The 72089-nt window shown below is 29.5% G+C and overlaps 3 protein-coding genes across 8 annotated transcripts; all 3 read left to right on the top strand.

The window, feature by feature from the left end:
* Positions 1-8801: 8801 nt before the first annotated feature.
* On the top strand, positions 8802-13108 carry LOC115707775 (nitrate regulatory gene2 protein). 5 transcript variants are annotated; one of them, XM_030635858.2, is made up of 5 exons: positions 8802-9026; positions 9219-11035; positions 11319-11521; positions 11619-11842; positions 12034-13108. In XM_030635858.2, the coding sequence occupies exons 2-5, from the start codon at positions 9394-9396 to the stop codon at positions 12830-12832; spliced, it is 2868 nt and encodes a 955-aa protein (XP_030491718.2). In that variant the 5' UTR covers positions 8802-9026; positions 9219-9393; the 3' UTR covers positions 12833-13108. The 5 variants fall into 5 exon arrangements, with proteins under 5 accessions (XP_030491718.2, XP_030491701.2, XP_060963236.1 ...); XM_030635841.2 differs by having other exon boundaries at positions 8832-9097; XM_061107253.1 differs by having other exon boundaries at positions 8832-9097; positions 9227-11035.
* Positions 13109-27741: 14633 nt separating this feature from the next.
* On the top strand, positions 27742-31839 carry LOC115707769 (KH domain-containing protein HEN4). Its single transcript, XM_030635829.2, has 7 exons — positions 27742-28676; positions 29633-30097; positions 30178-30432; positions 30540-30860; positions 31063-31118; positions 31198-31309; positions 31424-31839. The coding sequence occupies exons 1-7, from the start codon at positions 28053-28055 to the stop codon at positions 31565-31567; spliced, it is 1977 nt and encodes a 658-aa protein (XP_030491689.2). The 5' UTR covers positions 27742-28052; the 3' UTR covers positions 31568-31839.
* Positions 31840-53982: 22143 nt separating this feature from the next.
* Positions 53983-59464, top strand: LOC115707751 (two-component response regulator ORR10). 2 transcript variants are annotated; one of them, XM_030635818.2, is made up of 5 exons: positions 53983-54400; positions 54698-54765; positions 56976-57056; positions 58678-58745; positions 58838-59464. In XM_030635818.2, the coding sequence occupies exons 1-5, from the start codon at positions 54214-54216 to the stop codon at positions 59160-59162; spliced, it is 729 nt and encodes a 242-aa protein (XP_030491678.2). In that variant the 5' UTR covers positions 53983-54213; the 3' UTR covers positions 59163-59464. The 2 variants fall into 2 exon arrangements, with proteins under 2 accessions (XP_030491678.2, XP_030491661.2); XM_030635801.2 differs by having other exon boundaries at positions 53988-54400; positions 54632-54765.
* Positions 59465-72089: the final 12625 nt, after the last annotated feature.

Here is a 72089-nt window from a genome sequence, read left to right on the forward strand (position 1 = left end):
ACACTCGTGACTCCCCCTTTGTAAGGCATCAATGAAGTAGACTGGCCCGGAGTTGACGATGATGCTGGTTTGCTGTACCAAGAAGAACGTTGTGTCTCCATCCGTTTTCGACCCGCCAAGTCTTCGTTTCGATCCTCAAACAGTTGTGCCTTCGCCATTGCATCGCCCAAATCCACTGGTTTCGACAACAGCAACTCCCTTCGAATGTCCATTTTCAGACCCCAAACAAAGAAGTTCATGAACATTGCCTCCGAAACTCCTGTAATTCTTGGCATCAACTCCTCAAATTCAGCTCTGTAATCCGCAACACGCCCAGATTGAGTTAGCTTGGAAATCCTACCCAACGGATCATCATAGATTGAAGTTCCAAATCGTTGCTGAAGTGCCTTAAGAAAAGACAACCAATCCGTAATCGACCCACCCTTTTCCATCCATTGAAACCAAGCCGATGGAGCGCCATCAAGGTGAAACGCAACCATTGCCAATCTCAAATCATCATCTACCTTGTGCAGGTCAAAGAACTTATTAATTTTATAGATCCAATCGTCCACATTCGACCCATCGAACCGCGGCACCTTCACTCGCAAGGTTTTCAGCAAAGCATTCAATTCCCTGTCATCCGCGATCGCATCCGTTCTCCTGTGTTCGGATCGACTACTCTCTCGGTCTGCACTTGATCGACCATCCGACTTTCCCGGACTGTGTGAGCTCATGTGAGCCAATCGTTCTTCCGTCTTCAGCGTGTGTTGTTCCAACATGGCTGAAAACTTCTGAAGTTGGTCCTCCGAATGTTGTTTGAAATTGAGTTCCATCGCTTGCAAAAGCCCAGCAATCTCTTCGTTCTTCATGGTGAGTAAGAACAATGAAAGCACCAATTGATACAAACGCACTCTTCGAGTCAGTGCCAAACTCCCAATCCACCTTTCGGCTTGATATTTCTTTGCATAAAAACCTTTGTTCCATTACAACCAACTATTTAAATGACTGAAAAATCCACAATTCTCTACAAAGAAATTGCTCAACAGAATTATTGAGAAAAGGAAAACAACTTTCAGCTCCTCTCTAACCGCACAAACCCCTTCAACCAGCTGGGCCTTACGCGCCTCCTCTGTCCACGCGCGAGTCCTCCTTCTTCCAATCGACTCACTGAAGCCATACCTTCAGAGCTTGCTTCCTCAGTCCTCTGTTCTGGTTTGTGAATCGTTTCCCCCAGCTGAGTCCACTTGTGGGCTTGACTCTTTAGTGCTTCCTGGTCCAATGTTATTGGGCCTCTTCCTTGGGCCGAGTCCACCTCTCTAACACAGACCCATTTTTAAGGTCGTCTTTCCTAGTTTTTATTATTATTATTATTATAAAATATAAATTGAAAGTTATATATATTTAATTGACTCTAACTTTAGGCCATATAAAATAAAACATTATATTAAAAAAAAAATTGTTTAAATATATTGAGCAAATAAGGGTGTTCAAGTTCGACCAATTAAATATGCTTTTTTTTTTCTTGACAAATCAATCTAATTTATAATTTTTATATTTTAGATCTAATCTTCACTTACTCCATTATTATAACTAGTAAGATTTGATTGATTATTTTATATAAATTATTTTCTTTTAATTTAAAATTTCTTAATTTGTTTTGATAATTTATTACTATAAATACAAATGAAGTATTGTTATTAAGTATTAGTAGTGTTTCGAATGATTGATAATTTTTTATAATAATTATTATGTTAAAATATGTGGAATTTAATACACATATCTTGATAATGATATACAATGGAAGATTTTAAATTTATACTAAATTTGGCACAAAAAAATAAGTTTATGTTATATTTAACTCATTATTTATAATTGTGCTCCAATACAAAAAATGTAAAATAAAAAAAAAATTCTATCGAAAGTCATTTAATATTTTATTGACAATATGCAAAAAAAAAATATATATATTTTTTCTTCTTTTATTATTTAAATAATGGTAATATAATAGATAAAAAAAATGTAAAATTTAATATATATCAGTAGATCATAATATTTAGTGGCATTATAGTAATTAAGAAAATAGCATCTATTGTGGTCTTAATTAGCATTTATCATATATTAATATAGAAAATTGCTAAATAGTATTACTGGTGCCTAGTATTATTCTCGGTGTCATACTGTTGTTCATGTAATTAGTATCGGTCTCATATAACTTAAGAAAATAACTTTTAAAAAATATCATTAACTAATCGTAAGATATCACTTATAAAAAGTATCGAGTACTACTGATGCTTAATAGTAATATATAGAGTAAAGCATCTCTTGAAAGTATTGATCTTTTGGTATTTTTGTAAGTAAAAAGAAAAAAAAGAACTTGAATATGATAATATTAATGGAAATTTAAAATCTTCTTTCTTAAAAACAATATTTAGCTATAAGAAAATCAATGGGCATTGTTTTGATTTTTGAAATATTTTTGGGTCTTTATGCTTTGATAAATTTCAGTTTTTATTAGTTCTAAAAAGAAAGAATAGAAAAGCTTTCTAATAAACTAGTAGTAGAAATTTAGTCCATAATCTAATTAGCTTAAAAATTATTATTAAACTAATTATAAACAATCTTTCAATTAATTATAAACAAAAAAAGAAAAAGAAATATATTATTAAACAAAATAAAGACTAGAATCCAAAGTGAAGATTTTATGCAAGTGAAAGAGTTTAAAAACTAACCTAAAAGGTTGGGATTAAGATGGGTCCAAATACATTAACTTAAGTCCTACCACAATAAAGTGGGGTATAAAAAGTCCAAAAACTTTATTTTATTTTATTTATTTTTAATAAAAATTGGGAAAAAAGAAAAGAAAAGTCCAAAACATTATTTTTGTATTTATTTATTTTTATTTGATTTGATATAGGTAGGTAGCTAGCCCAAGTAGTTGGTTGGAATTAGCCAAACTCATTATTAATTAATTAATTAAAAATAAAATTATATCACAAATGACATTTTGTTCTTTGTTCTTTTTTTCTTTGTCAATCAAACCTAGATTCAAACTAACAAAAACTACCAATTAACGGTTGCAATATATTGATGATATATTTATACATTTTACTCATAAATAAATACAAAATATTTTACACTTTTATATAATATAGTATGCAATTATAAGATATATTTTTTTGATTAAAATTAATTACATGTACCTTAGAAATTATATCTTAACATATAAAATTATTTAAATGAAAATATTGGATAACTCTTTTTGAAGAGCTATTTATTGTTGTTAGTTAAATTTTACAAGATGTTAGCTAGTTAAAAATGACAATATATAGGTCCTATTATTATGGTATTGAGTGTTTTCGATAACACTGTAATATTAATTTTGCTCAACAGACTATTATATGTGAGTGAAATAGTACTATTAGGTAATTCTATAGTATATTATTTACATTCTCGATTTATTTCGTTATTTAAAAAAATATTTTAGTTTTTTTAGCCTGTTAAAAATGGTCACTAAACTATTCACAATATTGTAAATTGATATTTCTGTCAAATTTTATCACACGTGGTAAATAAAATAATGACATGACTGCTTAGTTAGTTGCCACGTCGGTGCCATATCAACGTTGCATGTGTAAGTAATTTGAAAAATATAAATTTTTTTAATTTTGTTTTACCTATTTTTTTAATCATTAATTGATGTTTAGTTTAATAATTTTTAAAAATAATTTTTATTTTTTAATGTTAAATTATACATGTGGCTTTGATGCGACAATTGACCAAGCAATCATATTATCATTTTGTTTACCACGTGTGACAAAACTTGACATAATGATTAATTTAATAGTTCAAAAGCTATTTGTAACAGACTGAAAAATTTAAGGAGACAATAATATATATATATATCATAATTTAAAGGTAAAAATTCTAAAAGTAGTCTAATTGTTTTTTTCAATTCTATTTTTCAAAAAATTATAAAAAGAAATAAAATAATGCAAATTAACATAAAGGGGACATTTTTTTTAAGCAATCCTTAAATTTTATCCAAAGTCATTTTCATCCAAACTACTTTCTCCCCACTTTTGGCTCTTTATAATTTTTGGGTACATTTTTTTCCTAATTTTGTTAACCAAGTTGTGTCTCTCCAAAAGAGACGGTCTCATTTGGGACCCAAAATAATAGATGGGATTAGGTTCCACTTCAAACTTAATAGATGGACCTAAGTTTCACATGCAAAATTACCAAAATACCCTAGCTTAGATAAAATTACCAAACTACCCCTAAACTTGATTGAGAGTTATGATCTTTGCAATTTGCATTGCGTGAATCTTACTGTATTTTTCTCCCCCTAAAATTATGCTGTTTTTTTTTAATGCTTTAGAGCATTATGTTGGGTTGGCAAGCAATAATAATATTCACTACAAGATTCTACTTTTATTATAATAATAATAATAGATCACTTAAATATATTCGATCTTCATCATTAAAAAAATATACATACATATAACATTGGAGATTTTTGAATTACAATCTTTAAAGAGTTGTTTTGGTAAATATTTTATATGTTTTAGGGTCTAGAATAATTTTTTAGTATAATTTTTTTTCATGATTGCATATATTGTATTTATTTAAAATTATTTGTAAAATTTTAAAAAATTCTAAATAATTTATAAGGTTTGAACAAGTTTAAACTATACTTATAAAAAAAAAATAGTTATGCGTTCAATCATGAGAATATAAATACAATATATGCGATTATAAAAAAAAAAAAAAAAAAAAAAAAAAAAAACTAAAAAATTTTCTTAAGTGTTGAAACAAATACAATCTACTCAAACACTCCTTTAAAAGTAAACTTCCCTATAATACATACATTATAATATAATTTCCATTTTTAAAATGGGACATTATGTTCATTTAAGTTAAAAAATTAATTAATGAAAACCGTGATATCCTACTTAAATAATATTATAGCTATATATATATCAATATTTTTTAAATCACATATATGGTAATTAAATATTGAAACACCTGACACATGTCATATTACATTTACGTGACACTATTATTAGCATCATTTATTTATTTATTTCTTTATGTTATAGTTCAAATATTGTTGTATATTGTTTGTCTGTCTTAATGTATATTATTTTATTTAATAGGATCTTGTTTGCTATTTTCGTTAATAATTATTTATTATTATTTTTTAAAAACCCTTTTTTTAAAAAACTTAAAATAGTTTTGAACGCTTGGAACTCTTCCACTACACTCATTAGTCTTCACTACACTAATACATTTATTTTCAAGTCAATTATCACTGAAAAATAAAATAAATTTTGGTGTAAAAATTCATGAGATTATTAGCATAATATAATTACATTATTAGGGTCGGCCTTAAAATAAGACAAGAAGACGGCCGTCTTAGGCTCTCCGCTTAGGGTTCCTATTAAAAAAAATTAAAATATAATTAGTCATAAAATAAATAATAATACTCATAATACTACAAATATATGTATTACAATTCAGTAATAATTTGATTAGAGTAACAATTAAAAAGTTTAGAGTTCAAATCTTAATTATCTCACTTTTTTCATTACTGGTCCTAATTTTTATTTTTGTTTAAAATTTAAATTAATATAAGATAGGTCCTGATTATTAGTAATATATTTATCTAATAAATTAACTTAATAAATATTAGATTTCTCTTGATTTAAACGAATCTTAAATTTTTTTGTGGTTTAAACGAATCTTAAATTTTCATAATCGAGCCCTGATATTATATAAATACTATCTAAATTATAAGTGTTACATAATTTATAGTTGTGTATATAAAAATTCAAATTAGATTGCTCCCAAAGAATACCACAAAAATACTAAACTAATAAGTTTAATTGATTTGTTTTTTATTTTTCAAAAAAATTGATTCAAAAGTTGTTAAAAGTGAAAAGAGAGGTAATAAGAGTTTAGAGATTGATTGAATTAGGTGACAAAGAAATGGAGTGATTATCATTACAAGATATAATGTTTATATATTATATATATAGTCACTGCATTGAAAAGATATTATATAAATTATAACAATAGAATCATATCATGTGGCCCCTTCTACCAACTCAATTCAATCTTATTGATGTATAACAACTTAACCAAAAAAAAAAAAAAGATTGACATTATCAAACCAAATTAGAAATAGGAGGTTTGATTATTTTGTTTGTTTTTCTAAATTTAATTCTGATCGTGTTTTTAATGAGGTGATATTTCGATAGAATTGCAGACTATTATTTTAATTAATTGATATTAATAAAATTGCATAATTTTTTTTGAAAAGAAGAACAAACTTCATTAAATTAAGTCATCCAAAACCAAGGATGAAAATTCAGGTGGCAAAGTAGCCGCACTGAAAGTACAATCAGCCATATGAACAGAGTTACGTCCCAAGGCATGTCCAACTTTATTCGCAGATCGCTTAATAAAAACAATTGAAACAGACAATAAAACTACTAAAATTGCCTAACAATTACAAATAAACAAATAAACAAATATAGAAACAAATTTTAAAAATTATTACAATTTACTCGAAGTTTTTTATTTTATTTTTAATAATTTATTGAAGTATAAATATAGAAGAATTTTACAGTACACCTCTTTTAGAGAGGTGTATTGATGTATTACTATTTGTTTCGCCATGTGAAAAAAAAAAATTAGTTTCATTTTTATAGTTGTGTACATGGTAGTTATTTAAGATATTTTATAAGTTTTTGAAAAAATTTAACACACTAAAAATAAAATTCAAATAATTTATTGTACGCGTTACTATTTTATTTTATAAATGTGGGAAGTATGAAAACTATTTTTCATATTGTAAATTATTCTTAATTTTTTAAAATTTTACAAATCTTTTTAAATAATTATAACATATAAATTAGACTAAAAAATATTTAAATACCAAAAAAAAAATGCATCAGTAAATATAATGCTAAAAGACAAAAGTCATGGGTTTCTATTTAATTGTACTGGTTATAAGCACGTGGAATGATTTTCACCCAAAAAATTGAAAAGCTATTCTAGAAAATAAATAAGTAAATAAATGAAAAGGTAAAGACATTTCCAAATTGAAGTTTTTTAACTTTTTCAGTTTATAAAGTAGAAAAAAAAGAAGGAAAAATAAAAGCAAAGGCTGAAAATGGTAATAATAATGACATGTCCAGTTGGCAGAGCAGAGCAGACCATTCCATTCTTTTCTATTATTCTTTCTCCAACATTGTTATTAGAGCATAATGGCATTATTGCTGCCAAACATTTTTGCGACATGTCGCGTTGCGATTGATTAACGATATTCTCTAAAAACTATTATATTAAATTATATGGGACCCGATACTTAATTAAACCAATAGCGATATTAACATGTAGTAGAGTACTAAGCACCACTGGTACCCTTTAGCAATACTCTTATTATTATGTATTAGTCTTAACTAATATTGTTTTAGAATTTTTGGCGGCTAACCCTTTAATAATATTATTTTACTTGTATTTAACTAAATTCAAAATTTAGAAGTAAAACTTTTTAAATTACAAAACACTTAGTAAATTTAAGGTATCATTTAGTTAACTATCACTCTAGAATGTTTATGAATACACTCTTGTATACGTGGTACATTTATATTAATACACATAATATTATTATTTAAAATTTATTTTAAAATTAAAGAAAATTATAAAAATAAAAAATAAAATATTACAAATAAAAAATATTATAAATTTTGAAATAATTTTATAATTTTTAAATAATAATATTAGTTATATCAATATACACGTGCCACGTGTACAAAAGTATATACATAAACAATCCATGTTGACAGTTAATTGTGAAAATAGATATCATCTTAAATTTGCTATCAGTTCAACAGTTTAGAGGTTTCACCACTAAAATTTAAACTTAGAGAATTAAGTGCAAATAAAATAATAATTAATAATTTAAATAATAAAAACTATATTTTTAATAAGTGGCATTTTTATAATTAATTAACATTATTGGTTAAAAATTATTTTTTAAAATTATATAAAAATCTAATATTTAATCATATAAATAGTAATATAATTTAGAAAGTGTTTAAGCACCAATAATAAATTTGAGTAATTGTGCTCTTTCTCACATCAAAACACAAATTACAAACCATTTGTAACTTAACTCGTATCAAAAACCAAAACCACGCGTTTTCAAACCTCGTTTCTCGTTTCTTAATTCACTTCTCAAATAGGGAAACAAAAACTATTATTATTATATTATATAATAAAATAAATTCTAATTAGAATTTTTGCGTCTAAATTATAAAATATTATTATTAGATATTAATAATACTTAATATTATTTAAAATTAATTAGTAATATTTTTTTAAAAATTATTTACTTAAATTATATAATATGTGATATTTAATTGTATTAATAATGATATAACTCTAAGAAGAATGCTTTTTAGCATTTCTGGAATTTTTATATGTAGTAAATTATACTCTTTAAATTTTTTATGTCAGTAAATAAAATTTCAAAATTATTAAAATTGTTATATTTAAGAATTTTTGTTTAATTTTATTAACAAAAATCTAACATATATAAAAATTTATAAAGCATGATTTAATACATGTTAAAATTTATTATATATAATTTAATAAATGTTAAAACTCATAAAATACAATTTTGTACATTTCAAAATTTATAAAAATACAATTTAATACGTGTCAAAATTAATAAAATAATTATTGAAACTCATGAAGACATAGTACATATCAAAATTAACAATTTAATAAATAGACAATGGCCACAATAAATTAAATCCAACAATTTTAATTGGCATAAAATAAAATAATAATAAAAAAAGAAACTGTGTTTTGCTCTGTTTTTATTTAATAGTTTTTTTTTTCCTTTCTCTCTTTGTTGAAACTCAGATTCATATTTCTTACATCGAATCGGAACGAGTTGAGTTCTCTGACTCAGTGTCGGGGGTTTCTCTCTCTGCATGGACGGTCATTACTCTTCTACCAGCTCCATCTCAACGGTCAGATTTGAATCCAGTAATCACTCATTTTCACGCACCATCAATGATCTTCATCTTCTTCTTCTCTCTCTGTCAGTTACTCCAATTTAGAATTCAATTTCTTATTATATATAAATATATGATATTGTGAATCATTTGATTTTATGTATTAAATTCATTAATTTATTTTTTATTTTTTGGATTGGTGGTTAGATCATCAGATTCATCACCATTGGATCTGGAATTGTTGACGATTATGATGATCATGATGATTACGATGGTTCGATTGTACGGACAGCAAACATGGAGAAGAAGAAAAGGACTATGAAGAAGAAGAAGAGCTCTGAAGAAGAAGAAAAGGTTATTGTATCGAAACGACGTCGTTTGAATGGGCTGTGGAAATTCGAAGGTTGATGACTTACCTTTAGTAACTCTTTGCCGTGAACGGAGAGACCTAATCAAAACGGCGTCGGATCATCGGTACGCACTCGCTGCCGCTCACGTTAATTATTTTCAGTCTCTTAATGATATTGGAAACGCTCTTAGGAAATTTGTGGACGAAGAACTCGTCGTCTCCGCCTCTTCCGCCGCCGATTCCTCCTCTGTTCCTGGCTCTCCTGTTCTCACATTGCCTTCTGACGAAGGCAAAAAGAGAAAGAAGAAGAAGAAACCTGGCGGTGCCGGTGCCGGTGGAGGAGAGAGTAAGAATTCTTCTTCTTCTACTACTTCGATTTCGATTTCTCATCTAGAGGAAGATATTGAGGATTCTCATTTGCATTTGGAATCTTCTGGTTCCGATTTGGATTCTGAATTGGATTCTGCCTCCGGTCACATTCATATGGAGGATAGCCATAGCCATAGCCACGGTCACGGTCACGGTCAGGGGCAGGGTCATACCCATCAGAACCCTTATCCTTATCCTCAAAGCTATCCTCAGAATGATTATTGGGCTTCTTCTCAGATTCCTCCTCAAGGAATTTACCCTCCTAATTATTGGGCTTCTTCTCAGTTTCCTCCTCCCGTAACTTATCCACCTCCTCAGAGTGATTGGAATTCTCAGATTCATAACGGGAATGGAGTTAATTCCTACATGTATTACGCCAAAAGGTCAGGGACGAACATACAATCCAGAGTCTATGAGGAGCCTGAAACTGAAAGGTATACTACTAGTGCCTCATCTTATGGCTACACTAGTAATCCACTGTACGGTGGTGGCGGCGGCGGTGGTGGGTTTTTTGGTTTCTCAATGGGTTCGCCGCCACCGCAGCAGCAGCAGGGTCCGCCGCCGGTGGTGGCTCCGCCTTCCCCACCGAGAGTTTCAACTTGGGATTACCTTAATTTCTTTGATACTTATGATAACAGTAATTATTCGGGTATGAGATACGGGTACGGGTCGAATACGAGTAGTCCTGATTCGAAAGAAGTGAGGGAGAGAGAAGGAATACCTGAGTTGGAAGATGAAACAGATGTAGAAAGAATGAAGGTGAGAGCAGCTACTAAGACAAAGATGAATCCTGATAATAATAATAACAATTTGGGAGTGAAGAAGAAGAAGAAGATGATGGATGAAGATGTTTTGAAGAGGAATAAGAATTCAGGTGAAGGGACTTCTAGAGCTGCTGCTGCTCATCATCCTCCTCATGTACCTTCTTCTTCATCAAGTTCTTGGCCAACTAGGAGCAATGATAGTCCAGAATCTATTCCAGAGTCTATTCGAGAGACTGAGATTAGTTCAGAAACAGTTGATACTAGTGTGTTGTCTTCTAAGAGTCCTCAAGAAGAAGAAGAAGGGTATTCTACTAGGAAGAAAGGAGTGAGTTTTGAGATTGATGAATCACCTAATACTGAAGTTGAGTCTTCTAAGATGAGTAGCTTGACTACATTGTCTGTTCATGGTACAAGAGATCTTCAGGAAGTTGTTAAGGAAATTAAAGATGAATTCGAAACTGCTTCGGGTTTTGGTAAGGAGGTGGCTGTGTTACTTGAAGTTGGCAAGTTGCCTTATCAGCCTAGAGCCACTTCACTTAAAGGTATAATTTAATTTTGTATTATTTTGTTTCTTATGATCTTGTTTGTTATTGCTTTTTGAAAAATGTCTTTACTTAAAATTAAAAGTACTATTTAAGATTACTTTCAAGATTAAAGTAGAGATTAATATATGAACTATTAAATTTGTGTTGTTATAGGTGAATAAAGTTGAAAGAGTTGTGGTCCCAAATCAGTCTCAAGTTTATAACTTCATTGCTTAAGCTAACTTCCAAATATGCATTTATTAGCTTGATCAATTGAAACTTATGATCTTCTATTGTGTAGTGATTATTTCCAGGATTCTGTACATTATAGCCCCTTCAAGGCCCCCACCCAGGCGGCGTGTAAGGATATCATCAAAAACGTTGAAACTAGCAAAAGCATACGGTGGAGGTCCTGGAAAAGAGTCTGAAATGAGGTCTGGAAACCTTTCTTCCACTCTGGAGAAACTTTATGCTTGGGAGAAGAAGCTTTATAAAGAAGTTAAGGTATGCGCTTTCATTTAAAAAAAGAAAAAAAAAAGAACAATGAAATATGTAATTCTTGTTTGGATCTTGATTCCTAATTTGTGTGGTTGTGCATCAGGAGGAAGAAAGGTTACGCGTTATTTATGAGAAGATGTGCAAGAGACTAAAGTACCTAGATGAGCATGGAGCTGAGCCCGTGAAGATTGATGCTACCCAAGCTTCAATCCGAAAATTACTGACAAAACTTAATATTTGTATAAAGGCTGTCGATGCCATTGCATCTAGGATACACAAGTTGAGGGATGAAGAGTTGTTGCCTCAAATCACGGAATTAATTCATGGGTATGTATTTGCACGACTTTGCTGTCCTTTTTTCATATTTGGTTGTGCTTGATTATGCTATAAGAATGAGGCTTGTGCTAAATTGTAGTTTTCTAAAGTATCGGTTAGTCAAACTAGGTTTTCAGTTGCACCTTTTGGTTAATATCTTTGGATTGTTTACTTATGTTGAATTCTTTGTTTTGAATGTGTAGATTGATAAGAATGTGGAAGTCCATGTTTAAGTGTCATCAGAAACAATTCCAAGCTATCATGGAGAGTAAAATGCGCTCTCTTAGGGTGCACGCCACTCGAAGAGAGACGGGTCTGAAAGCTACTGTTGAACTTGAAATGGAGCTTTTGAATTGGTGCAACTGCTTTAACAATTGGGTTACTATGCAAAAATCTTATGTTGAGTCCTTAAATGGATGGCTTTTAAGGTGTCTTCTCCACGAACCCGAAGAAACAGCAGATGGTATAGCTCCTTTTTCACCAAGCCGTATGGGAGCACCAGCAATCTTCGTAATATGTAATGATTGGTTTCAAGCAATGGAAAGAATTTCAGAACAAAAGGTATCAAAAGCAATGAATGAATTTGCCGGAACACTGCGCCAATTATGGGAAAGACAAGACGAGGAACAACGACAGAGAATTAAAGCAGAGTTTCTCTCCAAAGATGTCGATAAGCGACTTAGACACTTGCGCATGGAGAATGGAAAACTAGAGCACGATCATCGCGATGCATCCTCAGACAAAACAACAACTCTGTCAAAAGTCCATTCCGGTAGTGGAATTTCTCCATTAGATGATTTAAAAGTTGATTTAGATTCAATGCGAAAGAAATTAGCCGAAGAAAAGGCAAGACATAAGCAGGCTGTCAAACTTGTTCACGATGCAGCTTCAAATAGTTTACAAGCGGGATTGACCCCGATTTTCGAGGCTCTTGGTAGCTTCAGTTCAGAGGTTCTTAAGGCTCATGAGCAAGTTCGGCTTCGAAATTGTGAAGGATCATAAGGATGAAGCTAAACTTCATCATGTATATGTATTTAGGAGATGATGGTTAGGTATTTAGGTATAGAATGAAGAAGAAAGATTGGAGGAAAGTTATTTATTGAGCATAGGATTGTTTATCTTGAAATTTTCTTCCAAGAAAATAGGTAGGAATTTTTGTACAGGAATTCATTTATTGGTTGATTGGTTTGGAAGTGGCTGTAGTGATGGGAAGATGTAGTAGTTTAAGTTTTGTAGAAGGAATTATATATCAACAATTTTGGCTCATCATTTTTCAAATATATATTTCTTATATGAAATTGTTGATTTAAGGGTTTTTTTTTCTGTTAAAGTTTATTAAAGTTTATGGTTAAAACTAAATCAACTAATTAATTATATATATTTAAATATTTAATTTTATTTATTTATTAAGATTATATTTAAATAATTATTTACAAGTATTAATAAAATTAAATAATTATTTTTTTTATATAAATTTAAATTTAAATTAAATTATAATGCAATTAATTAATAATATTTTAAAACAAATTATATTTTATAGTAGTATTGTGTTGGATTGTATTGTATTGTATTAATATTATTTAATACAATATTATGTTTAGTATTGAGTTGTATTAATAGCTTATGTAAAACTATATTATCTTTGCCATAAATTTGACCTCAACTTCGACCTCGTCTAAGTCTGAGGTTTAGGGTCTGGGGTCGTGCCTGGAGTCCGAAGTTGAGTTTGGGTCGAGGTCTGAGTCTAAGGTCGAGTTCAAGTCTGGGGTCGGGGCTTAGGTTTGCGGTTTGGGACCGAGTCCAAGGTTTGAATTCGGGTTTGGGTCTAAGATTTGGGGTCTGAGAACTGAGGCTAGGTCTGGGGATGGAGTCTAGGTTTGGGTTTAGGACCAAGGTCGGGTTCGGGACTAGGGTTCTAGTTCGAGTTTGGGTCTGGGATTGGGTTCGGGGCCAAGTTCAGGATTCGGGTCTAGGTTTGAGTTCAGGTTCGGAGCTAGGTCTGAAGTCAAGATCTCCAATCCTATACTATGTAAATATTATAATATAAACTAATACAAATTATTTATTATATATTAAATAATACAACTAACATTATATTAAAATTTAGGATCATAATAATTAATATAATATAATATAATTCATTAAAAATATATATATATAAAATATAATACTTATTTAAACATATTAGTTAATTTAATATAATATTACTCGTATACAACTACCGAAGGAGCTCTTAATAGTTACATTATACAATAGGTTTTTCCTTTCTATGAAGCCACTAAGGTAATAGCCATAGGTATTAAATGGCCTGCATTGCACATGCAATGTCTCTAAATTGAGAAACAGGCAGCAATTTCAAAGTGAATAGAATTGATATAAACAAGGGAACAAATTCATGCATTTGAGCATGGCTATGGCTACTAGTTATTATGACAGTAGATTTATAGGTTTTATTATAATATTATTTTCTTCAAGAAATGATTATTCTTTTATGGTCATGCTCCAAAATCTGCATCTTTTATACAGAGTTTTCATAATGAATTCTTTTTTTTTTCTTTATTTCATAAAAGGGGCAAGACAGCCTTTCTTGTACCCCTACAATTTTTCATCACTTGTTTTATTTTTAGAATAATTAGCTTTTTTAGTCCCTGTACTTATGACACTATACTATGATGCCCCTTAATTTATAAGTGTAGTTAAAAATACCCCTTAAAATATATCAGTTGGAATAGTATAATCCTTCTATTTAATTCTGTTAAAATTGACTAAAGTTGACTGTTAAATTAATAATGTGGCATTATACATAGATAGTAGTTGAAAAATTATATACCATTAGGAAAATAAATTACAAGTCATAAAAATTACAATCACAGGAAAAAAAAAATGAAAAATAACATCCAAAAAATAGAATATCATTACCTTAATTTTCCAAAAATCCCATGTTCTTTTTAGTGATATCCATCTCTTCAAATACTGTAGAATCCTAATTTTACACCTTTTTCTAATTTGAACTGCTAAAAAACGATTGGAATTATTTTAATAAAATTATTTTTATTAAATTTTTTTAAAAGGTTATGAAATCATTTTTTTAATCATCTTTCATTGTCAGTTATTATGCCACCTCATAGTCAATTTTCCCTCTAAAAATAGATGAAATTACTACTTTATCCTTTGTTATAATACCACATCATCAATGCAAACGGTATTTTTAAACAAAATAAACAGAAGGACTAAATGTATGCATATAAAATTATACAAGGACTATTTGTAACAAGCTGAATAGATTAAGGGGCATAATAGTATAGTGTCATAAGTACAGGGGGTAAAAAAGATAATTATTCTTATTTTTAAGTACAGTCACTTTTAACCTTCTCATTATTTTGGAAAAAAAAAAACTAGAAAATGTTTCACTGTAACAATTGATAAACAAAGGAGAAATTTACATAGTATACTAACTTTTGCTATTTTTTTACAAAAATACTGTCAGGCAGAATTTTTCACTTTTTTACTGTGTTTTTTTATAAGTTTCATACTGCAGTATACTGTGTTAAGTTTACACTGGTGTTCTACTGGTGTTTTACTAGTGTTCTACTGTTGTTTTGAGTTATTCTGCTTTGTGTTTTACTGGTGTTTTATAAAAATACAGTATTTTTGAAAAGATTTCCGTGTGATAGTATTTTTGTAAAAATTAACCCAAATTCTAATATTTTTGTAAGTTTCCCTAAACAAAGCAACACTAAGAAACCGAAGCAATGGGCCAATTCTCTGCAGGCTCCCTTTCTTCAGCCTATATGGTTTGATAGAACTGGTCCAGGCCCATCTCAAGCTAATTTGGGCTCTTGAGTAAAAAACTTCTAATTAAACTTTTTTTATATATATGAAAAGAATTATGTTTTTTTTTTTTCATATATAGCATAAAAATCTAATATAATAGTTTGAAAGTATAATTGGGCTTTTTTCTTAATAAAATGTGAAATATAGTATCTTAAAAAATAAACTAGGTAATTATATTTTTTAATAAATAATAATAAAAATACAAAATAACATATTTTTAAAAACTAAATTTGGAACCTTTTTATCAAAGAGTTTTTTAGATTTGGATATGGGCCTTGGGCGTGAGCCCTTGCTGCCATATAAGGCCCTGCCTAGCTATATAAGGCCCGATGTAAAATGTTCTTTTTTTTTTTTTTTAATTATTACTGTTGTATATATAAAATGGTAATATTCTAAATTTGAGTACATTTTCATATATAATGTTCCGAATTCCACAAGGCTCATCATCTCAAGTCAAGTTTTTATATTCCTTTTATAGTAATTTGTGACATAAATACTTAAGTTTAACTTTCACTTGTAAATAATGTTGGGTTTTATGCCTTAAATAAAACTCCAATTCAATGTAATTCATTGTATTCAACATCAATAAAGAAACAGAAGTATTTTTCATTCATTTGTGTATGTTTTGGTTCATCTTATCAATTGCTTGTCTATTTGATTTATAAATTCATCTGAAATCCCTTTCACATACTTGATCCTGTTTATTGTGTTGTCAACATTAGAAAGTAAACATGACTATGTGAATAAAGATTCCTAGATTTATCAGAACACGGGGTTTTACTGATATGACAATCTACAGCAGAGTTTACTTGCATTTGGAAAAGTATTATGCTCTTTCCAGAGCATTGGTTAAAGTAAAGCTCAGGTTGGGTGCATGGAGTATGCATCGGAAGGGACCGATATTGAACTTTGACATAGATTTATTAAACTTACCGTAATATCTATTCAAGTCAATATCGCCTAGTTGATCCTAGATCAAATGATCTTAATCCTGATATGATTATGTTCAATCTCAAGAGTGTTATTAGTGTTCTTTCATTTGTTAGTTAAGCCTACTTTTGGGTCAGGGTGATACGTACATTTTGGGAACACGGTAGTGCAATTGAGTGGGAGCGCTAACATAAATATGGAATCTATAGCTTCTATCTGGCGAATAGAAAGTAAAGGATGATTTCCTTCGAGCTTGACCAAACGAAAATAAATGGTGGAGTACTCATTTCACATAGCTGAAATATCATTTATACGGGGTTAAGTGTTTTAAGGATAAAATACATTGTAGAGTGTTACGGTAATCTAATCCTTTTACAGTGTAGATCATTCATATAGAGGATCATTGATCAAATTAGGATTATAACAATGGATAACTAATGACGTGTCTATATGGTGGAACATATAGAGCGTTCTATATACTGAGAGTGCAATTCTAAGTTCTATGCGTGGATTCAACAAAGAATTAATAAGTCAGTGAATTTAAGTTATAAATTCTTGATCTGCTTATTGGAAGCTCGGTTATATAGACCCATGGTCCCCCCACTAGTTGAGACAATATTACTTGTAAGACTCATTTAATTGGTTTTGATTAATCAATTATAATTCTCAAATTAGACTATGTATATTTGTGAATTTTTCACTAAGTAAGGACGAAATTGTGAAGAAAGAGTTTTTAGGGCATATTTGTTAATTAAGATACTTTGTATGGTTCAATTAATAAATATGATAAATGACAATATTATTTAATAATTATTTATAGTTATTAAATAGTTAGAATTGGCATTTAAATGGTTGAATTTGAAAATTGGCATTTTTGAGAAAGTAAGATGCAGAATTGATAAAACTGCAAAATTTGCAAAAGTGAGGCCCAAATCCATAAAGCCATGGCCGGCCACTTTTATAGGAAATATCATCTGATATTTTCATTATTTTAATGCCAAATAATTCAAGCCTAACCCTATGTGGTATGCTATAAATAGATAGTGAAGGATTCAGGAAATATACACTTTCACATCTTGTTTCCTTTCAGAGAAAAACCTGAACTTTCTCTCTCTAAACCTAGCCGCCACCTTCACCCTCTTCTTATTCCTTGAATAATTTCAAACCTCTTAGTGATAGAGTAGTGCCCACACACAGCAAGTGATACCTCAATCATAGTGAGGAAGATCGTGAAGATAGACATTCAACAAGAAGGAGATTCAACACTAAAGAAAGGAGAGAAAGAGATCCAGATTCAGATCTTGATAATACTCTGCGACAGAAAGGATACAAGGGTTAGAGATCTCAACGGAAGGAGACATTTTATTCTGCTGCACCCAATGTAAGGTTTCTCATACTTTATATGTGTTTAATTTTATAATCGTTTTAGAAGTTCATATTTAGGGTGTTAATCAACATACTTGTGAGTAGATCTAAGATCCTGGTAAAATAATTTCCAACAACTGGCCTCAGAGCCATGGTAATTGATTTGCTTGCAAGAAATTTGGACTTAAAACGATTTGTTTGTTATTTGGATGGTATCATGTTGTTTTGTGTGTTGTATGATGATTGAATGATGTTTGTGAATTTTCGTGAAACATAATTGAAAATATGTTTCTGGAATTATTTTTATTGGATAGTTTGGGAAAAATTAAGCAATTTACTTTTTTACAAAACTCAATTTCGATTTTATTTGAATTAGTTATGATTTTTTGAAAATCAGAAAAATATCGGGATGGTGCAACTGTCACACGCGCGCGCATGAGAGGCTTCCCTCGGACAGCACGCGCACAGACACGAATTCGTGTCTGAAACTGAGGCCTGCGCGCGCCGGCATTTCTCGGTCAAGTCCTCCCAAGCCCGCGCGCGGACAGTATGCAATGCATACTGTCCGTACAGCTCGCAATTTTTTTCGTTTTTTTTTCGATTTTTCATGCTATTTCATGGAATTAACTTCCGATTTTTTGTGTAGTTTTGTATTTTGATTCTTACTTTTCAATTTTCAAATCTAATATCAGAAATAAATTAATTTGATTTTTTTTTTTAAATTAATTTTAGATATTAGTGTAGTTTGAATTTGAAAACAAGTAAAAATCTATCTTTTTGCTTGATTTTATATCTTATTTTTAAATTTGATTGTTTTATCTTATTTTTTAAATTTAAAGGTTAGATATTAAATATTTTTTAAATTAAAATTTACTTAAATTATTTGACCTTATTTAAATTTAAAATAAGATTACTATAATCATGTAATTTTAAATAGAAGTAAGATATTTTGCTAACTTTTAAGTTTTGTTATTTTTTATTTAAATTAAATTATAAAATCTGAAAAATATGTTTTTTTTGTTTTATGTTTAATCTATAAAATAACTTTAAAAATTTAAAAGGTGGTTATCAATTATTTTTGAAATGATATTTAGGTTAGTTGAAACCTATTTTTTCAAAAATTGTAGGTTTAATTTAATTTTTTTTTATTATTTAATTATTTTCGAAAATTATTATTTAAAATTAAATAATTCCTACATCCAACTATCCAATTCATCTTGTTGTAGGAGTATGTGTTTTAGCTTGTATGTAAGTTTTATAAAATCTATTATTGCTTGATCTAAATTGCCATGGTTAACTTGTTGACAGATCCAATGATCTAATTTTAACCCATGGTTCAATTGTCAATAGGTCAAGTAAATAATTTATAACAGGTAAATTTTACAATATTCTTTCATCTGTGTATGACCAAGCAACATGATATGATCCATCCAAATGTGTGCCTGTGTGAGCCTATATGTTTAACTTTGTTATAGATGCATATAGGTTGTTGTTGCTAAATAAAATATCATAGTTTTTGATAGATTTTATTTAGGCCCATTTAGTTTTTGGGCCTATTCAATTAATAACAGTTGTTCATTTTAAGGTTAAATTCCTCTCTTTTGGGCCTTGTGTGAGAGTTGGGGGCCAATAGAAGTGGGTACGACATACTGAACCCAGCTGCCCCTCACATGAACTACCCCGATTGTGAAGGCCCATTTGCCTGATTTGGATAACTGTACTAGGTTAATTTAATTTGTTTAACCTAATAAAATTGATTAGCAACATAATTAATTTCATTTATTTTGAAATTAATTTAAGAAAAACATAGTTTAATGAATTATATTCTAAGCTAAACTATATGTATTTTCTTTTATTTAATTAAATATAGAATTATAACCAATTAGATTCTTTCTAAAGCTTAATTTAAATTTTTCATTAAATATTCCTATTAAGTTGAAAATTAGTTATCTCTAACTAATCAACTTAAATCTGAATATCTTTTGAATTCCAAATTTCAAAATTAAGTTGAGGAATTTTAGGAATTGGTTATTAAGATTCTTTAAATATTTTTTAAGTTGATATTTTTTCAAATATTAACTTAAAATTGAATATTTTCAAATTAAGTGGTTACAACTTAATTTTTATATTTAATTAAATCTAATTTGAAAGATATTTAAGTTGGATATTTTAGATTCTTCTAAACAACTTAAATAAGATATTTTCAAATTTGTTCCATTTTTTTTCGAATTTAAATTAATAATTGAAATTTAATTAAAGTTGGATATTTTTTTTAAAAACCAACTTTAATTTGTAATTTTTCATTATTAAAACATGGAACAAATGATTAAATAAAATACATATATTTTTTAAATAATGAGCTTTAATCAAAAGATATTCGATCTCCATTGTTGGTCTTACAATAGATAAAATTTTCAATATAACCTCGAGACGCTAGACTTCGTCCCCCTTATGGATGGTTATTCGTTGAAAACTTTTAACATCGTAAGATTTCATTTGATAAGTGTTTTGTGAGTTTTCGTCTCTATTAGACTCTCCCCTACGGTGACTACTTAGATATTAACTCATAAAACATGAAACAATGGTGGAAGCTCATAAAGTGAGAATAACCTTGACTCTTGCCTACCGGGACAACGTTGGATTCTCATTTTGATCGAATAAAAGGTTGCTAAAATGGTTTTATTTTAGATGAGCTGACTACTCTATTCAAATAATGTTATCTTTGACTCTCGCCTACCGGGACACTGTATTTCATTATGTTGGAAACCTTGGAAAATAAACTATGTTAGATTTAGTATTTTTATAACACAAGTGATTATTTGTTATTTTCTGAACTTGTGTATGAATTTGAACCAAAACCTTACTTCTGTTTTATTGATGTATTGTAGTGCTAATGACCCTCATCTCAATCCACTCCTAGTTAATATCTTAGCAAATGAACTTGAAGATATGAATAAAACTCCTGGTCAGAGTAATACTTCAAATGTGCTCATGATGAACATGAAATTCCAGAAAGCATGTAAGCTGGGAATTGTTCACTCTGAAGAGCAAATAGCTCATAACTCCATAAATCCTACTATTTCAAGCTTAGTTGAGAAGATAAGAGAAAGTGATTCCGCTTCCTCAAGTTATACTTCACAACAAAATGAACCAGCAAGAACAACAATTCACAAACGAATAAGCAGTGATGCTTTAGTCTTCGAATCATGTGTTTTAGAGAATGATAAATCCATTTGGATTCTTGATTCTGGGTCTACAAACCATGTAAGTTGTTCATTGCAATTGCTTGAGAAATGGAATTATTTGAAATCCGGAGAGTGTAATGGCGAAATAATTTCGGTTAGAGCTAGAGGAAAAGCCAAACTCAAGTTTCAAAACAGAATTTTGGAATTAGACAATGTTTTATACATTCCAAATTTCAGTAGAAACTTGGTTTCTGTTTTATGCTTACAATTGCAACAATACAAATTAGATTTTTCGAGTTCTAGTTCTACTATTTCTCGAAATGACATTCATATTTGTGTTGCATCCATGGAACAGGGGCTTTATATTCTTAGACCAGAAACACCATTTGCCCTACATAACGAACTTTTTAAAGTAGCTAAACCTAGAAACCACAAAAAGCAAAAGATCGATGATGATAATGAAACATATCTATGGCATTTACGTTTAGGTCACATAGGCTATGACAGACTAAATAGGCTAACCAAAGACGGTCCATTGAAAAATGTCGTCTTAGGTGAATTACCTGTTTGCGAGTCTTGCCTAGAAGGAAAGATGACCAAATGTTCTTTCTCTGCAAAGGGAGAGCGTGCCAAACAACCCCTAGGGTTAGTGCATTCAGATGTTTGCGGACCTTTGAATGTAAAAGCCCAAGGTGGTTATGAGTACTTTGTCACTTTCATTGACGATTACTCTAGATATGGACATATTTACCTTATGCAAAAGAAATGTGAAACGTTTGAAAAGTTTCAGGATTTTCATGCTTTGGCTCAAAACTAATTGGGTAAAACGTTAAAGATCTTGCGAACTGATAGGGGTGGAGAATATATGGATATGCAGTTCAAAGATCATTTGATCGAACTAGGCATTGAATCCCAATTAACCGCCCCTAGCACTCCACAGAAAAATAGAGTTGCAGAAAGACGGAATCGCACGCTTTTAGAAATAGTTAGGTCCATGCTTAATTATTCAACTCTACCTACGTCCTTCTGGGGATATGCAATTCAGATGACAACCGACATTCTAAATATTGTTCCATCTAAATCAATCCCTAAGACACCTTTAGAACTATGGAATGGTCGTACACCTAGCTTACGCCATTATAGAATCTGGGGATGCCTTACTCATGTCTTAAGAAAGAAAGATGGCAAACTTGAAAAGTGAACTGAAGTTTGCATGTTTGTCGGGAATTCTAAAGAGACTAGGGGTGGACTATTTTATAGTCGCAAGGATGATAAAGTGTTTGTTTCCACAAACGCCACTTTCCTTGAAGATGACTATATTAAGAATTTCAAACCACAAAGTAAAGTAGTGTTGGAAGAAATGCTTGCAGATATAATTCCTTCCAATGTTCTGTCCTCTTCCACTCAAGAAGAGGATAATCCCACTCCCTCAGTCGAACCAACTGAGAAAACTACTACCAAAGTTTCTGTTCAAAAGATCACCGCTCCTCGTCGTAGTGGGAGGATTCTCACAAAACCAGCTCGTTATGGCTTGGATGGTGAAATCAATATGGTCGTTGGTGACGGTATTGATGACGACCCATTAACCTATAAACAAGCAATGGCTAGTCCGCAACGGAAACGATGGTCAGCCGGCATGGATTCAGAAATGGATTCCATGAAAAAGAACAAAGTCTGGGAATATGTAGACGCACCTGACGACTATCATCCAATCGGATGTAAGTGGGTTTACAAGAAGAAAAGAGGCACTGGAGGCGAAGTTGAAACTTTTAAAGCTAGACTTGTAGCCAAGGGTTATACCCAAAGAGAAGGTGTGAACTATGAGGAAAGTTTTAGTCATGTTGCCATGCTTAAATCTATCCGAATTCTTCTCTCCATAGCTACTGCTTTCGATTATGAAATCTGGCAAATGGATGTCAAGACTGCCTTCCTTAATGGGGTACTTGAAGAAACCATCTATATAGAGCAACCAGAAGGCTATGTTCTTCCAGGGCAGGAAAAGAAAGTTTACAAATTAAATAAGTCTATTTATGGACTTAAGCAAGCTTCTCGCTCATGGAACAAAAGGTTTGATGAAATCATCAAGACCTACGACTTTCTTCAGAATGAAGATGAACCTTGTGTTTACCAACTCAAGGAAGACCAAGTAGTAGTATTCCTGGTCCTTTATATTGACGACATTTTTATTATTGGAAACAATATCAAGAAAATGACTAACATCAAGGAATGGCTTAACAATCAATTCGATATGAAAGATTTGGGTGAGGCAGCCTATGTTCTTGGTATTCAGATTATCAGAAGCCGGAAGAACAGATCTCTTTCTCTCTCTCAAACAACCTATATTGACAAAGTTTTAGAGAGATTCTCCATGAACAACACCAATGGGGCGAACATGCCTTCTAGATATGGTATTCGTCTATCTAAGGAACAGTCTCCTACTGATCCTCAAGAGATAGAGGACATGGCGAAAATTCCTTATGCTTCTGCAGTTGGAAGTATAATGTATGCAATGTTATGCACTAGACCTGACATCTGCTATGCAGTTGGAATCGTGAGCAGGTATCAATCAAATCCAGGACAAGAACATTGGAATGCAGTTAAGTATATTTTGAAATACTTAAAGAATACAAGGAATCTTGTATTAGTCTATAAGGGTGGTGCTTTAAATCCCATAGGCTATACCGATTCAGATTTCCAGTCATGTCTTGAAGACAGGAAATCTACATCTGGGATGGTGTTTACTCTTGGGGGTGGAGCAGTGGTTTGGAGAAGTGCTAAACAAACCGCGATATCAGACTCTACGATGGAAGCAGAATACATAGCTGCAGCAGAAGCTGCTAAAGAGCTTGTCTGGCTAAGAAAGTTCTTCACCAGTATCGGTGTCGTGCCTGGAATGGAAAAGCCTCTGGTCCTACTTTGTGATAATAATGGAGCAATAACCAATAGTAAGGAACCTCGAAGCCACAAGAGAAGCAAACACATAGAAAGGAAGTATCACATCATCAGAGAATATGTGGCAAGAGGGGATAAACTGGTTGAAAAAGTGGACACAGAAGACAACTTAGCTGATCCATTCACCAAAGTCTTGGCAGTAACTGCATTTGAAAAGTACCGTCAGAATTTAGGATTTATTGATATGTACTGATTAGTTTTATATTAGTGCAAGTGGGAGTTTGTTGGGTTTTATGCCCTAAATAAAACTCCAATTCAATGTAATCCATTTTATTCACCATCAATAAAGAAACAAAAGTATTTTTCATTCATTTGTGTATGTTTTGGTTCATCTTATCAATTGCTTGTCTATTTGATTTATAAATTCATCTGAAATCCTTTTCACATACTTGATCCTGTTTATTGTGTTGTCAACACATTGGAAAGTAAACATGACTATGTGAATAAAGATTCTTAGATTTATAAGAACACAGGGTTTTATTGATATGACAATCTACAACAGAGTTTACTTGCATTTGGAGAAGTGCTATGTTCTTTCCAGAGCATTGGTTAAAGTAAAGCTCAGGTTGGGTGCATGGAGTATGCATCGGAAGGGACCGATATTGAACTTTGACATAGATTTATTAAACTTACTGTAATATCTATTCAAGTCAATATCGCCTAGTTGATCCTAGATCAAATGATCTTAATCCTGATATGATTAGGTTCAATCTCAAGAGTGTTATTCGTGTTCTTTGATTTGTTAGTTAAGACTACTTTTGGGTCAGGGTGATACGTACATTTTGGGAACACGGTAGTGCAATTGAGTGGGAGCGCTAACATAAATATGGAATCTATAGCTTCTATCTGGCGAATAGAAAGTAAAGGATGATTTCCTTTGAGCTTGACCAAACGAAAATAAATGGTGGAGTACTTATTTCACATAGCTGAAATATCATTTATACGGGGTTAAGTATTTTATGGATAAAATACATTGTAGAGTGTTACGGTAATCTAATCCCTTTACAGTGTAGATCATTCATATAGAGGATCATTGATCAAATTAGGATTATAACAATGGAGAACTAATGACGTGTCTATATGGTGGAACATATAGAGCGTTCTATATACTGAGAGTGCAATTCTAAGTTCTATGCGTGGATTCAACAAAGAATTAATAAGTCAGTGAATTTAAGTTATAAATTCTTGATCTGCTTATTGGAAGCTCGGTTATATAGATCCATGGTCCCCCCACTAGTTGAGACAATATTACTTGTAAGACTCACTTAATTGGTTTTGATTAATCAATTATAATTCTCAAATTAGACTATGTCTATTTGTGAATTTTTCACTAAGTAAGGGCGAAATTGTGAAGAAAGAGTTTTTAGGGCATATTTGTTAATTAAGATACTTTGTATGGTTCAATTAATAAATATGATAAATGACAATATTATTTAATAATTATTTATAGTTATTAAATAGTTAGAATTGGCATTTAAATGGTTGAATTTGAAAATTGGCATTTTTGAGAAAGTAAGATGCAGAATTGATAAAACTGCAAAATTTGCAAAAGTGAGGCCCAAATCCACAAAGCCATGGCCGACCACTTTTATAGGAAATATCATCTGATATTTTTATTATTTTAATGCCGAATAATTCAAGCCTAACCCTATGTGGTATGCTATACATAGATAGTGAAGGCTTCAGGAAATATACACTTTCACATCTTGTTTCCTTTCAGAGAAAAACCTGAACTTTCTCTCTCTAAACCTAGCCGCCACCTTCACCCTCTTCTTCTTCCTTGAATAATTTCAAACCTCTTAGTGATAGAGTAGTGCCTACACACAGCAAGTGATACCTCAATCATAGTGAGGAAGATCGTGAAGAAAGACATTCAACAAGAAGGAGATTCAACACTAAAGAAAGGAGAGAAAGAGATCCAGGTTCAGATCTTGATAATACTCTGCGACAGAAAGGATACAAGGGTTAGAGATCTCAACGGAAGGAGACATTTTATTCCGCTGCACCCAATGTAAGGTTTCTCATACTTTATATGTGTTTAATTTTATAATCGTTTTAGAAGTTCATATTTAGGGTGTTAATCAACATACTTGTGAGTAGATCTAAGATCCTGGTAAAATAATTTCCAACAAATAAATACTTAAGTTTAATTTTTAGCGGTAATAATACTTAAGTTATATTTCTAAAACTCTGTAAGTACCTTAATATTAAAGATTAAGTCATTATCCACATGTCATTTTCTTATTGGTACATATAAATTATTTTTTTTAAAAAATACAAAATTCATGATTGGACCAATTAGGGATTGTCGTGTGGCAATTTACTTAACATTTAACAATTAGGTACCTACAGAATTTTAGAAATATAATTTAAGTATTATTACCGCTAAAAATTAAATTTAATTATTTATTTACAACTGAAAATTAAACTTAAATATTTATGTCGTAAATTACTATTTTTTTACCATTTTTTTTTCATAGTAACAAATCTATGCATATTGATAGTTGGAGAATGTTCACTCTCCGAGTTCGTTTTCTTTTGAATTGAGAAAGTTAACACAAAATTAACTTTTTAATAATTTATTTAAAGTTAATATATAACTTTAACATGTTATAAATAGATGATAAACGTGCTAAATATATCATAAATGTATATGTATGTTATTAATAAATTAATGAATCAACATGTTTAAATAAGTTCCATCTATAAACAAGTTACACAAGTCTTGTTATGTTAACCTCTATTTGAATTTTATTTTTCGACAAAATTATTAAATGGATAGTGTTTAAGTTAAACATATGCATGTAGACTCTAATACATAAGTCTCGACATAACACGAGCACGATTTTTGATACCACAAATCATGCCTAAAATTTTCTTATTTTTTTTGAGACAATTACATAAGTCACTACTTTTTTTTTTTAAAAAAAAAAAAATTACATTTTTACGTTTAAAAAAGTTTTTTTTAAATATATATTTTTACGGTATTTTATAAAAATAACACGAAAACTACGTAAAAGTAACAGAAAAATAATATCCAAACAATAACATACAAATAACAAAAAATTAACAATAGCACAACATAAAAATATATCAAAAGATCGTATTTTTTGTAAATAAAATCATAAAAATTATAAAAATATTTAAAATTCCATACAACTGTATTTTTGTAATTTTTTTTGTTATTTTTGTATATTTGTGAAATAATCCAATTTTTTATCCTAAAACAATTTACTTTTTTTAAGAAAATAAAAATGAAAGAGTAATTTGTGACGTAAATACTTAAATTTAACTCTTAGATGCAGATAAATATATAAGCTTAATTTTTGACGGTAATAATACTTAAGTTAAATTTTTGAAACTTTCATAGATACTTAGCCATTAAGTATCAAGTCATTATTCACGTGTTATTTTCTTAGTAATATATTTAAATTAATTTTTAAATAAAAAATAAATTTAATTACCTGAACCAATCGGGACGATCACGTAACAATTTAATTAACACTTAACTTTCATGAACTTATAAAAATTTTAAAATTATAACTTAAATATTATCGTAAAAAATTAAATTTAAATATTTATTTACAACGAATTAAATTTGTGTATTTATGATATAAATTATTCTAAGACCTTATTAATATTATAGACAGCATGTGCTATTCTCTAACAGCACGTGTGATTACAAGGAGTGTGTTTGTTTCTCGAGAAGAAAGCTCACTCAAATTTCTCTGAACTAAATTGGTTTCTTAAATAATCAAAGGTCTCTCTAATTTCAATTCCTTTTCAGCTGATTTCAATTGCATTTTCCTGAAATGAATCTTACTGCGTTTTCCCAGGATTCGAAAAATAAAAATTGGGCTTTTTGATTATATAAACATTTCGTATCCTTTTCAAAAATCGATAATTAGGGTTTTAGCAAGGAAAAAGGTTGAATTTTTGGGGTGTTGTTGAAGACAATGTCTGTCTCCTCATTAACACCCACGAAGAGACAACGCGACGAGAGTCTTACGGAGTCAGATGGGAAAGGAAATCGTCAAAAGCAATCTTCAAATTCGAATTCTTCTTCGACCTGTGATTTTTTTCGTGTTCTATGTCCAATTTCAAAATCTGATTCTCTTATTGGAGAAGAAAGCTGTTTAGTTTCACAAATTAAGGAGGAAACTGGTGTGGAATTCAGAGTTGAAGAAGCTATTCCTGATTGTGAAGAGAGAGTTTTCGTTATTGGGTTAGAGAAAGAAGAAGAAGAAGATGAAGAAGAAGAAGAAGAAGAAGAAGAAGCTAGTAAAAATGATGGTGATGAGAAAAAGGAAGAAGAAGAAAAGAAAAGGACTTCATCACTTAAGAAGGCTCTGATGATTGTTTTTGAGAAAATGGTTGAAGAAGATGGAGAAAATGATGAAGAACAAAGCAAAAAAGCTTTTGTTTTTAGGTTACTTGTACTTTCATCTCAAGTGGGATGTATTTTGGGAAAAGGTGGAAGTGTGATTAAGCTAATGGCATCTGATAGTGGTGCTCAAATTAGAATTCTTCCAAGGGATAAACTCCCTCCATGTGCTACATCTTTAGATGAATTGGTTCAGGTAATATAACAAATATATATGTATATGAAAATTCTTAGGAGACTGCAATTTCTTATTTATACATTATAGTTATAGTAGGTACTATTTTAAACTTTACTTTGATACTGTAAATTATTCAGAATTTGTGGATACTATAAATAAAAGATTATAGTTTCTCTAGGTGCAAAAACAGAAAAGTAGGGGTTCGAGTGATATATATTTATATTTATATAATCAACCATACAGTTGCATTGACTGTAAGTAGTGTAAATGATAGTCAGCTGTGATATGTGTGTTGTTATTCCTTTCTAATGGGTTCAGTACTTTGGTGACTCAAATTTACATTATAATGTAGGTTTTTTAGAACAAGTTCATCAAAGTTACAACTTTCAATAATTTATAGGCATGAAATTTGAGATGGGATAGTCTGTTTGTCCTGGTTAGCCATTATGGTTTTTGATAGAACTGGCAATTGGTTTGGTTGTATACTAATTAATATTTTAAGCTGTAATTAAGATTCTAATGAAGAAATTGACATAGATGGTTCTAAGAAATTTAATTCAATGTACTGTTTTTAATAGGAGTGTTTATACTTATCATATTTAAAGGTTTTTATATATGTTTTTTTGGGAGTAAATTGTATTGATGAATAGATAATTCAACCTGTTGGAGAATTGGGATTTGCCTCAGTTTGCAGAATGTTGAAGTCCTCATTAGTAGAGTAGAAGTTTTCATAAATTTTTGCATGGGAAATATTATACGCTTAATCATTGAGCGTAAACACGAGTGGGGATTTGAGAGTCCTTCAAATTCAATTGTAATAAAGTTTTAATGAATAAAGGGAAGAATTGTTATGAAGTACATATCTGATATGTGATAAATTAGTCATGAATCATGGTATTGATTGTATATTTTAAGCTTTTTTCGATGTTGGTTTTAGAACAAGGCAGTGATTATTTTTCGGTACTTTGGTGCAGATCACTGGGGAGGTTGAGGCAGTAAGAAAAGCTCTTAACCTTGTCTCTCTTCAGCTTTTGGGGATTCCCTTTCGTGATCATGAAATTTTCCCTACAAACCTTTTGGGACCATCTTCTCATTTATTTGGTCAACCTCGTCCTAGACCTGAAGCATTACCATCATCCATTCGTTCTTTTTCTGCTCAAGGAGCAACCTATACTGACAGGCCTCGTGATGTTGAGTTTCATTCTGCTGCTCCCTCATTAGTACCTAAATTTCATGATGGTTTTCGTGGTCGAATGAAGCCACCATTAGAAATACTAACTTTCCGGATATTATGCCCTACTGAAAGAGTGGGCGCTGTAATTGGAAAGGGTGGAACCGCTATCAAGGCAATTCAGCAAGACACTGGTTGTGAAGTTAAAGTCATAGAAGAAGGCATGTCTGATTCCGAGGATCGTGTTATTACTGTATCGGGTCATGTGGTATGATTTCCAATGATTTGACTATCTAATTTTTCATGCATACTTTGAATGAAAACATGTGACTTAATAAACTGCTGCAGCATCCAGATGATCGGGTATCAGCTGTTCAAGATGCAGTTCTTCGTGTGCAAAGTAAAATAGCTCGGGCAGCACCTGACAGTAAGGACCAGAGTGTTACAGCCAGGCTTCTTATTTCCTCCAATCAGATTGGTTGTCTTCTCGGCAAGGGTGGTTCCATCATAGCGGAAATGAGAAAGTTATCACGAGCACATATTCGTATATGGGGAAAGGATCAAATTCCCAAGTGTGCTTTACAAGATGAAGAAGTAGTTCAGGTAATCAATTATATGTTGAATGTTTTAGTTTTGTACCTTTAGATTAATCACTTGTTGTGATATCTCCTAACCTGTATTGTTTACTATTCTTTTCTTTGTCTTAACAGATAAATGGAGAATTTGAAGCGGTTCAAGATGCTCTTATACAGATTAGCACTAGGTTGCAGCATAATTTCTTTCGTGAAGCTTTTCCTTCAATGAATTATCCCGCAAATCCTCCATTTTTTGATCCTCCATTCCTTCCATACTTGGGACCAAGAGAGCTCTCACCTCCAGGAATGCATTCAAACTTTGGTCCATCTTTACACAAGTTTGATCTGCACCCACACGGTGGTTTCCGACCTCGTGATGATCGTGTCCCTTTCATGAACAATTTCCATAGGTTTGGTGGCCCGACGCTATCTGAAAGAAGACCGTGGGGTCCTCAGGTAATAGCTCTTATTTTTTGTACTTCACTACATATACAATCTTAACTGGCACAGATTTTTATTCTTTTCGGGGATGAATATTGTTCGGCCCACAATTGTCCGATCAATGATTAGATTGATCAGATGGTTGATTGTCATTGGAGACGAAATGCATAAATCCAAAGCTTTCATCTAACATGACGAATTTGATCGGTGTATCCAGGGACTTCTCGAAGGCGGTGGCCCAGGTTTGCCAGACTTCGATAGATTTCCCGAAAGGTCTGCATTGTTGTTAGGATATTTGCATAATGTTTTTATCGAGTTTCTTATTTACCTATTCTCTTATGTGTCGGTGTAGAGTCGGCCCACCGGCTGTAGTTTCTAGCACGACGGTTGAAGTTGTTGTTCCTCATTCAGTTGTTCCCGCAATTTATGGAGAAGATGGTGAATGTTTGAAACAAATTCGTCAGGTATTTTGAAGCTACTTTATCGAATCACTCTTATTTATAATCCCTTAACAAATATTAAGGCGTTCTTTAACTTTTAAGAAATCAAACACGAAACTACATTGGCATTCTTTTCAGATTTCGGATGCAAATATTACTATTATGGAGCCTAAGGCCGGAGCTGTGGAAACTGCGATAATTATATCTGGAATACCGGAACAAACTCATGCTGCACAGAGTCTAATTCAAGCATTTGTGATTAGCGAGACCGAGGCTACTTGAAAATCTTCATTCAGGTAACACTCGTAGGCTTGTTCGTTTGACCTCGAGCCCTATAGATAAGGCTTTGTAGCACAAAATGTGGCGATTCCTTCTGTTAATATGCACTCTTTTTGAGTTTCATGAAGGAAAATAGTGATATTTTGGTTGCTTATTATTGGTAAATTAAATTATGGTCTCTAATATGATATCAGATAACTCCATTTTCTGTTTCTACCTTCATTTTTGTGCACATAAATTCTGATTAATATCATATCTATACTTGCAGAATTAAACATTAGACCTTTAGATGAAAGAAAAATATAAGATTTTCCTTTGTACTTTTGAGTTTAAAACTCTCTGTTCATGCTATTATTAAACAAGTTTGATGTACCCTTACTTACGTAAAATAAGATGCCATAAATAAACTGGCGTTAAGATACTAATATTGCTTTTATTAAAAAAAATAACAATTTTCAAAACATAGGTACCCAGTTGAAAATAAAGTATTACTACTTAGGTAAAAGTAATAGAAAATTTAAACGACAACATCCTCGATATGTTCAATAAATTTAAAAAAAAAAAAAACTTTCAGCGGAAGATAGCCAAGACCACACGCAGTTACATGATCTCACGAGATACACCCCATGTTGCCCAGACTCAACTTGCCACTGAAAGCTTACAGGCTTACTTATCTACACATAGGGAGTAAATAAGGGGTGAGTTGCAAAGCCCAGTAAGGAAAAACAAAATACTATATACCAGCATTCACACATCATAGCACAAACATATACATCAAACATACAATAAACTAATCATAAGTATAAATAGAGGCATCCACACAAATACTGAAATAACAAACACTCACACTCCAGCTTCCATACAAATCTGGAGTGTCTTACTTTCTTAACTAGAACGCAATACCAATGACCAGTACACCCTTATGTACACTGCCTCACTTACCACATCACCATACATGTGTGGTTTTCAACCACTTCCAAGTACTTGGAACATGATTAAACAGCCATATACAATCCATTGACAGAATACTATTTCATCGAAACTATCACATTCTACAATTTCAATACAATTTATTCAAGCAGTCATACTAGGTACTCAAACCATATAAAAAGCAAGTATAAAGTATAATTATTTTTTCTTACCTCAACTTCGCTGTAATTAACTCCTACGATACCTTCTAGGCCCTATAACATTTAACGAAACCCTTAGTCCACCGATAAACTCAATATATTTATTACTCTTACTGTACAACAAGTTTAGCCTAGAATTTGACTCATAAAACATTTGAATTAGAAGTCCTACTGTTCACAAAGTTTTTAGTTAATCGAAAGACCTTTCTAACGGTATAAAGATCATCAAAATCGGAGTTATAACCTAGGAGTTATGCATGTTTTCGTAAAACAGTTTCTTTAAAATCATGGATCATGCCCATTTCTAAATACAGCCCAAAAATAAAAGTTTTAAAAATAGTTACACTTCGATCTAGACAATACTTCCTTCATAAAAAATGTAGCTATTTTCCTAAGCTTTAAAACGAGATAAAGATCTTTTAAAAATGGATCAAAAGTGAGAGAGATATTGAATTTTTACTGAAGACACTTTTTCTGAAACAAAACTTAAAACGAAATATCCTAACCGAGTAAAGATACTGACTTTTGACTGGTAAGAACTCTGAATTAGGGAAAGGTTTCTTCAAAAAAAATATGGATTATTGAATTATCTTTCTAACAGTACAAGAATCGCTGGAAAATAATAGATATTGAGAGAGGTATTACACTTTTACTAAGGCAATATCGGAAAGAAATTTAAAAAAACTGTAATTCGACAGTCAGTATAAAACATGAATTTTTGACATCGAAATAATCAGAATTAGGAAAGAGTTTCTTCATAAAAAATATAGATCATTAAATTATCTTTAAAACGGTACCTAGATCACTGAAAACGGACCTAAGGGGAGAGAGATATGGTAGTTTTATGAAAGCCTATTTCTCTGAAAACGAAAATAAAACACAATTATAAATTTTACCTGAAGATTTCGAAGACACGGAACGATGATCAGGTAAGAGTGGTTGATTGCTGACCCCGAAGCTCTTAAGATTAAAACAATTGATTTGGTGCAATAGAGAGGATAAAAAAAATTGAGAGATGGTGAGAATAAAGGAATACAATACTATCTGGCTGCTAGGGTTCTAGAGTATATACCTACATAACATATCGTATAATAGGTTTAAATTTAAAAATAAAACTCTAACTAATCAGATAAAATTATGATGATATAATTAAAATTTTAATTTTAAATTAACTAATCTAATGCCTCACTATTTATCTATCTCACTATTTAATATATATATATATATCATTTTTTTTTCTCTTTCCCACCCGCACACGCACCAATAAAAAAAATATTAATAATAATGATAATAATAATAATAATAATAGTAATAATAATAACAATATAATTGTATCGCATTTAATATACTAAATAACAATATATGTGTATAAACTGGATATTACATTTGACATTGTAATTTTGAAATTTTAAAACATCACTTAACATCTAATGCACTGCATTGCATAATATTATTTAGGATATAATTTGATTTTTTCTTGTGAAATTATTTAGGCTATGTTTTGTCTGTAAAAATTTGTTGAAACTGACTGTTATGTCCAAATTTCGAGCAGTAATATAGTCATAACACGTGTACAAGAGTTGGAAAATGAACCAGTTTGGATATTGAAAAATTAAAAACGTTATTTATATCGCTTTGAAAAATACTAGTCACGGTTATAAATTTAAGTCTTTCCTTAGGTGACTAAGGATAAATCAAAATAATAGCTCAAGTAGATCAATGAAATTAATAATAATCATCTCAAGAACAACAAAGTATAGGAAAAATAAGATAGAATTTTGTTGGTCGAATAAGAGAGTATAAAGGAGTTCGAACTAAGAATCATAAATGATACAATTTCAAGAGCTTACTTAAAAGTTTATGTAAGAATTATCCAAAATTTTATCATGAATGATCAATGCGAGAAGAATGTTCAAACATGCATCTCGCATATGTCCTCTCACCACTGTACAACGCAAGGCAATATAGGATAAATGCATCCTAATAAGAAATACGAAGATATGTGAAGACGAGATGAGTCATTATAAAGAGCATGTATACTGCAAGATGGATGAAGGCAAATTCACATAAAAGTTTATTTACGAGCAGCACCTTACAAGTGGGTATCTCGGTAAAATAACTGTGTATCGGATAAGGTCAAATAAACAGTTATTAGCAGTTACACATATTAGCAATTGAATAAAACGTGGGGATTATCTACATTTCATGAACGGTTATCAAGATAAGAATAAATGAAATAACTACCATTCCTGAATCCTTATAAATAGTGGTAGAAACCACTGGACAAGGGGGAAGTTTGGGGAGAGAATACAAAGATTCTAAACAAAAAATTCATAAATAAGATAGATTCGTGTACTATGAAGATTTAACTTTAAAACTAAGTAAAATTTTTGTTTATTATTTACAATTATCTTTCAATATTATATAATTGTCAATTAAGATTTATTTATTAGTTAATAAAAAATTGTGTTAACACTAACATTAATGGAAGCAATGAGAGATGAGATTTTAATTTCAAGTAATTATTTCTTTATGACTATTACATGTTAATCTATATTTTTAATACATGAGTTTATTACCATTAGTAAGAGCATAAGCCAAATTTCTTAAAAATAAAAATAAGGGGTATTACCACCAAAAATAATGTTTAAGGGTTAAGTATTTAACAATTAAAATATATAAAGGTATTTAGCCGTAAATTTCTAACAAAAAAAAATACATTACTCAATTAAAAAAAATTAAACATAAATTTAACATCAAAACTTAATTAAAAAGAAAATTTATTATATATAACATCAATTTAGTATATATATTTTTAATGAGTAATTTAGTTTATAAGTATTATTAAAAATATATTTGTAAATATATATATTTTACATTTAATTTGAATTATTTATACATTTTTTTTCCTCCCCATTCTATATAAGATTACCTAAAAATGATCATAGCCACCGAGTTTTTTAAGGACAAAGTCAAGCTTTGACCTCTGTTCAATTCTTTTGTATTAAGGTATTTTCCACTGCTAGATTATTGATAATGATAATTATCTACTTATATATAAATATAATAATTAATATAATGATAAGCAAACAAACAAACAATAATAAATGTAACTAGATGAAATAACTTAATCTTAATCAAAGGATCTTTTTGTTTGAAAAGATCTATTCGAAAATGACTGAATTTTTAATTGCAAAAACAAACAACAATAAATAATTTTAATAATTAATGTAATAGGAGTGAATGAATAATTTAATATTTTTTTTATGGAAAAAAAAAGATCACACGATGTAAATTTTTTCTCGATAAGTAAGACAATTTTTAGAACCACATCCACATGCCAATTGTAGGAGACTTATAACATATTTGGTATTGTTTTCTATTTCTTGTTGCGTTAAATTAGTGTTTTTTAAAAGTAATATTGACCAAAAGTGAATTATTTTTTAAAACCAAAAATAACATTTTGTTGTTTTCAAAATTCTTAGAGCATGTTTGGTATTGTTTTCTGTTTTTTGTTTTCAAAAAATTGTTTTTAAAAATAAGAACAAAAAATAGTTTTTGAAGTTTTTAAAACACAAGTCACATTTGGTTAGTGTTTTTTAAAAACAATATTGACCAAAAGTGAATTGGTTTTTAAAACAGAAAACAACATTTTGTTGTTTTCAAAATTCTTATTTTTTGTAACTTTGTTTTCTGAAAACTGTTTTTAAAAAACAAAGCCAAACAAACCAAATTGTTTTCAAAATATAATTTTTTGTTTTTAAAAACAAAATACAGTTTTTTAGTTATGATGTCAAACATGAACTTATTTTTTGTAATTTTGTTTTCTAAAATCTGTTTTCAAAAAATAAGGTCAAACAAGCCTAATTATTTTCAAAAAACAATATTCTGTTTTTATAAACAAAAAAACCATTGTTTAATTATGATACTTAACATGCACTTATATATACCTCATCCTATAAGGGATTCATTCATTATCTCACTTAATTGGGTCATCAAAACATACTTTGAAAGTTTTATCCCATTAAGAATGATACTGCAACAATAAAAATAAAAAAAAAATAGTACTAATTTATCGCTAAGTATATATATTTTAAATATATATTAAAAAATTTATAATTTAAATTATTTGGAAAGGGAAAATATATTTCCAACATATTAAATGATATGTTTTGTAGTTTTCAACATTAAATGTTATTTAAAAATCAATTACTAAACTAAAGACTAAAGCGTATTGCTATTAAAAATCAGTAGTATTTAATACTATCATGAGGTGTTATAATAATTAGCGATATTTTATAATAGGAACCAATACTTAATTATGATCTGACATCTTAGGCATACAAAAATTACATACTATTTAATCCTAATCATACAATCAAATCATGTGATTTAGTCCCCTAAATGAGATCAACAAAATACTTTGGGTGGTATAAAAAATTCTATTAGTAACAACATCTAACAAATTCATATTTATAATATAATATATAAAATTTATTCAATTATTTTTAAATCTTTTTTATTTTCCAAATCAAATCAAATATATAAATATATAATACTATAATTAATTAGTGGTGACCACATATTTATAGTAGATAGATTATGTGGTCCATCTCCCTATTTATAAAAGTAACGGCATGCATGTCTAATTTTATACACATAATTATTTTTATTAATCTATCTCATCAAATATATAATAATATTAATGAGATCTAAATCACCACAAATATCATACATAATTATATAAATATTATAAAAAAACATTGAATTGAATTGTATGGGGGAAAGGTAACAAGTAACTAGTTTGACCAAATGGGATCCATAAAATATGTAATAATTTATATAAATATAGAGGATTGGATACCTATTTTAATTAATCGTGCTCAATATATAGTAGTAGTAATGTTTTTTGTCAACATGGTAATAAAACACACACATATGATGTGGATATATTCCTTAAAAAAATAAAAAATAAAAAATAAAAAAGAGATATATGGTTATATACATCATGTTTACATATATAAATTATATTTATTTTACAATATATAATTAAAGACAGATATTGATTGATAGATTTGATTAATTAAGAATCTTGTAGTACTTGATATTATGTAAGTATAACGTTGAAGCAAAGTTTTTGTTTAATTAGGAATTATTATTATTTGAATTAATCTAGGGTTTGTTTTTCCACTAAAAATAGATATTAACACAAATTATGGTCCTTTAATTAAACTTATTAATCCAACCACTTATATTTATATAAATGGGAAGAGTTTTATTAACACAATTACGGACGATAAATTATAGAATTGGAATTAAAAATGAAAGATAATAAATTGTGATATTTTTTTTTATTTAATTTGGTATTTACATGTGTTTTAATATAATTAGTTAATACTACAGCTGATGATCGAACACGGGTGTGTTCAAGAATGGGGATGTCTGAAGCAGGGGATAATAGTACGTACTTGGGGCTGCCTAATATTGTGGGGAGAAATAAGACGGCTTTGCTGGGATTTCTTAAGGAAAGACTAAGGAAGAAGATTCAAGGATGGGAGGGGCGTTTCTTGTCTAAAGCGGGAAAGGAACTCCTTATTAAAACTGTTGCCCAATCTCTCCCTAGTTATGCAATGAATGTCTTCTTGCTAACTAAGGAAATTTGCAATGAAATGGAACAAATGCTGTGCAACTTCTGGTGGAAATCTTCATCTAAGGATAGCAAAGGAATTCATTGGAAACGATGGGATCGGCTCACCTTACACAAATCAAAAGGAGGCATGGGGTTCAGAAATCTGTGTGATTTTAATGTGAGTCTTCTTCTTAGTAAACAAGGTTGGAGGCTCCTCTCTCGGCCTGACTCCCTTGTGGCTCGGTTATTAAAAGCAAGGTACTACTCTAAAGGTGATTTCTTATCTGCTGAATTGGGTCATAACTCGAGTTTCGTATGGCGTAGCATCTTTGAGGCTAAAGATTTAGTTCAGGCAGGGGCCAGGATTCGAATTGGCAATGGAGCAAGGACTAGGATCTTACAAGACCCGTGGCTGCCTGGCGAGGATAATCCGAGAATAACTTCTACACATCCGGCTCTTGTTGATCAAAGTGTTCAAGCTTTAATGGTGTCTGGAAGTTATGAATGGGATGTTGATTTGATAAAGGATGTGATGAGTGCTCGAGATGCTGAAATTATTCTCAGTATTCCTTTAAGTCAAACTCGACAAAGTGATGTGTGGTTTTGGAAGATGGAAAGTTCGGGATTCCATTCTGTTAAAAGCTCATATAGCTTTCTGCAACAAGAACGAGAGGGGGATGTGCAAGTTCTCTCGACTGGTTTCTGGAATAAGTTGTGGAAGATTCGGGTTCCACCAAAAGTGAAGGATTTCATATGGCGTGCATCTTCAAATTGTCTGCCCACTACAACACTGTTAAGGACAAAACATGTGAATGTAAGTGATTGTTGTCCTTTATGCAAATTGGATCGAGAGACTACTTTCCATTGTTTAGTTGATTGTCAGTTTGCCAAGCTTTGTTGGTTGCAGACTGGTATTGATACCAGCAATGTGCAAATGGTTACTTTTCCTGGATGGCTCGACAGCATGCTACAAAAAGTAGATGGGGAGCAGAAGAAAGTCTTGATCATGACATGTTGGGCTTTGTGGAGAATAAGGAATGATGTTGTTTGGAATAATAAAATTCCTACAGTGGCATGGGTTTCCATCTTAGCTCAATACTGTTTGGAGCAATGGGAGAAGGCACAAGATAAACATCTAGTGCCACGGGTGGCTTTTTTAACAGATGCAGATGCTGCAGAAAAATGGTACAAACCGGCAGCAGGTTTCTTGAAAGTTAATGTCGATGCAACCCTCTTCGCAACTTCAAACGTACACAGCTTTGTCTGTGTGGCCAGGGACTCGACAGGAACATTGGTGGAAGCTGTTTCTTGTTGTCGGCCTGGTTTAGTCGCACCAGAAATGGCTGAGGGGATAGGTGTTCGAGAGGCGTTAAGCTGGATAAAAAAGAAACTATGGCATAATGTAATTGTTGAAACTGATAGACTCATTGTTGTGCAAGCAATTCAGAGCCTTATTGACATGGTTTCTTATTTTGGTAATGTTATTTCTGATTGTAAAACTCTTTTAAAAGAGTTAAGTGGTGTTTCGGTTCTTTTTGTTAAACGGTCTGCGAATAGTGTAGCTCATTTCTTGGCTAGAGCTTCCTATTCTGTTGCTGATTGTATCTTCAGAAGTTGTGATGTTTCTTCTGAATTCCAAAGTGTAATCTTACATGATTGCAATTAATAAATTGATAATTTCTTTTCAAAAAAAAAATATAATTAGTTGGATTAATTAATTTAAGAGAAATTATTCTATATATTATTTTTTAATTTTTTTTTTTTTAAAAAAATTACGGTTTAGGTTGATGTGGTGGTTTCACATTTCAACGATAGTTACTATGTAGGTTGTTATACGGATTTTGGTTGCGATTTAAATTACTCCATTAGTTATTATAGAGAATTCTGTGTAGAATTCCGTAAAAATACAGAAGAAACTATTTAAAAGTATAAAAATAAGTAAAAAAATCCTAAATTTAATCTAAGAGGATAAATTTGTTAGAGATTTTATTATATTAGAAAAAAAATTAATATATATTATAACTTTATTGAAAAGAGATCTAATGAAATCTTAATTACAAGATTTATGGAGAAGTGAATAAGAAATTAATTAATTAATGTTTAATTATATATTCCTGATTTGTAGTGTAATTAATGTTCATTACATATTATTAGTTCATTACTTAATTCTCTTATTCCTTTCTTAGTCAAAGTAACTCAATATATAAATAAGATATTTATATGGTGGGTGCATGTTTTTTATTGATAGAATATCTCTTTGTATTTTAGTACTTGAAGAAATTATAATTTAATATTTTTTATATAGCAATTTTCATTATAGTTAATTAGAATATCATGAAATTTTTGTAAAATTTTGAATAATTGATTTTTTTTTTCTTTTTGAACAAATCGTCTAACAATAGTCATAAACAACACTTTTACTAAATATTTAATCTAAGAAAGAACAAGAAAGAAGTCCGAACAAAAATACTATTAGCAGAACGATAAATAAACTCCTCTCATACAAAAATTAAGTAGTTGTCGGCAATCATTAACAACTAAACCAAAAGGATTCTCATTAAAAAAAAAAAGCCAAAAGGAGAATTCATCATTAAATAACTTATTTCACAAGAATATAAAATAAATTTCAAATCAACTTATTTTGAATTTTCAACACGGTAAATTATTCACAATTTTCTAAAAGTTGTTAGAATGTTTCAAATAATTACAATGTACCGTGTCAAAAATGGATTTTTATGATTTTAAAAGTTATTTTGAACCGTTTATGGAAAAAAAAATTATTTTGAAATCTATTTTCAATATTATAAATTATTCAAAATTTATGTGGAAGATCTTAACTAAAAAAATGAATTACAAATTTTTTTTTATATATAAATCACACTAAACATAACACTTATCTAATTACTATTGAATTATAACTTTTTAAATCTAAAAATAAAAGGCCAAAATGCACTATCTAAAATACATTTCCAAACCAATTTATTCAAATTAATTATTTAGAATTTTCTAAAAATTAGTTGGATGTTTCAAATAATTACAATGTGCTTGTTTAAAAATAATAATAATATTAAAATTATTTTAAAATCTATTTTCAAAATTTTATAAAAATTTGTGAAAGATCTTAACTAGAAAAATAAAAAAGAATTATATTTTTTTTAAAAAAAAATCTCAAAAAGAAATAAGAAGCCAAAATGCAAGTCCTACTAAAAAAAAAATTATATATAAATATATAAATATATAAAATAATATTAGTACTTTACAAGCATGTGGATATGGGCACGATCTAATTAATTGAAAAGAAAAGGCAAAAACAGATCACGCTTTTGCTTTTTCAATATTTCTTAAAAAAAAAATGAAAAAGAAAAAGAAAAGAAAAACAAGATTAATATATTTGATGATGATATATAATTTTTCTACATATACTATACAAATATATTTTTTAGAAGATTACTAGATTTTTTTCTTATATATCTTTGTTTGTGTAGTGCACGTCATTCCCATATATATATATATGAATATTATTGTACATATATTTTTACAATAATTATATTTTAATATATATAATTTTGAAAAAAAAATTACAATGCACATCTTAAATGGGTGCATTAATATACCTTTATCTATATCGTTATCTAAAAAAAATTTAGTCGTGTACATTATAATTATTTAAGACATCCTGTAAAATTTTAAAAATTTAGAAAAATTCAAGACGCCAAAAAATAGTGTTTAAACAGTTTATTGCATGCGTGACTCTTTTTATTTTATATACAAGTGAAATATCTCGAACACTGCTTTCTATATCATAAATTATTTCGAATTTCTTAATAATTATAACGTTTTATTATTATAACGTACACGATTATGAGAAAAAATAAGACTAATTTTTTTTTTCTGAATGTCAAAATAAAAAGAAAGTACATCGATATTCTTCTTATAAAAGGCACATTGTAGTGACACCCTATAATTTTTTTGAATTATTATTAATCGTGTTGTATTGTGTACTTGTTGGATTAATTATGTACACCATAATTTAATTTGTATAGAAAAATAAACATGTATATATATTATAGGAGATTAAATTTTTTTCTTTTTCAAAACACAAAAAATTAAGGGGTTTTTTCTATTTTGGATTAATATTACTTTAAATAAACATTTATACTATTACAAGCAAAAATAAACATTTATATTTTTTATTAATTTCAAAAATACTATTTTCAAAGTTTCTTATTTACAAAAATACGGTAGAAAAACTCCCCTAGATGCGCAAGGAGAAGTGTGACACACATGTGGCTATGTGGGCGAGTGAGACTCACACGCGAGTGAGGGACAAAGCCTTCAGAGTTGTCTGACGCTCACAAACTGTAGCGTCAGAACACAGCAGCCGTTGCCACGTGGCGAATTCGGACAAGGTGGATTTTAACATGTAGGGTTTCTTTTCTCAGAGCAAAACAACTAAATAACAATACAAAAACAACTAAAAAACAACTTAACCATAACATATAAATCAATTAAAGTTGTTTGCAACATCTTATTTCAACTTTAAAATATTATATAAAATCAAGTTGTTTTTATGTTGTTCTATAGTTGTTATGAATTGTTATACACTACACTAGTTGTTCAATAAGTAAAAAAATAGAGTTTTACATGTTAAAACAAAAATTTATATTATCTCTTATATTAAGACATGGAAAATAATAAGAGAACACAAATTATGTTGATTTTGAATTAAGTGGAAAATTGATAGGAAGAGATTGTAAATATGAATAAAAATTACATAAATTTAGTAATAACATTATTTGTTGTTTTATCGGTTGTTTTAAAGTTGTAAATATGTTATTTTTTGAGCATGTTGCTTTGAGTTGTTTGTACGTTGAGTCTCAGTGGTCAAAATATGTAGATTTCCAGTTATTTTTTATATCGTTGCTAAATTGTTGTTAACAATTTAAAAAAGCCATTAACAACTATTATCTTTTTTTAAAATATATATATAATTATACCAATACTTGATGTAGAAATTAAAAATATAATAATAGTTGTTTCTTAATGTACTAAAAATATAAACAAATTCATATATATAATGTTCAATATCCCGTACAAAACACATATGAAGGTCACTAGATAAAAAATTAAAAAAATATCAAAACAAAATTTTTTAAATGATATTGCTCTTCAGCACATACAGTCAAAACCAAATACACTTCTCAATTATTAATCCATGCAGAGTAGCTTCAATCTTCTTGAAAGAATTTGGAACATTTTCTTGTATACTTTCAATATGTGTAAATGGATACATTTAAAAAATAACATATAAACAACATATAAGCAACTTATAAACAACGCTATATCAACATAATCATTAAAAAAACTATAAATAAATTAACTAATTCATAAAATCAAAATGAACAAAAATTAATAGCAGAACAACAATATGAAAAGCTCAACTAAAGAAGAAAAAAAGTACAATTGAATGTGTCTTCTTTCTTTAGGCTAGTGAAAACTTAGTGTTTTTAGGCATTTCATCAAACACATAACATATGTGTTTTTATATATGTGCACATATATACACACACAAAAAAAAGATGCAAACTCTCATATAATAATATATTTACAGAACAAAGTTTGCAACTGAAATGACATCAAAATCAATAATCTATTTTGAAAAAAAAAATGTAACTTACAAATGAATAGAAATGGACAACAAACTTATTCTAATCAACTTTGAAGTTCACCATCACTAAAAATCAAATTTTTTTCATTCAACTGCAGCAGGACAACAACATCAATAGTGAAGGCATTTACAAAATAACATATAAACAACTTATAAACAACGCCAACACAACTCTATATCAACACTATCATTAAAAATTTATAGATAAATTGACTAAATCATAAAACCAAAATGAACAAAAAATTATGCCAGAACTACGAAAAGCTCAACTTAAAAAAGAAGAAAAAATACAGTTGAATAGGTCTTCTTTCTTTAGGCTAGTGAAAACTCAATTCTTTTGGGCATTTCATCAAACACATAGCATGTGTATCTTTATACACATTTAAATATATATATATACACATAAAAAAAAAAATCCAAACACCAATATAATATATTTACAGAAAAAAAGTTTGCAACCATCAATTAATGTACTCAAAAAAAAAAATGAAATAACATTCAAAATTAATAATATATTTTTGAAAAATTAAACAAAAAAAATAACTTGCAAATTAATAGAAGCAAATGAGAATGGAGATGAACAATATGGGGAGGGAGATGGACTTTGTGCAGCCATTGAGAGATGAAGAGGAGGTTGATAGCAAGGGACTTGGAGATGAGCTTTCTACAATTGAAGATAGGGATGAAGTTAAAGTTAGAGGAAAAAGAGATTCCGTATAATTGTAATTAACAAAACTTAAAAAGGTATAAATGAAAAAGTTAAATTGTATAAAAGTAAAACATGGCCCCTGACATTAAATTGTATATAGTATGTGATTGATTAGTTACATAATATTTTTTTGGCTTCAATAATGTAGAAATCAAATGGTTTCAATCTTATAAATAGTTGATTAAGGAAGCTAATAAAAAAGAGAGTATGAATTCTCCTCTTTTATCACTTAGAAATAATTTTCGACAAAAGTTGAATAAAATAAGAGTCCCGACTAAACTAAATAAATAATAATTTGTAATGATCGTTGAATTTTTTTGGCTCTTTATCTTTTAATGAAATTATTTCTTTTTCTAAAAAAAAATGTACCTCATTCACCAAAATCTTCAACCTAACTTCAAATTTTGCAAAAACTATTCTTCAACCTAACTTCATTTTAATGGGGATTCGTACACTATTCAACATGATCATCAACAATGAAGTTAATTAACACTATTTGTTTGATGCAAGGTTTCAAATAACAATTACACTCCTAACAAATTTAATTATAACATATACACATGATCACTTTGATTTTAAATCTTCTTTATTATTAATTTCTAAGTTTTAAAATATTATATTTTAAACACAATTAATTTAATATTCATATTTTTATATATTTTATATATATGTAAATTTAATTATATTAAATATAATATTTATTTAATTATCAAAACTCTACATCTGTCGATAGTTATAAGATTTAGTGGCTGCTAAATACAAATTTCTCCATGTAGATTTATTTTTGTTTATTTAAATATTTATATATGATCAATTATTTAATAATTAGTATCAAACACTTGCATGGCGTTTGGTAACATTTTTTTTAATCAGTTTTCTGTTTTTAAAATTGGAAAAGTAAAAATATTTTTCAAAAACATGTTCTATAAAACTGTTTTCACTTTTTAATTTTTTAATTGAGAATCAAATTTTTTTTTTTTTAAAAAAAGTCACTTTTAATATTTTTTTAAACAGTTTTTTTTTTCTTAATCAATATTTTAGACTCAGACGAGACCCGAACACAAATCCTCCCCCACGGCCCTGCCGCTGAACCCAGCCTCTGACCTGAACCTGAATCCGGCTCTAGACCTAGACCCGACTTAAATAAAATCAAAAAATAAAAATGAAAATAAACTTTACAAAACACACTTTTGTAATCTATTTTTAAAATTGAAAAACAAAAGTGGTTACAGATTGTATTTTTGTTTTTCAAAAACAAAATTTTTAAAAACAAAAATTTTACTTTCATTTTGTGATTAAAAAATTAGAAAACAAAAGTGTTACCAAATGGCACATTGACTTCTCCTTATAATTAATAATATTATGTATTTTTGATTGTAACGCTTTAGTAGTTAATTTACATATAATTTCGTTTAAGATTGTTAAACTATCTGCTAATAAGATTACGCGCATAATTCAACGTAAAATTTTCTTGGTAAGACTCATCGTGTTTATAGTATCTGCGTTATTTACATTTATAATTTTTCGAATGACCTTATCTAATAAAAATACTTTGTTATTATTTAAAAGTAAATAAAATCTTCAAAATAGTATAAAATCGATCACCATATTGTATACATAATATATATTTATAGTGAAATTAGTCATTACTATTTCATATTAATCTTACTCTACTTTTTTTAAAAAATAAAAAATAAAAAATCTCCCCAACCTTTACGTTCCTTTTTTTTTTTCTTTAAAAATAATAAAAAAAAAGTGACAAAAGAAAAAGAAAAGAAGACTAAAAAAAAGGAAAAAAAACACAGTAAAATCATTATAGATGATAGGGACGTGATCGAACGGTTCTGGTACACCCACGTATGCCCTACTGTTATCCACAGTGATAAGGCCAAAGACATGGAGAAGCTAACACGTGGCAGACAGTGATTGGGTCCCACAATACAAGCAAGCGTGACAAAAGAAAATTTTCATGAAGACTCTCTTTTTCTTTTTATTTTTTTTTGCTTTTTTTTTTTTTAAAAATAAAAATAAAAATAATAATAATATTTGATATTATAGATTCTTAATATTTGGTAGATTTTAACTAAAAGACCCCACAAAAGATTTATATTTATAGAGATAAGAGACCCCACCAAAGATTTTTTACCTTAAAATTCAATTATTGTTTTTGTTAATTATTAGTAGGTCCCTTAAATCTCCTAAATCCTTAACAAAACCCTTATTTTATATGTTTTAACACAAGTTAATTAATTTGGACTATAAATTTTAAACAATTACAAGAAAAATCTTCTATCATATAAATAAAAATGATCTCTAATTCCTAAACTTTACTAGTACATCACAAAAAATTAGTGTCGAAAATTCAAATACAACGAAAAAAAGACGCTACCCTTATTATTACTAGGTCTAACCTCCCGAGATTAACTTATTTGGACAGACATTGCAGTTAATTCCCACTTAGAGAGCACTCACAGCAGTTTTTATAAAATAGAGAGACTTTAAAAAAACTGTACTAAAAATACACAAAGTTGATGCTCTAAATTTAAGCTTCATTTTAATTTTTTTTTTTTTTAAAATTTACTATTCATAGTCTACATTTATAGAACATTATTCATTGCTCTAAATATATTTTATTAATTATTTAAGATTTTAATAATTATTTTTATATGAGAATATATGTATAAATATTATATATTTGAAATGACAAAAATATATTAAAATTAAAAAAGTAGATTTTGGTGATATATTTTAAAAAATTTGATGTATAGTATATGTTGCCCCTGATTTTGCCCAATATACGTGGACCAACCAGACAGGGACACGTGGATCAAAACATCTTGATACATGAATTATTTTCTAAGTCTTATGAAAGAAGGCAGCATCCGGGACATGCCTCCCGGAGAAGGCATACAGAGCCCCGTATGCTCCCGGAAGCCTAATTAACATCAAAGCATCTCCGCGAGGTGTCAGGCTTCCCCTGAGCAGTCATTTCGCATTTAATGTCGCATAGGAGGAAACGTGTTGGGACTGCTACACGCAATAAAGTCTGACGGCACAAACCCCAATCTGCAGCTGCAAAGTAATGATCATTTAAGTCTATTGACGGCTACACTGTGAAGAGTCACGTCATTCAAAAGACAATAAGGACATTCCACATAAAAGCCCTACAGCACCTAGGGATTTGACCATGCATTACTCATGGTATATTCATTGGGAATGCTCATCTTTATGGATATTTACAGATACACATGTACAATAATTCTGGGGATCACTCCACCAAAAACACTATAAATACCCCCCTCAAAGCTCATTAAATGGGGTCGAAAAATCTTGGGTTGCATAAGTGCAAGAAGAGTAAATATTCACCAAGAACATTCTCTGTATTTAATACATCTATAAATAACACAGACTCGTGGACTGAGGCTCATTAACGCCCCAACCACGTAAAAATCCTTCTCTAATTTTCTTACAGTTCTCTAATCTTATATTATTTTATTGGTTGTCGAAAACCTCGGTCAACAGTATAATATAAAAATGTGCTGTAAATTAGAGAAAATAGAATTTGGTGATATATTTTAAAAAATAAAGTAAAAAAACTATTGAGAGTGCTGTTAAAATTTAGTTGTCAAAATTGAATATTTTCAATTTATTATAATAAAATAGTTGATGGTAACAATTTTTTTTTTAACCAATTTATAAAAGAAACAAAATGTTTGAGAAATACAAACTACTATTTAAAAATAAAATAAAAAAGACCCAAAGTGTAATATATGTTTATTTATGATGTCATTCATGTCCTTTTCAAGATTGATTTCATGGTCTACAATTTATTTATTTTTGATATGTTTATTTTTTATTATTATAAATTGTATGGTCCTAACTTTATCTTTACAGTACTCCAAAATTCTAATAATTATGTTGGCCTTCTCTTTGATTTTGTTGCACTAAATTTGGTCTTTTCTCAGTCTTTCTTACTATCTTTTTGACATTTTGCAAAATCAAAAAATGATATGTTTTTTCTAACTTTTTTTAAGAATAAAATAAAATCACTTTTTTTATTACTATTTTATTTTTTATATTGCCAAACTAACATTGAAACTCAAAGTTAGGCACTATATAGTAGTAGTAGTATATTAATAATAGAATCAAATAAGATCTTCACACAATATATATATATATATAGGGCAAGACTATGGTAGGACCTAGCAAAAGTTTCCTACCGGTAGGGTACTTTTTTTAACCATTGATTTTAAATCGTGTGGTTATTATAATATAAGGCGTATACTCTTACGATAAGACTGTTTGTATACAATTAAAACTTTATGCATTATAATAATATTTAATGATATATTTATTTTTAAAAAATAAAATAATATTAATAATTTATAAAAAATTATTATTTTTTAATTTAAATTATTATTATTTTTTAAAAAATTAGTTTGATTTTTTTAATGTAGGTATTTATTTTTAAAAAATAATTTTAGTTACCAACTTTGCTATCAATATAGTGTTAAAATTCGTTTTGTAAAACAGTCAGCAAACCGACTCACAAACTGTTGCTAGGCTAGCTCGAGTCTCTTGTGATCGTAGCATTTATGAGTCTAACGCTATGACTACTATGTTGGATATCTTATCTTCAGAATGCTAAATTTAGGTAGCGTTTGGTAACACTTTTTAATCAATTTTCTGTTTTTAAAATTGAAAAAGTAAAGATATTTTCAAAAACATGTTCTATAAACTGTTTTTATTTTTTCAATTTTTTAATTGAGAATCAAAATTTAAAAAAGAAAAAAAAATCATTTTCAATATTTTTTTAATCAATATTTTGGACTCCAATCATACCCGGATCCAAATCCCCCCCTCACTAATTTATTTACATAAATAATTAATTGTAACAAATGAAACTAGATAACGATTTTTGATATAATCATTTTTTAAATTAATTTACTCTAATATTTATATCAAATTATGTATTAATATTTTTATTTTAAAAACATTTTATCCAGTAAAATTTGCTCCTAAATCACATCTTCTTATTAAAAAACATATTATTTTTTAAAAAAAACAAACCGCAACAACAACAATCAAACTCATATAATAACAACTCATCAAAAAAAAAAAAAAAAAAAAAACTAGCCCCCAATTCACGTGTGGGACCCAGTAAAATAATTGTAATTTTTTTTTATTTAAACTAAAAAAAATCACTTTACTCAAAAAAAAAAAAAAAAAAAAACTAAAAAAAATCACATGTATAGAGACATACTACCATAACATGTACCATTACACATTTGATTTTTATTGTCCCAAAAAATTTCCCCATGTGATGAGGTAGAAACAAATGGGCCTACTATAGATAAACCCTATATATATATATATATAGGGCAAGACTATGGTAGGACCTAGTAAAAGTTCCCTACCGGTAGGGTACTTTTTTTAACCATTGATTTTAGATCGTGTGGTTATTATGATATAAGGTGTATACTCTTACGATAAGACTGATTGTATACAATTAAAACTTTACGCATTATAATAATATTTAATGATATATTTACTTTAAAAAATATATATATTAATAATTTATAAAAAAAAATATTAATTTTTAATTTAAAATATTATTTTTTTTAAAAAAATTAGTTTAAATTTTTTATATAATTTAATAGTGTTTGACATAAATTTTTTAAAACTATTTTTAGATTTTTTCTTTCTAAAAAAATTAATATTTGAAGACCATACCATGACATGAACCTATCCGGGTCCGGGTTCGGGTTTGGTTTCAGGTCTAAAATCGAATATGTGAGCAAAAATGTAAAATATAATATGTTAGACAATTTTTTTTTTTTTTTTGAAAATTGAAAATTTTTTATTTTCTAATTTTTAAAACTCAATTTTTAAAAAATTTTGCTAAACGACCTCTATTAGTTTTAAAAAATAATTTTTAAATTATAAAGTCAAATAGTCTCTATGACTTTTTATTTTTTAATCAAGTAACTATGAGTACAAGTCCAAAATATTTATTATTACCATAAACCTGATTTAATAAAACAAAGAGCTATTAAGTAATGTTAATGGTGATAAGGAGAGAAAAAAAAAGAAGAGTAATAAGAATTTGTTCTTGACATATATAGTAAATTAATGTACAAAGATTCATATGTAATTTATGTTATAGATATAGAGAGATTTACATATAATTATTGTGTCTTTAGTGAGGGAAACATAGAGCTATTTATAACAAAAACCAATTTAGTGATTTTGTTTCAGTCAGTTTTTTTTTTTAATTTTATTTAAAAAAGTGTTTTAACTATTCAACATATTTAAATATTCACTATATATATGTGTGTTTGGTGATCAATTATAAGGAGAAGAAGATTTGGACTGATTAGTTATAAAGCATCAAAATAAATACTTTACAGAAAAAAAAAAATCAATAATCAATTAAATAATGACATAATCTCCTATTTTGGTTTTATAAAATTTATGTCCACTCTATTTTTCTAAGTTTGTGATTGGGTCAATTTATTTCCGTATAGAATAGGGGCAAAAGGAGCAGCCCCATCCTAGAATTCCCCTATATATATATATATATATATATATATGAATGTTTATTTATATGAGAAAGTGACAAAAATCAAATTAATAATAAAAATAAAAATACATCTATACTTGTAATATCTTGTATAATATATATTTGAGTAGTGTTATCGTTAATATTTTATTTTAATTTTTGTATTTAAAAATGCATGTCTACATATTTTTTTTCAAAAAAAATTCATAGCGGTATTTGTTATACTTACAATATTATTTTTGTAAATTTTTAAAAAATTTTAAATAGTTTACAATATTGAAAATAAGTTTAAAATTTTTTGAACAACGTAGTAAACTGGTATATTAGGAACTCTGTTTTTAGTTGTAAATTATTTAAAAAATTTTAAAAATTTACAAAGATGATACTGTAACTATAACGAATATCGCTATATAAAAAAAATTAAGAAAAATATTTCAATATATAATTTTAAACGTAAAAATTAATTAGAAAATTGTAATATAGTTGTAATTAGTATTAGTCTATATATTTATAAATTATAGGTGGTGGGCACATGTTTGTTAGTTTAGAAGAGAAGTTTCCAACTAAGGTTTAATTAATACAATAATATATAAATATACATACTTAGCTAGAAAAATTAATTATAGATAGGATTAATTAAGTATAATAAAAATATAAATATAGTTGGGTCCTCTCTAATGAAATATCTATTTAAAAATCAATTAATAAAATAGAATAAAAAAGATTGAGCAGTTTAATTAGTTAACCACTTTTGTGAAACTCATTAATCAATATATATATTTACCAATATTTATATTTATATATATAATTAATCAAATCCAATCACTCCTTTTGTTTCATCATTATCATGACTAAGTGGAGGAAAAAAAAGATATATTTTCCTTGAAAATCAAACAAAATCCAAACAAAGATAGAAAAGAAAAAGAAATTAAAAGAAAAATAATAATAATAATAATAATAATTAAAGAGAGAGAGAGAGAGACAACACAAGTGGTTGTACCAAAGCGGTGGAGAGAATCTAGTGTGAGATCATATCACAACATCAAACAACATTAATATAAAATCTATCAATTTATGGGAAAATTTTACTTGGGACCACCATTTCTATTAGGAAGGGATTTTTTTAATTTTTTTTTTAAATATGTAATTTTATTAATAGTAATTAATTAAATAATAATATACTATTTAATTGGGATATCTCTTTTATTAGAGACACAATCACGATTAGAATTGAAAAAACGAGTCAAATAATCAATCGTCTAATTTCCAAATCGTTTAATAAAAAAACTAAAAATCAAATTAAAAAGATTATAACATCACAATTAGACTAATTAGTATTTTTTTTTCTCCGAACTTTGACATTTACCAAATCATGTCCTCTGAACTTTTTTGGTCGTTAAAAATTTTCCTGAACTATTGAAATTGTTAAATTTAAGGACTTTTGTCTAATTTTAGTAAAAAAAATTCTAACATGAATGAAAGTTCAAAAAAGTCATGATTTAGTATATATCAAAGTTTTAAGGGTTTGATTTGGTAGATATCAAAGTCTGAAGAGCATGGTTTAGTACATAAACAATCACTGAAACAGTAAAATTGAATGAAATTAGACAAAAATCTTTAAATCTAACAATCTCAATAGTTCGGGGGGAATTTTTAACGGCTAAAAAAGTTCAGGGAGCATGATTTGGTACATGTCAAAGTTTGGGGGAAAAAATCCTAATTAGCCTCACAATTAATCTTAAGAACATCTATATTCAATTTCATCTACCGCTCAAAAGACCTAAAAGTAGAAACTGTTGTAGCAGGTTCATTCAACCTCATAGCTTAAACACTTAACTATTGTGCAAGGTACGTAACTGCACTACTAATAACCCTTTCATTTACAAAGAACTTGTTATTCTCAACCACACTAACAACAATTGGATGGTAAGCTATCAAAGAACAAGAAGACAACGAAACAAAACTAAACTAAACGATATTACAGAAACAAGATTAAAACACTCAAAACTAAGTGACAGAGACAAAACTAAAACACTCAAAATTATGTCACAGAAGTAAGACTAAAATACTCAAAACCATGTCACAGAGACAAAACTAATCGCAATAGCAAAAATTGAATCGCTATAATAAAATACAATCCCGACCAAGTCGCTCTTATGCCTAAGGAAGGCCGGTGAGAAAAAAAAACACATTGTAGTTATAAAGGGATGGAAAATCCTATTTTAGATAGATTTAATCACTTAGCAATTATCAAAGTTTTATCTTCAATATGGTTATTAAAGTTTTATCTTCAATAATAATAGTAATAAGGTGTTTTTCATTTTTAAATTTTAAAATAATTTTTTGTATTTTTATAAAAATTTACATAATAGCTAATAGAGCAACTTAAATTGCAATCTAAACCCATATAACAATTTACATAAAAATTATGGGAACAACTCAAATTGTAAAAATAAAAATAATTAAAAAATAATATATAAAATAATTCTCCATATTATTTAGGAGTGTCTGAGTTGATGAAATCAAATCCCAACTGTGTAATTTTGAAAATGTAATATAAGACACTTCTATCTAAAAAGAAAAAGAAGAAATAATATAAACTAGATGCCCTTATTTATAAAGACAAAAGTGACCCTTTTACTAAATTATTTGTCTCATATATATATTTATTTTAATTTTAATTTTGTCAATTATTCTTTTGTTGGCTCATTGCTACCACCTACTTAAAATTAAGAACCTAGAAGAAGTATAGACACACCGGCCATTACTCCTCTCTCTTTCTCTCTCTACATTCATATATAAATATATATATATAGTTTGAGCTTTGTTGCTATATATAATAAATTCATGATAAATTCTTTAGTAAAAGACTTTCTTGTTTCAATACTATATATATATTCATCAAGAAGGAATATTAAGTAGACAAATTATTTATTATATATATATAGTAAATGATGGAATTGGTTATGGTGGAATCATCATCTTCATCTTCTTCTTCTTTAGAGAAAAATATTAATAATAATGTTATAATAAAATCATCATCATGTGAAGAAGAACATTTTCATGTATTGGCTGTGGATGATAATCTCATTGACAGAAAGCTCTTGGAAAGGCTTCTTAAAGTTTCTTCATACAAAGGTACTCAATATTAATTAATTTTCTTAGAATTAATTAAGTATATATGTATTTAATTTGCTTTTTAATAAATATATATGGAAATATTTAAAAAGATATATAGTCTCTTCATTTATATTATTGTTTGGTAACTATATATTGATTGTTATCCTTACAAAAAAAAAAAAGTATATTAATTTGTTATGAGATTTGGAATTAATTAATTTGAGTTCATATATATATTTATATATATAGTGACATGTGTTGATTCTGGAGATGAAGCACTGAAATATTTGGGTTTGGTTGATCATAATAATTCAGACAAAAATTCCATTGATAATGCTTCTTCTTCTTCATCATCATCAACCCCCAACTCACCACCACAAGAGGTACATATAAATAAATATATATATATATATATATATATATGTATATTATATAAACTGTATTAATTTTCTTCTGATGATCAATTTTCATGCCAGTTTCTATTATTTGTTATAATAATAAGTTAATTTCTAGTTGTTAATTTTTATATTATTGTACATATATATATATATATATATATATGCACCTTATAGTAAAGATAAAACTTTTAAAATTCTTTTGTATATTAATTAAGAAAAGAGTAAATAGTGGCATAAGTACTCAAAGTTTTGAGTTTGTAAGCGGCATAAATCTAATAATTTTTTTTAGTGGCATAAGTACCCAATGTTTGTAAAACTGTAATTTTTTTCTATTTTCGTCAGTACAGGTTCCGTTTTAAATTTATTAAAAAAAAAATTGGAAGTAACTGATACTACATATTTTTTGTCCAGACCAAATAATCTAAAATTTGGGTCTTATATGTGTCCTGTTTAAGATAATAACAGAGTCTGTACTGATAAAATTCTAAAAGAAAATATCAGTTTTATAAACATTGGGTACTTATGCCACTAAAAAAATCATTGGGTTTATGCTGCTTACAAATTTAAAATTTTGGGTACTTATGCCACTATTTACCCTTAAGAAAATATTGTTTTAATAAGAAAAAAATATCTTTAAAATAAGTATATATATATAAATATCTATTTATATATATATAACACTGTCGATCTAATAACTAAGTAATGTATCTTTTGGATAATACTAGATAGATGTTACGTGTCAAGTTACACATGTTAAGTATTTTAATTTTTAGTTTTTTTTTTAGTATCATAATTTTAAAATTAATAATATTCAATATAGTGATAATCATTGGAATTTGAAAGCATAATAGTGATTTAAATAAAAACAAAAATTACTATTATACTTTGTAATAGTAATTAAAAAAAAATTATTATTCGTCCTAAATTTATCTTCACAATTAATGAAAATGCTCATCTGCTTAAACTATCAAAACATTCAAATTTAATTTAAAATAATATTTAAAATTTAACTAATTCTAAATATCAAAATTTGAAAATAATTTTTAATAAAAAATTAAACAATATGAACAATTTTATTATTAATTATATTTAGGTTTAACTAACTACATGGATGCTGACCCTTTACGTGACAAGATCTAATAATTTATTTATTTTTTATTTAAAAAAAAAAGTCACTCATAAATCAAGAATTCTGTTATATAGTCACATTTTATATAGAATAGATATTGAGGAAAAAAGCTAATTATTAGTTATTTTAATTAATAGTTAATTTATCAATAAGCTAATTGGTAAGTGATTTTTGTTGAGAAAAAAATAAATAACTTACACATATAAGTTGAGTAATTAAAATTGTAATTATATAAAATTTACAAACAAAAAAATAGAGACTCAGCTTCTGGATTGAAAAAAATAAGTAAATAAAAGGACAAAGAAAATTTTGAAAAATTAATGCTCCCCAACTTTTAAAAATACAAATTAACAATGCTTTAAAAAAAAAAGATTATACAAATAACTATGTTGAAAATTACATATATATTTAATATGAATTAAGAAGCAATAAATTAAAATATATAGTATATTACCATCTTTTTTAAGTATAGTTGAATCTTAAATATAAATATAATGAATTAAAAAAAAAAAACTATATATAGTTCAAATATTTAATATAAACTAAAATATATATATTGATGTCTTACATCTAATTATTGTATTTTCTTATAAGAATATGAAACTCAAAAGATTTAAAGATCTTGTCATATGTGACAACAATAATATATGGTACTATAATCGAAAATATTGTAATAATATATATATATATATATAAATGTAACTATATATATAGTACTAATCTTGACATAGCTCACAATGTTATCTTAATTAATTATAGTTGAACTACCCTAATTAATCTACACTAGTAGTAGTACTTAATGATCTAGATACATATATATATATTGAACAATATATATATATATCTTAAGTTGTAAGAAATCTCTTCATTTTTGTATTTCTCATCATTAATCATGATATTATTTATGATAATGTTTAGTTTGACTACACTGATGTTTCAATTGTCAAAAAGTTGGCATTAGGAATCTTGATTTGTTTGTTAATTAATTATATTTTAGAATTAATTAATTAACTAACTGTTTAACTTATGTATTAATTAATAAATTATGTGGATGGATATAATACAGATGGGATCAAAAGTCAACTTGATCATGACGGACTATTGTATGCCCGGAATGACCGGATATGATTTACTTAAACGCCTCAAGGTATATTTATTATTATTAGTTATTTACTACACAATAAATGAAGTAAAATAGTTAATAGTTAAAAAAAATTAGCTAAGAGGTAAAAAATAGTGCTCCATCAAATTAATGAGCTATATTAACTCAATGATTTAGTTTCATAAATAACGTTTAACTACATGTAGAAATTTATTGAGCTATAAATATTATATTATTTTTTCAAAACTTTTTACGTTATATGTGTGTGTAATATTATTATATTTATTTATTTTAAAAAAAATAATAAAATATATTAACATAAATAATTTTTAAATGATATATAAAAAATATAGATAAATACATACTTATGTAGCTTAATATAAATATATGAGGTAAAAAAAATGAGTTTTTCGTGAGATATTATAAAAAAATAGAATAAAAAAATTAATATACTAATGTGTATTTGATCTCAATTATACAATTAAAATAATAGTGTTCTCACTTAAACTTATATATGGGTAAAATTAAATACATATTACTAATTTACTATGTATAAAAATTATGTATAATTTAAGTGTATCTCTAACATTACTCAATATAAATTTACAAAAAGTTACATGTGCATCAATCCCTCAAAACATTTTCCTTTTATTGTTTTATTAATTTTGTTTAATATATATTTATAAGGATGTTTTCAGGTAAGATTATATTACCTTAATTTGTCTTTATCAATTTAGGAGTGTTTTATGTTTTTGTCATCAGAAAGAAATTATATCTCACTGTTTTTGTTATGATGCGTATATCATAATTATAATAGATATTTAACTTATTTTTGTAAAATTTTAAATAATTTACCGTATTATATTTAGTTGTAGTATACATATAAACTAAAAATATATATGTATACAATTAATTATGTAAATATTATTTTTAGTATTGTAAATTATTTTAAATTTTATAAATAAAATTATAATATATATTATTATATAATATTGGAAAATTTTCAAAAAAAAAAAACTTTTTTTATAATATTTTATTTACAATTTTACAACTTAAAAATCTTATTTACAAAAATACATTGGTAAGATTTTAACATCACAATAATTATAAAATAACTTCATGAAAATTATAATACAACTATAAATAAACTATAATATAACCCAAAAACATAGCTCATTATTTTTATTGAAGAAATATTTTTGTAAATAAAAGAACTCAAAGTGTAAAAATAATAATAAAAAATTGTGTTAACATATTTTTGTAATTTTTATTTTTCAAATTTTCAGTTTATTATGTAAAATAAAGAAATTAGGTATAACTTTTTTACATGCTGAAAATAGAAAATGTCTTTCTTTCCAAAAACAAAAAGAAAGAAAAAGAAAGTGTCTTTTTACAATAAGAGTAAAAATAATGCTCAACCTAAGAAGTTTTTCATATTTATTTACATGGAGAGAAAGAAAGCTCTCTATCCTAAGAAAAGGATTATTAAAAAAATAAAGGATTTCTTTAAAAAAAAAAAAAAGTTTATAATATGCTTTTTTCTTAATGTTTCAATTTTATTATTAATAAATTTGTAATTTTTCAAAATTATTATTTTTTTAAAAAAAGAATGGTTGGCAACTCATATTCAAATTTTTATATATTCTTATATTGTTATTAATTACAGGAATCTTATTGGAAAGATGTACCAGTTGTAGTAATGTCATCAGAGAATGAACCTTCTAGAATCAACAAGTAATTTTCTCTTTTCAATTAATTAATTTTATTTTATACATATAAATGTGATTAATTAGATAATATAATGATAATTAATGAATTATTTATAGGTGTTTAGAAGAAGGAGCAGAAGAATTTCTATTAAAACCAGTTCAATTATCAGATTTAAAGAAGCTTGAGCATTACCTACTCAAATCTATAATACTTGATCATAATCACTCTTCTTCTCAAACCATTATTAACCACCATTTTGCACAAAACGACATCGTTCCAATCCAAAACCTTGACAACTCTACCAATAATAATAATAATAATAATAATAATAATAATAATAATAATATAATGGTGATGAACAAGAGAAAGGCATCAATCTCTCCGGGAACTAATTCCCAGAGAAGAAGACCGAAAGTCGAAGGACTAACAAGTACTCTATGAAAATTGACACGTTACTATGTGTAATGTTTGGATGCATATTTTAAGTACTGATACCGTTATTAGTATAATATCAATAAAAACTAGCTATCGATATAGCTAGAGTATTATGTGCAAAGAATATCTTATATATGGCTAAATTTTGGTGTATTAATGTTGCTGTAATATAGCAAAGTTTATTTAGTAGTTTGGTTATTCACTTTTCTGCATATGGTATAAGCAAGTTTAATGTTTTGGTGTACTTTGGTTACTAAAAAAGAAAAATAATAATAATAAATTTATTGTATTATAATTTGTGCTACAAATTGCTAAGGGGCATGCGTGAAATAATATTATTTCACAACTTATTACATCATTAATTATTAATTTAACCTCTAATTAAATATCAATGAGTGATTTAATATATAGTCTTATATTTTGAGCTATAATTGGTTGAAAACTCTAAATTTTGGTGCACATTTATTTCATTACTATCATGAATTGCAATTTGAATAGACTTCTCACTATGAATGGAATTTTTACTAGTGTTATAGGCCTTATGAGTAGGAGTAAGCATCTGATTTAATCTAAATATTTTTTTCTCGTCTAATCCAATCCAATTAGAAATTGGATTTGGAAAATTATCATCTGATCCAATCCAATCCAATCCAATCCAATTACTAATTGGATCAGATCGATTTTTTAATAGGATACACACCTAAGTTTTAATATTAACTTAAAATATTAAGAAAAAAATACGTAAAAACTAAGTATCACCTTTTATTTAAGTTTAATATTTCTTAAAGATACTATTCTTACAAGTTTACAAGTGTAATGTAGACAAAAATTTTAAATAATTAAAACAATAATATTTTGGTAATAAAATAGAACAAAACATCATGAAAATAAATACGCAAAACAATCAAGTGTTACAAATTCAACATAAAAAAATCTAATAAATATATATATTATATTTTTTTAATATTTTGTATCATATAAATAATTTTTTAATATATATATAAATGTAATTAGATTGGATCGGTTTTTAATTTGATTTTGAGATTGACATCCAATAGCCGATCTAATCCAATTAGAATCCAATTTTTAGGCATCCAATCCAATTGTAATTGAATATCCATTTTTTTGTAATTGGATTGAATTGGATCGGTTCGGTTCAATTAGATTGGATTGGATGATGCCCACCTCTACCTATGGGTATCCGCCCCTATCGGGGCGACAATTTCCTACCTAGCTAAATGGAAAACGGGACAGGAGAAGAGATAATTTTATATTCTCGAATTTTTAATGGGGCGAGGATGGAGATGATATCATCTGCCCTAATAGGTGGCGGACTCAAGATTAAATTTTAAGGTGGGCTTAGTTATACATTTAATATAATTCAAAACAATAAATAAATAGCTAAATTTGAGTGGAATGATGGTTTAGCAACATCCTCCTATTGTAGTGGTCATAAGTTTGAACCTAATTTGAACCTTATACTTCATTTTTTTTTCTAATAGATAAAAAGTAAATACACATAGAAAAAAAGGGGCAATGGGATTCAAAACATAGTCTCCCACGTAAATTTAAAGCATTTTAACCAATTATTCTATTTAACTACTATATATATATATATGAAAACAAACATTGTATATTAATATAATTTCAAATCTCACGGTGGGCTTTAGCCCTCCCTCAACACCCCTAGGTCCGCCTATGCTAATAGGGCCTGTGTTTATTTTTTTTAGTTTTGTGATTATATTTTTAGTTATTATACATATTAATTTCTCTGTAAATTTTTATAATCTTTTAGACATTTTTTTTTGGACAATCTTTTTTACTTTAAATTATGAATATAATGGGAGCTAATACAATAGGTATTGCAATTTTTACCTATTGATAGGAATAATGATTTATAGCCATTGATTTAATCAAATGGCTTAAATTAACTCTAACTACACCATATTTAATATATTTTTTTAATTTATAATGAATTTTAAATATTAATTTGGATCCAACTAATTAACAATACTCCAAAGCTAACTCCAAACCTATAATTTTTTTTACTTATTTACCTTATAACTTTTTGTAATTTTAATTAATTATTTTTTAATTTTGAATTTATATATTAATTTTATTTTCTACTCAACAATAATTATAGCTAAAAGAGTACAAAATATTCAAGTTATTTAATCCTAAAATAATCAATACAATCAACAATATAATCATAGTGTAAGTGGTAAAATTCTCTTACATCAACTACAATACTTATATTGATTATTATAAGTTGATCATGTTATAATTTTCTATAAGTATAATTATTTTTTTAAAATAAATTCAATTAAAATATATTTTTATGTAAATTTAAAATTAAAAAATATATATATAATTAAAATTAATTTTTTTGGTAGATGTAAAATAAAAAGTAAAAAAAATTATGGTTTGGAGTTTTGTTACTTAAATCTATAATTAATAATATTCAAGATTAATTATAAATAAATAAATATATTAATTATGGTGTAGTTTTCAAGAGTTAATTTGATTAAATCAAAGGTTATAAATTATTATAACTATTGATAGGTATTTTACCCAATACCTGTTGGAAATTATTTTACCAGGATCTTAGATCTACTCACAAGTATGTTGATTAACACCCTAAATATGAACTTCTAAAACGATTATAAATAAACACATATAAAGTATGAGAAACCTTACATTGGGTGCAGCGGAATAATATGTCTCCTTCCACTCAGATCTCTAACCCTTGTATCCTTTCTGTCGCAGAGTATTATCAAGATCTGAGCCCGAATGTCCTTCTTGTTGAATTTCTTTCTTCACGATCTTCCACACTATGATTGAGGTACTACTTGCTGTGTGTGGGCACTACTCTATCACTAAGAGGGTTCGAAACAATCAATGAAGAAGAAGAAAGGAGAGTGGCGGCTAGGTTTAGTGTGATGGCTCAGGTTTTTCTCTGAAAGGAATAAGATGCAAAAGTTACTTTTTCCTGAAGCCATCACTATCTATTTATAGCATGCCACATAGGGTTAGGTTTGAATTATTTGGCATTAAAATAATGAAAATATTAAATGATAAAGCCTACATAAGTGGCCGGCCATGGCTTAGTGGATTTGGGCCTCACTTTTGCAATTTTGCTGTTTTATCATTTCTGCATCTCATTTTCTCAAAAACGCCAATTTTCAAATTCAACCATTTAAATGTCAATTTCAACTATTTAACAACTATAAATAATTATTAAATAATATTGTCATTTATTATATTTATTAATTAGACCAACCAAAGTATCTTAATTAACAAATATACCCTAGAAACTCATTCTTTACAGTTTCACCCTTGCTTAGTGAAAAATTCACAAATAGACATAGTCTAATTTGAGAATTATAATTGATTAATCAAAACCAATTAAATGAGTCTTACAAGTAGTATTGTCTCAACTAGTGTGGGGACCATAGGTCTATATATCCGAGCGTCCAATAAGCATATCAAGAATTTGTTGGAAATTATTTTACTAGGATCTTAGATCTACTCACAAGTATGTTGATTAACATCCTAAATATGAACTTCTAAAACGATTATAAAATAAACACATATAAAGTATGAGAAACCTTACATTGGGTGCAGCGGAATAAAATGTCTCATTCCGTTCAGATCTCTAACCCTTGTATCCTTTCTGTCGCAGAGTATTATCAAGATCTGAACCTAGATCTCTTTCTCTCCTTTCTTTAGTGTTGAATCTCCTTCTTGTTGAATGTCTTTCTTCACGATCTTCCTCACTATGATTGAGGTATCACTTGCTGTGTGTGGGCACTACTCTAACACTAAGAGGTTCGAAATTATTCAAGGAAGAAGAAGAGTATGAAGGTGGCGGCTAGGGTTTAGAAAGAGAAGGCTCAGGTTTTTCTCTGAAGGAAACCAGAAGTAAAAGTGTAAATTTCCTGAAGCCTTCACTATCTATTTATAGCATTCCACATAGGGTTAGGTTTGAATTATTTGGCATTAAAATAATGAAAATATCAGATGATAAATCCTATAAAAGTGGCCGACCATGGCTATGTGGATTTGGGCCTCACTTTTTGCAATTTTGCAGTTTTATCATTTCTGCATCTCATTTTCTCAAAAACGCTAATTTTCAAATTCAACCATTTAAATGCCAATTCTAACTATTTAATAACTATAAATAATTATCAAATAATATTGTCATTTATCATATTTATTAATTGAACCATACAAAGTATCATAATTAACAAATATGCCCTAAAAACTCTTTCTTTACAATTTCGCCCTTACTTAGTGAAAAATTCACAAATAGACATAGTCTAATTTGAGAATTATAATTGATTAATCAAAACCAATTAAATGAGTCTTACAAGTAATATTGTCTCAACTAGTGGGGGGACCATGGGTCTATATAACCGAGCTTCCAATAAGCAGATCAAGAATTTATAACCTAAATTTACTGACTTATTAATTCTTCGTTGAATCCACGCATAGAACTTAGAAGTGCACTCTCAGTATATAGAACGCTCTATATGTTCCACCATATAGACACGTCATTAATTATCCATTGTTATAATCCTAATTTGATCAATGATCCTCTATATGAATGATCTACACTGTAAAGGGATTAGATTACCGTAACACCCTACAATGTATTTTATCCTTAAAACACTTAACCCCGTATAAATGATATTTCAGCTATGTGAAATGAGTACTCCACCATTTATTTTCGTTTGGTCAAGCTCGAAGGAGATCATCCTTTACTTACTATTCGCCAGATAGAAGCTATAGATTCCATATTTATGTTAGCACTCCCACTCAATTGCACTACCGTGTTCCCAAAATTTACGTATCACCCTGACCCAAAAGTAGGCTCAACTAACAAATCAAAGAACACGAATAACACTCTTGAGATTGAGCCTAATCATAAAAGGATTAAGATCATTTGATCTAGGATCAACTATGCGATATTGACTTGAATAGATATTACGGTAAGTTTAATAAATCTAAGTCAAAGTTCAATATCGGTCCCTTCCGATGCATACTCCATGCACCCAACCTGAGCTTTACTTTAACCAATGCTCTGGAAAGAACATAGCATTTCTCCAAATGCAAGTAAACTCTGTTGTAGATTATCATATCAGTAAAACTGTGTCTGATAAATCTAGGAATCTTTATTCACATAATTATGTTTACTTTCCAATGTGTTGACAACACAATAAACAGGATCAAGTATGTGAAAAGGGTTTCAGATGAATTTATAAATCAAATAGACAACCAATTGATAAGATGAACCAAAACATACACAAATGAATGAAAAATACTTCTGTTTCTTTATTGATGTTGAATAAAATGGATTACATTGAAATGGAGTTTTATTTAGAGCATAAAACCCAACAAACTCCCACTTGCACTAATATAAAACTAATCAGTACATATCAATTAATCCTAAATTCTGACGGTGCTTTTCAAATGCAGTTACTGCCAAGACTTTGGTGAATGGATCACCTAAGTTGTCTTCTGTGTCCACTTTCTCAACCAGTACATCCCCTCTAACCACATATTCTCTGATGATGTGATACTTTCTTTCTATGTGTTTGGTTCTCTTGTGACTTCGAGGTTCCTTACTATTGGTTATTGCTCCATTATTATCACAAAGTAGGACCAGCGACTTTTCCATTCAGGCACGACACCGATACTGGTGAAGAACTTTCTTAGCCAGACAAGCTCTTTAGCAGCTTCTGCTGCAGCTATGTATTCTGCTTCCATCGTCGAGTCCGATATCGCGGTTTGTTTAGCACTTCTCCAAACCACTGCTCCAACCCCAAGAGTAAACACCATGCCAGATGTAGATTTCCTGTCTTCAAGACATGCCTGGAAATCTGAAACAGTATAGCCTATGGGATTTAAGGCACCACCCTTGTAGACTAATACAAGATTTCTTGTACTCTTTAAGTATTTCAGAATATACTTAACTGCATTCCAATGTTCCTGTCCTGGATTTGACTATACCTGCTCACAATTCCAACTGCATAGCAGATGTCAGGTTTAGTGCATAACATTGCATACATTAGACTTCCAACTGCAGAAGCATAAGGAATTTTCTCCATGTCCTCTATCTCTTGAGGATCAGTAGGAGACTGTTCCTTAGATAGACGGATACCATATCTAGAAGGCATGTTCGCCCCATTGGTGTTGTTCATGGAGAATCTCTCTAAAACTTTATCAATATAGGTTGTTTAAGAGAGAGCAAGAGATCTTTTCTTCCGGTTTCTGATAATCTGAATAACAAGAACATAGGCTGCTTCACCCAAATCTTTCATATCGAATTGAGTGTTAAGCCATTCCTTGATGTTAGTCATTTTCTTGATATTGTTTCCAATAATCAAAATGTCGTCAACATAAAGGACCAGGAATACTACTACTTGGTCTTCCTTGAGTTGGTAAACACAAGGTTCATCTTCATTCTGAAGAAAGCCGTAGGTCTTGATGATTTCATCAAACCTTTTATTCCATGAGCGAGAAGCTTGCTTAAGTCCATAGATAGACTTATTTAATTTGCAAACTTTCTTTTCCTGCCCTAGAAGAACATAGCCTTCTGGTTGCTCCATATAGATGGTTTCTTCAAGTACCCCATTAAGGAAGGCAGTCTTGACATCCATTTGCCAGATTTCATAATCGAAAGCAGCAGCTATGGAGAGAAGAATTCGGATGGATTTGAGCATCGCAAGAGGACTAAAAGTTTCCTCATAGTCCACACCTTCTCTTTGGGTATAACCCTTGGCTACAAGTCTAGCTTTAAAAGTTTCGACTTCGCCTCCAGCTCCTCTTTTCTTCTTGTAAACCCACTTACATCCGATTGGATGATAGTCATCAGGTTCGTCTACATATTCCCAGTCTTTGTTCTTTTTCATGGAATCCATTTCTGAATCCATGTCGGCTGACCATCGTTTCCGTTGCGGACTAGCCATTGCCTGTTTATAGGTTAATGGGTCGTCTTCAATACCGTCACCAACGACCATATTGATTTCACCATCCAAGCCATAACGAGCTGGTTTTGTTGAAACCTTCCCACTACGACGAGGAGCGGTGATCTTCTGAATAGGAACTTTGGTAGTAGTTTTGGCAGTAGGTTCGATTGAGGGAGTGGGATTATCCTCTTCTTGAGTGGAAGAGGATGGAACATTGGAAGGAGTTATATCTGAAAGCATTTCCTCTAAAACAATTTTACTTTTTGGTTTGTTGTCTTTAATATAGTTTTCTTCAAGAAAAGTAGCATTTGTAGAAACAAATACTTTGTTATCCTTGTGACTATAAAAAAGTCCACCCCTAGTCTCTTTAGAATTTCCGACAAACATGCACACTTTAGTTCGGGATTCAAGTTTGCCTTCTTTCTTTCTCAAGACATGAGCAGGGCACCCCCAAATTCTGTAGTGGCGTAAACTAGGTGTACGACCATTCCATAGTTCGACGGGTGTCTTAGGGACTGCTTTAGATGGAACAACATTTAGAATGTCATTTGCCATCTGTATAGCATATCCCCAAAAGGACGTAGACAGAGTTGAATAACTCAGCATAGACCTAATTATTTCTAAAAGAGTGTGATTTCTTCTTTCTGCAACTCCATTTTGTTGTGGAGTGCCTGGGGCAGTGTATTGGGATTCAATTCTAAGTTCAATTAAATGATCTTTGAACTGCATATCCATATATTCTCTACCCCTATCAGTTCACAAGATCTTTAATGTTTTACCTAATTGGTTTTTAGCCAAAGCATGAAATTCTTGAAACTTTTCAAACGTTTCAGATTTCTTTTGCATTAGGTAAAGAAAACTATATCTAGAGTAATCGTCAATGAAAGTGACAAAATACTCATAACTACCTTGGGCTTTTACATTCAAAGGTCCGCAAACATCGGAATGCACTAACCCTAGGGGTTGTTTGGCACGCTCTCCCTTTGCAGAGAAAGAACGTTTGGTCATTTTTCCTTCCAGGCAGGACTCGCATGCTGGCAATTCACCTAAGACGACATTTTTCAATGGACCGTCTTTGGTTAGCCTTTTGAGTCTATCAAAGCCTATATGACCTAAACGTAAATGCCATAGATAAGTTTGATCATCATTATCAATCTCTTTTCTTTTGAGGTTTCTAGGTTTACCTACATTGAAAAGTTCACTATTTAGTGAGATTTGTGTAGTTGGTCTTAAAACATAAAGCCCTTGTTCCATGGAAGCAACACATATTTGATGTAATACCCGCTTTAGTAAATTGAATTAGTAAAGGCAATTAGCACTAATTTTTATTATTTTATTATTATTTGTGAATTAGTTTAATTATGGACCCCAATTGTAATGACCGCTCTAGTAATGTGGATTAGAAAAGGCAATTAGCACTAATTTTTATTATTTCATTATTATTTGTGAATTAATTTTAAATATGGACCCCAATATTTAGAAATAAATATTAGAGTTATAATTTCTCAATTCCGGATATTTTATTAAACTCTAGGGGTGTTATTTAACTTATATGTGAAATATGTTAATTTTGTAATTTTTGCTCGGCGACAACGGAAAATGCGATGGATGGCTAGGTTGATCACATGGGTAAGTTTAGAACCCTATTTCATAGTGGGAAATATTTTAGAGAAAATAAATTATCGGGATTGAGCGGGGTTATGGAAATTGACCATTTTACCCCTACCTTTAGAAATACCCTAGTTTTAAGTCTAAGGGCATTTTAGACATTTTGTTTAATGATGGATTAGGTGGCTGTCCCTCTAGTTGACACCTAGCATATCACTTTTCAGCCATGATTTAATTAAGGAAAAATCATTTCATTTGAGGGAAAAATCAAAGGAAAAACCAAAAAAATTCAAGAGAAGCTTTTTCTTCTCTCTTTCTCTCTTCGAAGGCAGCAAGGGCAACGGATATTGGGAGCTGAATTCTTGTGTTTTCAGCAAAGGATTCAAGAGGAATCAAGGCAAGGTAACCCTAGTTCTTCTCCCCTTAAGTTTTTGAAATTTTAGTTTAGTTTCACTTTGAATTTTTAGGTTTAGTGGCTGTTGGGTTTTGAATTGCTTAGGGTTTGAATTCTGGGGTTAGGTTGAGTTGTTTTGAGTCCCTAGCTATTGTTTTTGATGCTTGAGAATGGTTTTAAGCAAGCTTGAGTTTTGAAACTCAAGCTTTGAGCTTTAATGGCATAATTTGAATTATTGGTTTGTTCTGTGATTTGTTGGTTGGAAATGGATGTTTATGCATTGTATAGGTATACTGGAGAGTTTGGTAAAGTTTGGGATTGAATTGAATCAAGGGGGATGTTTTTTTGGTTCCCAGCACTAGAACCGGAATTCCGGTTCTGGGTGGTCTGTACCAACCGGTCGACCGGTTGGTGACCCAGAACCGGGATGCCGGTTGGGAACCGGTCTGCCTGTTGGGGGATTTTCCAGAACCCTAGTTTTGGCCAATTTTGAGATATTTAGGGTATTGTCATGAGGTTTATCATTAAGGAAACTTTTAGTTTAAAGTTTAAAGTCCCGGAAAGTGATTTAGCGAGTCACTCATCTGTATTACCATTATTGTGATTAGGGCATCCATCTAGCACGTGAATTCCGTTCAGGTCGGCCAGCACACTTGAATTCGGAAAACAGGTAAGAACTGTGTATAATGTATGATGTGATTATCTGAATGTGTGTATATGTGTTTATATATGCATGCTTGAATTATGTTAAACACTACCAACACTTGTATGAATAAGTTATAGAGTGTATTGGTACAGTGATTGTTGTGATTGTGAGTACGATACAGTGATACCAACACAAGCATGGAAAATGCTAAGGTGTGTGGTACATCACTCAGTGTTACTCAGTGATCGGGATAAACCCTACCAACACTCGTACAGCGAGGTACGACGTGTATGTGGTATAGTGGTTGTACCCTGGTATCGAACGTTCATACTCATCTGTTAAGCTCTGTAAATAGGTGTATGGGCGTCTATTTACAGGTCGGATATTATATGGTATGTTATATGCATTTCTTACTGAGTCTGTTGACTCACAGTTTCTACTTCCATGTGTAGGTAAAGGAAAGGCGAAGGCTGAACAGGAATGAACCTGAGCTCGGGTGAGATTGTACATGTCAAGCAGCGCGACCTGGAGTGTTCGGTCTCGGGACATCTGGGAATTATATTTTGAAAGTCGCTGTGCGACCTGGAAGTTATGTATTTTGAAATGTAAAGTTTAAACAGTAAATTTTTTTTAAAAAAAAGTTTGAAATCGGGATCCCGAGATTTGTAAATATTATATTATATTACAAAGTTTAATAATTAAAGCAAAAGTTTTAATTTGACACGTTTTTTCGAGATAATTTCTTTGATTAGCAAAGATTGCACAATAATTGAAAAAGCACTGTAGCGTGCCTTAGCATTAGGGCGTTACAATTTTGGTATCAGAGCCGCCAGGTTTGTCTACCGAAGCTTGCTATGACATGTACAATCTTCATCAGAGAAAGCTCGGTTCACGGTTCAGTAAGCCTGTACTTGTTTAGTATTTTAAATAAGTGTGATGTGAAAGCATGTTAGGAAGCATATTAGATTTAAATTAAATATATTTCCTTAAAAAGAAAAGAAAGTGTGTTGCCTTTAAGTTATTAAGAGCGGTGTTAATTTTGATCGCTGTCTAACCTGCCTGGCTTATGGATTCGCAGGCTAAGTCCTATTAAATGGACGCCCCGCGAAATACAAGAAGTCAGGGTGGCATGGTTGAGACCGGAGGCGGTCAGGGGAATCCTCAAAATCCTCGTGGTCGCGGCCGTGGCCGTGGCAGAGCTCAGGGTGGTCGCCCTGTAAATCCACCTCAAGCTCCTCCCCGATCCGGGAGCAAAGATTTGCTGAAATGCAAGATAGAATCCGTCAGCAAGATGAAGAGATCCAAAGATTGAGGCAGCAGGGTCCTCCTGCCGTGCCTCCTCAAGAAGTTCAGGCCGTTGCAGTTCCTGCGGTGCCAGCAGAACAACCTGTTGTTGGCAACCGTATGGAGCCGTTGTATGAAAGATTCCGGAAACAGGCACCTCCAGTGTTTCTGGGAGGCCCTGATGTGATGAAGGCCGAGCAGTGGCTTTCAATGATTGAACGCATCCTTAATTTTATGGGAGTGGTTGGAAATGACCGGGTGACCTGCGCCACTTTCCAGTTTCAGGAAGATGCTCTCGTGTGGTGGGAATTGATAACCCTCACTCGGGACGTCACGCTGATGACCTGGGAAGAATTTAGGGAGTTATTTAACTCCAAGTATTACAACGAAGCGGTCCGCAGTGCAAAGCAGAAAGAGTTCACTGATCTAGTTCAGACTGAGGGAATATCAGTCACTGAGTACACAACGAAGTTTGATCGGTTGGCTAAGTTGGCGGCAGGAATTGTGCCCACGGACTTCAGTAAGAAAGAAAAATATTTAGCGGGTTTGAGTGCAAAGATCCGGCATGATCTGGTTATTACCACCACTGAAGCAACCACGTATGCAGATATGGTTGAGAAGGCTTTGAGAGCCGAGGGTGCAGTAAAATTGCTTCAGGAGCCCCGGGTGACTCCGAGTGTTGGTGGAACCCCCACCGTTCCTACTCCTGTTTATGGTAGGGATGGTGGTGACTCCACCACTGAGCAGAAAAGAAAAGTTGTTCCAGCTTCTGGTGGCTCGGGGCAAAGCAAGCGGTTCCGTGGGAACCAAGGCAGAGGAGGACGTCAGGGTTATTCTTATCCTGAGTGTCCAAGGTGCAAGAAACATCATCCGGGGGAGTGTAACCAGAAGACATGCTTCCTGTGTGGCATGGTGGGGCATTTCAAGAAAGATTGCCCCCATGCAAAGAAAGAGGAGCCGAAAGCCGAGGTGAAACCGGTTCCTACTCGTGTGTTTGCCATTACCCAAGCTGATGCTGCAGCCAGTCCTTCTGTTGTGACAGGTCAGCTTCCCGTCAACAACTTGTTATTTACAGTATTATTTGACTCGGGAGCTACACGTTCATATGTGGCTACAAGAGTGATTGATCTTTTGGGTAGGCCTTGTGATATATTAGAAAGAGGGTTTGGAACCCTAATGCCTAGCGGGGAATTGGTTATCTCTAATAGGCGCATTAGGTCTATGCCGATTAGGATCGAAGATAGGGAATTGAGTACTGACCTTATAGAATTGAAATTAACTGAGTTTGATATTATACTGGGAATGGATTTTCTATCCAAGTATTCGGCCAGTATAGATTGTAGGCGTAAAATGGTGACTTTTCAGCTGGAAGGTGAAGATCCATTTGTTTATGTTGGATCGGTTCAGGGGTCTCGGATCCCGGTTATTTCTGTGTTGAGAGCTAGGGATTTACTATGCAATGGTTGTGTAGGATTTCTAGCGGTAGTTTTTGACTCCAGCAGACCTGAAACATTTGGGCCTGAGGTAGTCCGGGTGGTGAAAGATTTTCTTGATGTGTTTCCCGAGGAATTGCCGGGATTTCCGCCACAGCGAGAGATTGACTTTGTAATTGATTTGGCACCTGGAGTCGAACCTGTTTCTAAAGCTCCATATAGGATGGCTCCAGCAGAACTCAAGGAGCTTAAGTTACAACTTCAGGGGATGCTTGATATTGGGTTTATTCGACCCAGTGTATCGCCCTGGGGAGCTCCGGTTCTTTTTGTGAAAAAGAAAGATGGTTCCCTCAGAATGTGTATTGATTATCGGGAACTAAACAAGTTGACGATTAAGAACAAGTACCCGTTGCCCAGGATCGATGATCTGTTCGATCAGCTTCAGGGAAAGACAGTGTTTTCGAAGATTGATTTACGGTCGGGCTATCATCAACTCAGAATTCGGGAGGAGGACATACCGAAGACTGCTTTTAGAACCAGATATGGGCACTATGAGTTTCTGGTAATGTCGTTCGGATTGACTAATGCTCCTGCAGC

This window comes from Cannabis sativa, chromosome X, assembly GCF_029168945.1.
Source record: "Cannabis sativa cultivar Pink pepper isolate KNU-18-1 chromosome X, ASM2916894v1, whole genome shotgun sequence".
In the NCBI taxonomy this organism is placed as follows: Eukaryota; Viridiplantae; Streptophyta; class Magnoliopsida; order Rosales; family Cannabaceae; genus Cannabis; species Cannabis sativa.

Excerpts from the sequence above, each read along its gene's own strand:
- LOC115707775 (XM_030635858.2), top strand. The coding sequence starts at position 9,394 with ATGGGCTGTGGAAATTCGAAGGTTGATGACTTACCTTTAGTAACTCTT. Across the intron at positions 11,036-11,318 it reads TAGAGCCACTTCACTTAAAG|TGATTATTTCCAGGATTCTG; the intron begins GTATAATTTAAT and ends TCTATTGTGTAG. Across the intron at positions 11,522-11,618 it reads AGCTTTATAAAGAAGTTAAG|GAGGAAGAAAGGTTACGCGT; the intron begins GTATGCGCTTTC and ends GTTGTGCATCAG.
- LOC115707769 (XM_030635829.2), top strand. The coding sequence starts at position 28,053 with ATGTCTGTCTCCTCATTAACACCCACGAAGAGACAACGCGACGAGAGT. Across the intron at positions 28,677-29,632 it reads CTTTAGATGAATTGGTTCAG|ATCACTGGGGAGGTTGAGGC; the intron begins GTAATATAACAA and ends ACTTTGGTGCAG. Across the intron at positions 30,861-31,062 it reads GAAGACCGTGGGGTCCTCAG|GGACTTCTCGAAGGCGGTGG; the intron begins GTAATAGCTCTT and ends CGGTGTATCCAG.
- LOC115707751 (XM_030635801.2), top strand. The coding sequence starts at position 54,214 with ATGATGGAATTGGTTATGGTGGAATCATCATCTTCATCTTCTTCTTCT. Across the intron at positions 54,401-54,631 it reads TAAAGTTTCTTCATACAAAG|TGACATGTGTTGATTCTGGA; the intron begins GTACTCAATATT and ends TTATATATATAG. Across the intron at positions 58,746-58,837 it reads GAACCTTCTAGAATCAACAA|GTGTTTAGAAGAAGGAGCAG; the intron begins GTAATTTTCTCT and ends AATTATTTATAG.